Source organism: Callospermophilus lateralis, chromosome 6, assembly GCF_048772815.1.
Source record: "Callospermophilus lateralis isolate mCalLat2 chromosome 6, mCalLat2.hap1, whole genome shotgun sequence".
NCBI lineage: Eukaryota > Metazoa > Chordata > Mammalia > Rodentia > Sciuridae > Callospermophilus > Callospermophilus lateralis.
Window position 1 is genome coordinate 122,006,346 of NC_135310.1, and position 72,089 is coordinate 122,078,434.

Below are 72,089 nucleotides of genomic sequence, written 5' to 3' on the forward strand. Positions count from 1 at the left end.
TAATGAGTTCCTCTGTTCTAATTCTTGATACAATATCTAATGAAGCATTGTGAACTGCAGTCACCCTACTGTGCCATTGAACACAAGGACTTTTTCCTCCTATTTTGAACATTTTTCACAAATTGTCACCTATGGGGAAAATGCTACCTGTTATTTTTATTATTAGAGCTTATGAATGATTTGGTAGAAAAGGGGAAAAAAGTAGGAGTTGGAAGAAATCCAACTGAATTTGCAAAGTTAAATTGAGATGTTACTCCAAAAAAAATTTTATTAAGGGCCATGTACTAGGCAGTGGAAATTCAGCAGGGACACTACAGGAAAAGATACTAACCCTCTAAATTTACATATGAAATTAAAATTCCTGACATGTGTTATATCCAAGATGTTGAGGAAAATGGGGTTCAGGGTGCAGAGTAGAAGTAGTTCATTTGTCCTTCTTCTGGAAATGGAGCTCTCACGTCTGACAAATAATTTAGATATTTCTGTCCTTAGTCACTGAAGAGTGTCAATGAGAACCATGCTCTCTGTACACATTTTAATGATACCTACATATCTAAGAAATTCCCTTCCTGGTAATATATATGAAATATTCTTGCTATGGGTTTTTCCTAAATGTGGCTATTTCCATTTTAATGGAATATTGATATTTATATTTCTCACACCCTTTCCCAATTACCAGAATTCCATTGGAATGTTTATGATTTTATAGAAAAGAGATCACAAAGATAAATGGAAAAATAAAAATGATATTTTTTTTCTCTAGGAAGTTAAAGTGTCTTGTTAAGAGCAAAATAAGACATTTTTACATACTTAGACTTGTAAGGCTATAATAGAGATCATACACTACTAAATAATCATGCCACTACTACTATTATGAGGCTATAATAGGGATCATACACTACTGCCTGAAGAGAATAAAATAAAAATAACTCACTTGTTTTTTTACGCTTTCAAAATGACTATATTACTCTTGAGGGGGGAAAAACTAAAGCAACTCATTATTAAAAGGTTGAAGTTTCCCTTCCTTTTCACCCCAGCAATTCTTTCCTGTCCAGAAACAATATCTGTAAGAATTCTATGATCATTGTCAATTCTGTTATCAGTGTTAACCCAAACTCATTATTTGGATTTGGCTTTTAGCACGTGTACCAGTACCTTTCAGTAAGTTCCTTTTTTTCATAGAGTGAAGTCCACTGTGCTAGACCCACCTGTGTTTCTTTATATTTAATTGACTAAGTTCTTCCCCATTGGCTCCTAAGTGTCTGGAAAATGAAACTAACAAATAATTTAGGGTGGGATAAAAAAAATCTTGTGAATTGGCTCTAATAACTTTTCAACAAAAAGAATAATAATTGTCCAATTAAATGCATGGTAGAAATGGTAGAGAAAAGTGGAATAACTCATGAGCAATGAAAAGCGAGGAAAAAAATGAAGCAAAATTTTAAGGAAAAGAGGTTGCCAACTATGCGTTATTTTATTTTCCATGAGAAATTAGCCAATAAAAGGAAAATATTTCACCCTTTCAAAATAACTAATACAGGTTTTTTTAAAAGCCTCAAGTAATTCATTATTAAAGGCTTAGAGCTTTTGCCCTTCCTTTCATCCCAGAAATTCCTGTCAAAACAATACCTATAAGAATTCTATTATCAATGTCAACTTTGTTATCAGTATCAACTCATTCTAATAATTTCTATCTGGATTTTAGCATATGTAGGAGTACCCATCAGTAAGTTCCATTTCTTTTCATAAATCTTGTACAAACTGGGATCCCAAAATGAGGAGAAAATTTCCCTAACTCTGACCTAAATTTCACTTAGTGCTTTTATTGATGAATATTCCCTCTCACACAGCAATTTCCTGAGATATTAATTATTCAGTGGAAAGAAGAAACATTGGACTAAAAGATTGCACAGAAAAGAAACATTTTGTTTTCGAAAAATTTCAAACAGCTTTTAATAACAAACAAAACATTCCATACTGTATCAAGGAAAAAAAATAGGGTGAGATATAACAAGTATGGAGGTCCCAAATAGGAATAAAGGAAAAGTAGATTAAGTAGTATAGGGAGAGGAAAGAGAATAACTGCAATTAACATTCAAATTTGCATTATTTAAAAGTTCTCTGCAGTAAGCCTTCTTACTAGATGAACCAGAAAAGAATATACCAGAGCCAGTCACATCAGACTGTAACTATTCCTTTAGTAAATGTTAATGCCTCTTATTCCACTATAGATATCTTTCTGGGGGAGGTTTGGTATCTTCCAAAGATGTCTTTGTTTAACTCCTTGGAAAAATCAAGGCAGGAAACTATATTCTTGCTAGAACATTTTTTTGGTTCATGTTATTCTGCCAGTTACTCCTATACCTATTGGTAAGCTATTATTTGTATACATCTTAATTCCAGTATCCTTTAAATTTTTTTCCTTAATTAAAGGACTTTTGCATGCATATTTTCCAACCTCTTTTTGCCTCCTTATCATCTACTATTTCCCTAACTGCTGATGAATTTAGAAACTAAAATAAACACAAGGATTAACAAAAAATAAATAGGATTAAGAGTAAGGATAGAAAAATTAAGACCCTGAGATATTGTTTTTCACATAATGAAGAAGAAAATTTAAATATAATTAATGCTGGCAATGTTTTGGTAAATAATATACTTTATATAATACTGGCACCATTACATTAACGTAACTCTTTTAAGAAGTAAATTTGCAGTTTGCTACCAGATTCATAAAAAGGAAGAATCTTTTAAACCAATAATTACTTTCCCAGAGATATTCTCTAAAGAATAATTCTAAATATGAAATAAAACCATTTACATTATATTAATTGGTGTAAAGATGCAAAGGCTATATATTATGATGGTTAAGGAAGGAATCAGTCAGATCTAGGTTTAAATTTCCCCTAAAACACCAGCTAGGTGGCTTTGGATAAATTATTTAATCTCTCTAAAATTTTAACTTTTATTATTCCTGTATAGTATTATTTGTAATCACTTCGCATAAATCTGATGTTCTCATTCCCCCTCCTCCATGTTAAGGGAATAACTGATTAATTATAAGTTGGTGTGAAGAATAAATCCCAACGGGTAGAGAAAAAACAGAGAGGGGAGAACATGTGTTGCCAAAATTTTAAACATTATATTAACAACCAACCAAGCCACAAAAAAAATCTAAAGATGAGGATAAAGAGAAAGTGGAGAAATGGGTCTCTAAGATAAAAGACAGAAAGCAGGAAAGTCATAAAATCTAAGTGTGGAAATGGCACCATCAAATCCTTCCTCCTCTTATGTTTCAAGAGTCTGTCCTTGCATACGTTTCAGTGAAGAATTTTCATGAGAAATAATTCATCAATGAATATGGAATTTTGTTTTTTCCCACATTTCTGAAGCAAAATATATGTATATACTTTTCCCTTCTTTGCCTGTTCCTCTTAGAATGGACTTAAAGTTTTCATGTTCTAGCTATTGTGATGTGATTGCCTCACCAACTCTATCAGAAAATTAAACTGTGTTAATTACTTTTTCAAAATATCCCAGAGAGGACCCACTTCTATATTTTTTGATACAAGATTCTGAAATGCCTCTAATACTTTAGACCTTTTTCTGGCAATCAATCAAGAAGATATTCTTCTAAACTGCCATTTGTTAATCCAAGCAATTTACATGTTGTGAAAGAGGTAGATATTTTATCAGATGCAAAAATCTCTGTCTGTTGCACTATTTTTAGGAAAATTAGCTCTTAAACAAATTCTAGTTAAGACACTCAGTAGAGATATGATTGATTTGTTTGGGATTCTGATAAATATAATCTTTCAGCAACTTTCCATATTTCCTCCAACTCCCACATAGAGCCAACCATTTTTATCAGATGACTATAATCCAACTATTTCCTCAATGACCTATGAGCAAAGAATGTTTTAACCATTGTAGTAACAACCTGTACTGTCATTATTAGCTCATAACTCAGTTATAACTATATGAAATTAATATTTGATACTGAAAGCTAATACTAAATATTAATAATTCCTAATACTGCAGGTTATTCCCTATCACTCCAGTCACCTACAGTTTACATGGTGCTTTAGTTAGCTTTATCACTGCTCTGACTGAAAAACCTGACATGAACAATTTTAGAAGAGGAAAAGTTCATTTGGGGCTCACAGTTTCAGAGGTTACCAACTATAGACAGCCTGCTCCATTAATGAAAGCAGAGAGAGCATTTAAAAGACAGTAACTTCGACCACAGTGAGTCATAAATGTGGTGAAAAATATAAGGTTCTTCCAACACACTAAGGAATCTGCTATTTTACCATAGTAAATTATACTCTTCTAGATGTGATTGGAACCCTATAAGAAAAAATTAGTGGTGCACTGCTAGAATCCCAGCAACTGGGGAGGCTGAGACAGGAGGATTGCAAGTTTGAAGCTGGCCTCAACAACTTAGCAAGACTCTGTTTCAAAATAAAAAATGAAAAGGGCTGAGAATGTGGCTCAGTGGATAAGCACCTCTGAGTTCAATCCCCAGTTCTAAAAAAAAAAAGAATTGGGGAAAGGGAGTGGGCAAAAAACAATATTTTTTCAATCCCAAAATTCTACAGTTAACCTATCATCTTGTTTGAAGTTTCAGGAATAACTCAAGTACCATTCATAAATTTCTAATCTGTTTACAGCACTTTCTTTTCCTCTAGAGATAGTGTAGGCAAACACTTTTTATATAGGGCCAGATAATAAATATTTAAGTTTTATAAGCCATGAGGTCTCTGTCACAACTGCTCAACTCTGTTTTAGCACAAAATCAATCATAGAAAACACATAAAAGAGATGTAACAAACATTGTAATTTGAATTTTATATAATTTTCACATGCCACAAAATATTATCATTCTCGTTTTACAACCATTTAAAATTGTAAAATTCAATTGTACCTCCCAAAACATATAAAAATAGGCAACAAGTTGAATTTATTCCATGGGCTATACTTTGAAAACCCCTGGTTCTAGGGTTTAAATACTCTAACTCTGATAAACAATCCTGGCATTGTGTTCCTCACAATATCATGCTTATTATTTTGTGTTATTCACATTATATATATTAAATACATAAGCTCATCAGATACACCCATATTTTAGTACCTAGGAACATTATACCTTAAATAATTTGTATAAAGTAATATATTAGACATATCTTCCAAGCAAGATCATTATACTTCTCATGTTTTATAAATTATAACCTTGAAACCCTAGACAAACTTGCTAATTATTAAGGTGCTTAAAAATAGCTTATCACAAGGTCTTTCTATACTACAACGAGCCAAGAGAAGGAGGAAAAGAAAGAAATGTTTCCCACATTAAACTAAAAGGAACTTAGTTATTAATGACACAGATTCCATCCAATGCAGAGGTTTGAAGATTGGAAAGAAGGGAAAGACCAATACCTACTGATGTGTTTGCCTTTCTCTCTTTCAGGCGGCGGTTCTGGAAAATATGGTAAGTGTGGATCATTTCCTTGACTTATCTATTTCTGTGATGAGAACCTTTGAGTTTTTGTTCCCCCATATTCATGAATTACAAGTGTTTCTCCCTTAAAATTGTCATTATTGCTTAATTGATTTCCTCATATTTCAGTTTTCATTCACTTTGATCTATTTCCCTTTTGTCACCAAATATAATGGTTTCCTATCCAATTCTGGTTATTTATTACCAAAGATTATTGAAAGCATGTATTCCCAGGTAGCCTATTTTCTCTGTGTCCTACACTATCAATGATAATTTTTACTACAAAAGAAAATCCTCTAAGATTGACAGAGAATAGATGTCAAGATGAGATAGTGATTATGATAACTAACAAGACATATTTTTCAATCTGATCAGGAAAGTGGGTTTTAAAAAACTGACTTGTGAAAGAACAAAGAAAGGTTAGAAATGTAGTAGTTCAAATTTCAGTAGAATTGATATTATTTACTCAAATCTTTACATTGGGCTGGGGTTGTGGCTCAAAGGTAGCTTGCCTAGCAGGTGTGGGGCCCTGTGTTCCATCCTCAGCACCACATAAAAATAAATAAATAAAATAAAGGTATAAAAAAGGATCTTTACATTAACTGGGTTGTTAATTCAATGGTAGAGCATATGCCTAGCATGCATTCCAGCACATCAAAAAAAATCTTTACCTTAACTAAAGAAAACTGTGTAGTAGGATGTGAACCACAAAAGAACCCTCTCTGAGGAGTAGATGTGGAGCTTTGACCAGCAACACTCCTGAGATAAAACAGACTTCTAAGTCCCTAGAAATTCTGTTTCTGAATATACCTAGACAGGATATCATTAGAAGGTAGCTTCCCTTATACTTAAAAAATTCCCACTGATCTTTCTTTTGTGTGTTATTAGCACTACCTCCTATAGGTATGTTCATTAACTATTCTCAGCTGTGATGTTTTATATTGTGTATCATTATTTTCTGGCCTGGCTGTTTCTACTCCAAAAATGCAGACTTATGCTTCTAAGATCATTTTAAATGTCCCTGTTGTCCCAAATCTTCTAAGATTTTAAACATCTATTTTTATAAATATTGCTGTAGAAGACATGAAGTTCATACAAAAGGGTGCCATAATCTCTGGTTGTCATCTAGTGTCTAGAAAACATATCCTCAGTGACTCCCAGCAAAATATAATGAAAGATTGGTTTCTGAACTGCATTGATTCTTTGATGGTAATTTAGAACTCCTTTAGTTATCCAAGATGTCCTCTGAATTATAATAATAGGTAAAAATACTAGTTAAGAACAAAATCTCATCTACTACCTTCTAGATAACTTTACCTCTGAGGGAAAATAGGTCTTGAGCAACTGTTAGGCAATTATCATAGTCCTGCCTGGTAATAATTATCCCCCACTTTAAAAATAAGAAATCTAAAGCTCACACCGGCCCTGTAAAATGTCCTATTTCCACGAGTCCTTCCACTAAGCAACATGGGGTACGCTGGCAAGGAAATTGTCATACCTACTTGGCTAATGGCTCCCAGCATCTCCCCCCTTCTGATTAATTAAACAACAAGTAATGTGGCTTAAGGACCGTGCCTGGTAGGTTGTCCAATTCAACATATGGTTCTTACCCGTCATCATAAAACTGACCTTTAGGCGTCAGCCTCCTGTCTTAGGTTGATACCACTGCAACTGGATCATACCCGTCACTGACTACCGGTCCAGCATATAGCCATTGGCCCCCAAATTTTAACCATCACTAGCAGAAGGGGGGAGGATACAGAAATGCCACGACACCAAGCCAATTGACAGCTCCTTGGGAAAAATTGCATCACTGGTGACACCATCAACAAAGATATGCCAGCACTACCACAATTAACATGGGGTGCGCTGGCAAGGAAATAAAAATTGCATCACTGATGACACCATCAGCAAAGATATGCCAGCACTACCACAATTCGCTGCACCAAACGATAGTTACATAGTCCAGGCAAGTTCTGCAAGCAGTTCAAAGGGGAGGAATCTATCAATATGTCCGTTTCCTCCCAAAGTACGTTTCCTCCCAAAGTAAGTTAACTCCTTGATTGAGCATTACTTGTTGAGTTATATTCATTGATGCATCAGTTTATACAGTTTACTGTGTTAGCTATCATAGAAGCTGTAGTTTGGTTTTATCTTTGTCTTCACCGGCACTGGGATGAAGATAGGAATTCTGGCAATGACGCTAAAGAGACATTATCCTGAAAAGAATTAAATATAATGAAAAGGAAAGGTGAAAGTAAACAAACAGATCTGTTAACCTCCTTTAAAAACAATCCTTAACAGCTGTTTACCTGATTTAAATTAGTAAACAAACAGATCTGTTAACCACCTTTAAAAACAATCCTTAACAGCTATTTACCTAATTTAAATTAAGCCATTTAAATCACGTGAATAGAAAAAAAATAATTCGGATCCATTTTTTCATGAGCGCTCCTCATATATGATATATGGACATATGCACACGCAGACATACAACACAAAACACAAATGTGCACACAAATGTACAACACATAAGACAATAATAAAGGCCTTGTAGCTTTACCTAGGTGAAATCTCCATTGCAATGTTTAAAAACTCCAGTCAAAAAATAAAACTGATCAGAAAAACATTAACCTAGGTTTGTATGAGCTCAAGAATAAAAATAGAACCTTATGATGTGGAAAAATGCAATAATAAAGTAGATATTGAAAAAAGCACCCTGGTTAATCACTGTCGCACATGTAAGAATAGCCAAGCTGGAGCTCTGGATATCAGCTGTTATGGATTTGAGTCAAATCATCTTCTTTTTGATCTGTAGAAATTGTTTTAGTTAATCTCTGGAATCCAAATCGGCTGCTGTTCTTCCTGTGGAAAAACACAAACAGAACCCCGACTCCAGACAATCACTGGGTCAGGACCTTTCCATTGTCCTGTTAGAATATCTTTCCAAAGTACTTTAGGCTTATGTACATTTTTTGGATACATATGTCTTTCCGCAGCACTAAGTCCTAATGAATCCAAATTTAAAAGATTTAGAGTAAAAAGCGTTATTTTAAGTTTATCTTTGGGGGATATATACCCCCTTCCAATTCCCTCTTTTTGTTTTAATAAGTACATTTTAATCTTCTATTTTATCCAATATTTGACTTTAACCTTTTCTCCTCTACCTTTTTCTATCTAGAATGTCTGTATTTAATAGTTGTCTTAGCTTTTTGCATTTTCTAACTGAAATATCTTTACTTGACATTTTCAACCATTTTCTATCTTATTTCTAACTTCTAGTTTTTTTTTCCCTAAGGTTTGTACATTCACCCTTAGTTGCTTTTTTTTTCCTCCTAGTTTTCTTTTGTTTCCAATTTTGTGGGTTTCAAATTCTTGTCTTCCTACATCTTTTTTAATCTTTCTACATCTTCTCTATCTTTTTTTCTTTTTAACTTTCTATACTTCTGTCTTTAAAGTTTTTCACTTCAAATTTTTTAATCTTCTTTATCTAAATATCTTTTTTCCTATTATCTTCCCATTTTCATTTTTTTTAAGTAATGCTTTTAAGATTGACTAGGCTTTGAATGACACAATCTTTCCTCCATCATGAAGGCATCTTAACCACCTTCAATTTAACCTTTTAAAGCCTTCCAATTATCATCTATACTGTACTTTTAAATGTACTTTTTCACCACCTACAGCTTCACTCTTTTAAACGAGGCTTAGATTCTGTTTAAATTGCTTAATATTAGTTTACATGGCTGCCCTTCAACTAAAGGCTCTTTTTTACTCCATTAAGAAGCTTTGTCTCAATCTGCCATGTACAAATACCTTTTTTCTTCTTTCTTCCTTTCTCAAGCTTTTAAAGTAAGTCTAGTTTCCTCAAAATCTTTTTAAATGGCATTTTTCAACCTTTTACTTTACCACACAGAGATTATCTCATCTAGAAACACTTCTTTTTCCTTTAACCTCTTATATTAAAATATATTTCCACATCTTAAATCTTCTTCTATCTCTTTTTTAACCGTTAACCCTTTTTATAAATTCACATTTTGAAACAACTCTTATAAAATTTCTGATTTAGACAAATTACTCCACTTTAATAGGATGAAATACTTTCATGTTTTTTATGGTACTATCATACTGTAATTGAAACCCAACTGAAACTTCTTATACTCTTTGTATATAAATTACACCTGATAGAATCTTAACACTTAGTAACCTTGTTTCAGCAAAGACACAGACCAAAGCAATATTAAACTTTTTTTCAATTTACCAATTTATGAAAACACACATAATGTTTAAATATATTACCTTATGGAACTTAATAAGTAGAGAGTACTTGATTTTATATTTAGTGGTTGATATTTTAACACTTTAGCTTTGTAAATTAATCAGATGTCTGTAAAAACCAAGATCTTAGACAAATGTAGTAAACAGAACTAGCCATCTCTTTCTTGTTGAAGAAAAGTCCTTCTACAGGATACCATAATGGTCCCATTGATATACTTAATAACTCATCTTTAAAAAGCCATGGGCTACATTTTTGTATTGTATCAACATATGTCCTAACTATTCTTGGTCTTACTGGGGTGCCTCCTTTCTCTAACAATTTCTCTTTCTCGGGGGTAAACAACTTTAAACCTTGAGTCGACCATTTTCCCCAGTTTGCCTTAGAAAGTTCTAGGAACAGGCAACTTGAAATAAAAACAAAATAAATCAAAACAAGAACACATTGTTTTTTGAAATGGTCACCCATTCTCTCGCCTTCCCTCAGGGGCGAGCAATTTCACTTAACTCCAAGTTTCAGATGTTCTGCATACGGACCACCAAATGCTGCAGTCTGGCTGGGCACAAAATCACGAGCCACTCACAGCTTTGTAGATTCAAACAGCAATTCTTTATTCCCAATCTCACACTGGCCCTCTACAAACACGTTCTGGGGAAATTCACGTTCTCTGCCCAAATCCACCTCCTCTGCCTCCCAAAATACTCTCTGAATCCCGTGAGAACTCAAGGGGAACTCAGGCAGCAGGATACGCCCTATTCCCAGCAGGAATAATCTTAAACCTGGAACTTCCCTAAACCTGGATCCGCCCTGGTCCTTGAGCAAGGTCACCTTACATGCAATGTTACTGCAAAATGTCCTATTTCCATGAGTCCTTCCACTAAGCAACATGGGGTACGCTGGCAAGGAAATTGTCATACCTACTTGGCTAATGGCTCCCAGCATTTCATAATTATGTTTAAACCTCATTCTTTCTAAAACGAGAGTTCGTCAGGGGGAAAGAGGACAGGAGAGGAAGCTGAAAGGGGCAATCATTTTCTTTTGACTCATGGTACAAGAAACAATATGCATTCAGAGCCATCTCTGTGTACCTACATTTCTCAAATGCCTTCTCCACATACAGAAGGTCATAGGACCTTGTGATAGGATCTTATGTTTTTCCCTTATAAAAAGAGTTTCATCTGTGTTGGTTGATTTTATGTGTTAGCTTTACTCAGATGACCCCTGAGTGATAAAGGGCTCTGAGAAGGGATCACAGACCAAGCCTCTTTCTGAGGTGAATAGTTTTTAGTGAATAAATTTTTAAAGTTGACAGAAAAAATCAATTTAATCTTTTAAAATGTTTGCTTACAATATATATATATATATATATATATATATATATATATATATATATAATTGATATAATCTTTCAAACACAATTGATAGTTTTGAAAAAGGAGGTTAAGATTTAATTCAATATACAAAGGAATATTTAAGACAAACCAAACGATCAAATAAGTACCAACGTTCTTTCTTACATCTCACCTCCACAATTACCTAATAACTATATTATCTTTTCTGACGCAATCAGTGACTGAGAAGTAAGGATTCCTTCCTCTGAAACTTAACAGATCTTTTAGAGTCTAGATATGATTGTGCTCATCCTGCCAATGGATTAAGAACCTAAAATTAGTTTCCTAATAAAGCCCATATTCTTACTCTTGGTCAAAGTTAACTGGTGTAGCCACAAAGGTCCTACTATACATGCCTTTATCACACCCTCCCTCACCCTGTAAATGATTACCAAAACTGTGTAAGATGTATATTTGCGCAGTCATCCCTAGGTATCCACTGGGTAATGGTTCTAGGACCTTCCTCAGATATCAAAAGCTGCAGAGGCTCAAGTCCCATAAAATGACAATGTATTAGCAAAGAAATCTACACACACCCTCCTGTACACTTTAAATAATACTTAATAAAACATAATTGTTATGTAATAGTTGTTATACTGTATTGCTCAAAGAACGATGACAAAGAAAAATGTCCAAAAACAGCCAATATTCTATTTTACATATTAAGTACAACAAAATTAGATTAATGTGATAACTATTTCATATCTTTCATCTGTAGCAAAAATAAATCCAATATAAAATTTTTACTTTGAATACATTGCAATAATCCCCAAAGTCTTTAAATCTTTTCATTGTATTATAATTTTGTTGTATGTGCAATGAATGAACTTTCAGCTAAAGTTTGAAAATCTTTGTTATGAAGCTTTACATTTTAACTAAAAGAGTATCATGAAGTAAAAGGGAAAGAAAAAACTTGTGTACTATTTTAAAATCTGGGAAAAGGGAGACTTGGAATGTGGTAGAATAATGATCTGTGGCATACTTCTACAATGCAATGTTGAAATTTAAAAGGACATCACTTATGGTATAACTAGATCCCAAAAAATAAATCCTAGGAAACTATTTTTTTGTTAATCAAGCTCAAGATAGAAAAGCAACAGCAAAGATATTAAAATAATCAATGGTTTAAAGATATTTTTAAGAGTGACAAGGTATTTTTCAGTGTGGTGAGAAAAATACTGATATTTTTTGAAATTCTATGAAATTGGGAAGGGCAAAGGTAGAATAAACAATGACTACTTCATTAAATCCTAGAAGACTTAATTTGGTTAACAAAATTGTACAATTTAAAAGGTCGATTTAAGTTTCAAAATAAGTCATACAGTATTATAAACAATAGAAAGCAATTATTCCCAAGAGATAGTAAAACTAAAAGTGTTCAAACATTTAAAAGAACCAGCTTTCTTGAGAGATTTATTCCACAGAATTCTTAAGGTTACAAGAATCAATGAAAAAATTCACTCTTCTCCATATCATTCCGACTCCCACCACAACCCAAACAAAACAAAACAGTCCACTGGCAGCACTGTCAAGGATTAAAATATACTGGAATATTCCTCTAAATTCATCAATTCTTGAGATACACTATCACTGCTTTTCATTAGAAAATTGGAAATAAGTTTATCTATAATAAAATGTCAATACTCCTATCTTAATGAAGAGAAACAAGAGAGAAAATTCATAAATTAGTTCAGACATTACTGCACATTTTTAATGTTATTCTTATTTGAGTGTCAAAAACTTAAATACAGAGAAAACTTTAAACTATAATACTACTTTTGATTTATAATTAGCTTCTTACCTAATATTGGTGAGCTTTATTTTATAACTGATAATATTCTAAAGTTATGGCCTGGGGTTATGACCCAGAGGTAGAGCACTTGCCTAGCATGTGTCAGGCACTGGGTTTGATCCTCAGCACTGCATATAAGTAAAGATATGATTCCAAAACCTCAATTTTAAAACCTCTGAAAAACCAAAAAGAAACACAAAAAAGGGATATACGTATGGATTCTGATGAATCCTAGACACCAATGCAGATAAAGAGTTATGTGGGAGGGGCAGGAGCACACCCAGACCCTGCACATATTTATTGACTACATAATAAGTTCCATGTACTGCACCAAATGTTTTACTTTTAAGTGAAATTATAATGTTATTATAATGTTATTTATAACATTATTTAATCCTCATAACACCTCCACATGATAGAAACTAATATCTCCCCAATTTACAGACAAGAACATGAAGTTTTCCAACTACTTAGGTTTGAAGCCAGGATTTGACATTTGTGTCTCCAAGGCTATGCTCTTTTGTCTACTTAAGTAATTCTGAAAAGTGAGCAGAGCAGACTATAAGGAAAGTGAGATTGGGGTGATTAATTGGTTTACCCAAATTAACCCAGCTAGCAGGGTTAGTAAACCAAGGTTTTCTGATTCAGCTTTTATGTTCAGTACTCTTTCTACTATATTACACAATAGGTTTCTTCAAACAAGAAGTGCTTCTGCTCCATAGTAAGAATCCACACATTGTCCTTGGTAGCCTAGATATTTTTTTAACTTAATTTCAGGGAACCAAATTACTAAAAGAGAGGAATAAAACAAGAAAACAGAAACACCTAGCAGAAGCTAATGAATTCAAGAATATTAGATCACAGAAATTTATATGGAGTTGATTTACCAGCACATGAGAGGGAGGACTGGAAATTTTGGCAAAGTGAACTAGCAGATATTACAAGAAGCAGTTTTAAGATGATGATTAAAGCTTTAGAGTCTGACTAGATGGGTTCAATTCTCAGCCCTACCACCTACCAATTGTATGATTTATCTTACTTTAGGCTTTCTGTGCCTCAATTTCTTCATCTGTAAAGCTGGAATAATAATACTATCTTTATGGTTGTTATGAAGATTAAATGATTCAATATGTAAAGTGTTAAGAAAAGTGAGTGGTATATACTAAGCCCAATACTTACAGCTCCTACTATTATTGTTTTGCATAATGAAACATACTTTTATTCAATATGTAAATCATATTTGAATTTTCTTTTTCTAGTTTAAGAAATAATTATTGCTTCTTGTCATGATTTTCCTTTAAATTCCATTCCTTTCAGGATACATATTCCATTAGCTCTTACACATTATTCATTGGTCATAACCTGTTGAACAAATGTCAGTTCATTTATATCACATTTTACCTTTTCTCTCATTACTCTTCCATTTTATTGAAAAGCCTTGAGTTTTATCAATACTTCTATGCTGTTAGGTGATTCCACCATTTTACAATTTCAGGAAAATCTCAAGCTAACCCCAGTTTTTTTTTTTTTTTTCAGTTTTAAGACAAAAAAATATATATCAGGGGAGTGGGGAAAAGGAATAAAGTGAAAATACTTGATAGCTGAATCATGCATTTTTGTTGTGTGCTCAGTCATGTTTCCAGGTTTTGAGGATGAAGAACCTGAAAAACCACCAGTTTCCAAAACCTCGATTTTAAAATCTCCGAAAAACCAAAAAGAAGCACAAAAAAAGGATATATGTATGGATTCTGATGAATCCTTGATACCAATGCAGAATAAGTGTGATGCGGGAGGGGCAGGAGCAAAGCCAGCCCCTGCAAAGAGCGACACTGGAGTAGCAGAGACAAAACCAGCCCCTGCAAAGTGCGACACCAGAGTGGCAGAAGCAAAGCCAGCCCCTGCAAAGAGCGACACAGGAGTGGCAGAGGCAAAACCATCCCTGGCAAAGTGCGACACCAGAGTTGTAGAGGCAAAACCAGCCCCTGCAAAGTGTGACACCAGAGTGGCAGAAGCAAAGCCAGCCCCTGCAAAGAGCTACACTGGAGTGGAAGAGGCAAAACCAGCCCCTGCAAAGTGTGACACCAGAATGGCAGAAGCAAAGCTAGCCCCTGAAAAGAGTGACTCAGGAGAGGCAGAGGCAAAGCCAGTCCCTGCAAAGAGCTACACTGGAGTGGCAGAGGCAAAACCAGCAAAGTGCGACACCAGAGTGGCAGAAGCAAAGCCAGCCCATGCAAAGAGCTACACGGGAGTGGCAGAGGCAAAACCAGGCCCTGCAAAGTGCTACACCAGAATGGCAGAAGCAAAGCCAGCCCCTGAAAAGAGTGACTCAGGAGAGGCAGAGGCAAAGCCAGTCCCTGCAAAGAGTGACACAGGAGTGACAGAGGCAAATCCAGCCACTGCAAAGTGTGACACCAGAGTGGCAGAAGCAAAGCCAGCCCTTGCAAAGAGGGACTCCAGAGTAGCACAATCAAAGCTAGCCCCTGCAAAGAGTGACTCAGGAGAGGCAGAGACAAAACCAGTCCCTGAAAAGTGTGACATCAGAGTTGCAGAAGCAACGCCAACCCCTGCAAAGAGTGACTCTGGGGAGGCAGAGGCAAAGCCAGCCCCTGGAAAGAGTGACACCAGAGTGGCAGAGGCAAAGCTAGACCAGGCAAAGAGCGACAAGGGAGTGGCAGAGGCAAAACCAGCCCTTGCAAAGAGGGACTCCAGAGTGGCAGAGGCAAAGCCAGCCCCTGGAAAGAGCGACACCAGAGTGGCAGAGGCAAAGCTAGACCAGACAAAGAGCGACAAGGGAGTGGCAGAGGCAAAACCAGCCCCTGCAAAGAGAGACTCTATAGTAGCAGAAGCAAAGCCAGTCCATGCAAAGAGCGACACGGAAGTGGCAGAGGCAAAACCAGCCCCTGCAAAGAGAGACTCCACAGTGGCAGAAGCAAAGCCAGCCCCTGCAAAGAGCCACACAGGAGTGGCAGAGGCAAAACTAGACCAGACAAAGAGCGACACAGGAGTGGCAGAGGCAAAACCAGCCCCTGCAAAGAGAGACTCCAGAGTGGCAGAAGCAAAGCCAGCCCCTACAAAGAGCGACACGGGAGTGGCAGAGGCAAAACCAGCCCCTGCAAAGAGCGACACGGGAGTGGCAGAGGCAAAACCAGCCCCTGCAAAGAGCGACACGGGAGTGGCAGAGGCAACACCAGCCCCTGCAAAGAGCGACACAGGAGTGGCAGAGGCAACACCAGCCCCTGCAAAGAGTGACACCAGAGTGGCAGAGGCAAAGCTAGACAAGGCAAGGAGCGACACAGGAGTGGCAAAACCACAGGAATCCCTGAGGGAAACACAAGCGGGAAAAGAACCTAAAACCTCAAAAAGAAAGAAACCCCAGGGGAAAAAAGATAAGAAGGAAGAACCAAAAGCCGAAGAAAAGAAATAGAGTCCTGATGATAAGAAGGGAGATGCAGAGACAAACCAAGATTTTTAAAAAGACAAGATGCCAATAAGAAAAATGATAAAGAGCAAAATTAAAGAAAATGAATCAGAAGCCAAGGGCAAAGGCAAGTATAAAAGGAAGTACAACAAAAAGGTGGAAGAAAATAAGTAACTAAAAGGAAGACCCATAAGACAATTGATCATACTTCAGATACAACCCATGGCCCAGTCATTGCCTGAATGAATTAAAATATTTATCTGCAGTTTCTGCTCTTCAGAAGTTTCACCATTTTTTTGCCTCAGCCACAAACTTTGGCTCTTAGACTTTCAAATGTTCTCTCTCTTTATATATATAGTCAATAAAGACTGTGTACTTTCTGAAATAAAACATTTTTATTGGAGAAATGTAAAATAATTCCTTTGACAAGTGTCCTCTCTCTAGCTTATCCAACTAATCAATAACTATTCATGGTGGGCCTAATGATCACAAGATACCCTACTAGCAATAAGTGTATACTGAAAAACACAAGTCAGAATCCCTGAAATCAAGTAGCCTGTTAATATAGTGACATATGTATGTACAATAGTTTCTAAAAAGTCTATTTTAAAGGGTGTCCAAAAAGTACTTTAAATGGACAATAAAATAAGAATTCAGAATTATTTTGCAATGAGAAAGTAAAAGGGATACTGGCTTCATGGGCAAAGAACAGTAACATTTGTCATTCGAGAGATATCTACAGTTAGTCAAGTAGAGATAACAATGAAAGTCATATAAGTAAATGAAATAACCTCTCCAAAAGAGAATGTATACAGGGCCAGCAAAAGCAAAAGTCCAAGAACTGAAATTAGTAATATGTAACAGGTTGAAGGAGAAAGATTACAGAAGGATATAAGATATAAGTTAACAGAAGTTAACAGAAGGATATAAGATTCCAATAATTAAGATATAAGGTTTTGCTTATATCTTCTCATAAGCAAAACCTTATATCTTAATTATTGGAATGCTCCAATAATTAAGAAAGATGAGAATTTCAAGAATGAAAGAATGATTACAGAATAGCCAAGATTTCAAGGGAATTAAGGACTGAAAGTGATCACTGTAGTTGGAGGTAACTGATCAATTTGTAAAGAGCACTTTCCAAAGAAAAAAAAATAGGAAAAGAAAGTTAAGCATTCAGTATACAGAAATACAAGCAGGTACTATGGAGTGTGTCTTCAAAAAATTTAATTTTAGTCCTTTTTAAAAATACAGTTTTAGGACTTTTATTTTTTTGTACTTGGGACTGAACCCACAGATGGGCGTACATTACCACTGAGCTACATCCCTAGCCCTTTTTATTTTTTATTTTGATACAGGGTCTCAGTTTCTTAGGACATAATTAAGTTGCTGAGTCAGGACTCTAACTTTCACTGATCCTGCCTCAGCTCCCAAGTCACTGGAATTATAGGCATGCTCCACCATGCCAAGCTACAGATTTTACTTTTAATTCTGTGCTTATTAACCTAATATATCCTGAATGTTATATTTAGTTCTGTCATGAGATGTGCATAAACTAAAATGCCTTTTGGAGAAGAAAAACTCTAGTAAAACAGGAAGTTGCACAATTCACCTAGGGAAAAAGTGTGAGAATTGTTTTCAAATACATGAGCATCCATCATAGATTAGAATGTTTGGTACAGCTGCAAGAAAATAAAACCAGTGAGTAGAAAGTACAAGGTAACAAATTCTATTGCTATTGTAAGTATTATAAGTGGGGCTCTTAAAAGAGTTTAGGCTTTCATGATCATTTAGTGAGAATGCTATAGAATGTATCTTAGGAAGCAACTGAGTACTTGGAATAAATAAATTTTATGGTTCCTTCCAAATGTGAGAGTCTATAATTCAAAGTATAAATTTATTTGAACTAACTAAATGTTTCTCAAGAAAACTTTCATATTGTTATGCCATGATTTCTTGAAGTTTGTTTGTGGGAAGCCAATCTGAATGACCACCCCTTCCAGTCCTGAAGCATGGGGCTCTGACCAGTCACTATATTTCCTGGTGACTTGGGCTTTGTCCCCAGCTCAGATAGCAAGGTGTGGCTCCAGGTGTGGGCATCACCCAAGTGGGGGGTGGTGTTGATCTACACTCACCCATTCCTTTGTAATCCTAACCTTGCTTCATTTGAATGGCTTCTTCCCAATAAAAGGGTTCAGCACATGCTTCTCTCTCTCTTTCTCCATGAACCCCTAAGGTTAGAGGAGTCATCACAGGACCCAAAGAAAAAGGTATTTCTCTGTCTCTGTGTGATTATTTCCTGCAATTCAGTTCACCTGGAATGACCTTGAGTGTTTGGTAGTGAAATACAACAGTCAGTGGCCAGTATAGAGACTCCAGGGTGAATTTTAGAAATTTAGTGGGTCCGGAATTTCTCTACAGAAGTTAAGGTTGCTTAGGATTTCAGTGTATTGTGGGCTGAATTGTAGAAAACAAGTGAATTAGAAGAAAAATCTGTGACTTTAAGTTTTTTTAATATCTGGGAATATTTCATCTTCAGAAAGATAAAAAAAAATTATTTTTGCAATTCTAAAAACCCTAAATAAATATGAAGAATTATTAAGATGATTAATGAGATATGTTGTTAAGTTCAGCAGTCCTCTCCCATGGAAAAAGTGCTTTTATTGACTTTTTTGGATTGTTTTTATGAATCTTTATATTTTAAAATATCAGGTAAAGATGGGGTGGGGTATATGCTAGAAATCTGTGCTTGGAGAATTGAAAAAGAAAAAGGAAAAAATTTTTGTGATGAGAGTTAATACAGGAGATTTCCTACTGCTAGAGAGGCAAATTTTTCTGCTGTTTTTTAAAGGTGCTCAAACAATTTATATTCAACCTTTTCACTGAATTCTTGTCCTGCTGGATCAGAATGACTGTAACTTGGCTGCTGTGGACAAAAGACTTTAGCCTCTGTTCCCTATGGGATCTGTAGCTAGACCCACTACCAGCAAACAACCCGGCCTGGTTGCCAAAGGCCAACTGCTTTAAGATTTGATATTAACACTGGCATCTGCCATTAAAACTCACTTTTAAATCACCCATGTGCTGCAAGGGAAAGTACAAAAGACAGGAGAACAAGCGCTGCAAGTACAGTTCTTAGAGACAAGGTAAACTACTGCATGCTGTAATGGAAAGCCTCAGGCTCCAGGGAGCCCCTTGTTCCCTACAATATGCAGTGGGCTCCTTGTTGTTTCCATCACCATGGTAACCACCAAGGACTGACCAGCTTCCTGGTCCTGCCTCCTGCAATTTTGCAGGCTTCCCATTGATCCTCCCACTGTCATTCAGACAGGACTTCTGATCTAGCCTTCTAGCCACTAACCTGTACTTCCTTTTTCACACAGACCTGCAACTAAAACCACACAGAGCCTGCGTTTTTAAGAATGCCCACCTGTAAAGACTAATGAAAGATATCTTTTTCAGGCAATTGATTCCACAGATTTCTATATTGCAGACCTAATCCTCACTTGTTCTCAAAGTTAAATAACTTGATTTTTTTTTATCCCTCAACAGCTTCCTTTAAAATCTTTCCTTTTCCTCTTTATGGTAATATCAGTAAATAAAAGTTCTATTGATGAAAGGTATCAAACACATTCTTCTTTGTAATTTGCTTTTAACTTTGGAGGTTATAAGGATACATTTTGCTTGCCACAGGAACAAAGGTGGTTGAACAAAAAATCCTTATCCTCATTCCTGATTATATAATTACAATACATAAATAAATGTATACCCAAGGATCTTATTATGTGATGTCACAAATATAAAAAAGTTCACTACTAATGCAAGGAAAATTAAAGTGGATTCAAATATCTTAAGAACCACTTTATTAACATAAAGTTAATACAATTATGAGTTATGCCTAATTCATAATACATAATTTTCTAGGTATTTGAATAACCTGTTATTGTCAATTCATAAAATAATTAACATATATGTCTAATTGTTTAATTAACATATATTTATATAATCATTTTTCTTAAACAGAAAACCTATAATTTATGTATACATTTATCTGATGCTCTGCTTTTTGTAATTAGGAATATTTAAGATAAATGTATTTTACTATAAATTTACTTTCAAGAGATAATAAAGTAATCTTTCATTCTCAAATTATTGTACAAATTTTATAAGATGATAAACAAGTAAAATTCTGTCTACAGGAATATCCAAGGTCTTTAACTATATTTTCATTAAGATATTTCTTCTTAGCAAGGTACAATAATTTGTTTAGATTCTAAGATTTACAGAAATTATTCCCTAGTATAACCAAAAGAAAAAATTCTAAAGGAAAAGAAGGCACTTCCACCGAGAGGAAGCCCACATTGGTGGTCCTAAGCAGAAGAAAATCGTCTTTGGGTAAAACAAGATCTTTATGTTCTAGATTTTAATAATAAAAGTATTTTCCTAAATAGGAAAATCTTTATATAATTATCTAGACAGATGCTTTAGAAAGTCAAAACAATTGAAAAAGAGATTTATATGTAACTGGACGGATTATAAAAATTTGAACTGATTAATTCAAGGATATTTCAGGCTATTTCCTTGATTTTACTTTGCTGATGTGAACTAAGATTTTGACACGATGAAGACCTATTAAATGTTACATTTATTTCATTTAAGAAGGTCTTTATTTGCCTACTCTATTCTTAATGTTTAAGCAAGGATTAATTTTAGTGAATAAATTAACAACCTTAATTAAACAATAAATATTTTAAACAACTGACTAAATTCCAATTTTGACATTTCTCCTTGGAGTCTAAATTTGATTATTGCATATTACTTCTGTTTGTTGGATGGTTATGAGATTTGGGAGAACATTTTATTAGGATTGATGTTCTCCAAATTAAAGTCATATGTTTGTTTTGATCAATAAAAATTAGAAACTTTATTGGAAATTCATTGGTATTATATAAGTTCTCTGACTGGACCTATTATTCATAAAAAACTATGGTAAATTTATGTACTACTCCCTACACTGGGAAGTAACCTGAATTATATTTTCTGAAAGAGAGTTAAGAGACACCTAATTAAATGATAATATTCTGAGATAGAGAGATACTTTGAGACCTTTTCTCAAAAAGAAATTGAGGGTTCTTTTTAAATTACTAGGATGGATCAACTAGTCTATATACTGGAAAATTACAATAATCAATAAAAATTATCTCATCTTCATAACTGCCTCAATTACCATTAACAAAAAAGGCCTTAGAAAATTGACTAGTAGAAACTAAAATCAAAGGGGACCTCTCAAACTTAATATAGACCAAAACAAAAACAGGGAGATTTTCAAGGGATCTAAATTCATATATATTTCAAAATTTCTGCTAGATGTCTAATCTTATCTAGAGAGGTATTATGATATTACTTACCTAAACTTTAAAATAGAGGGCTATCTTAAAATCAGTTTAAAGGAAATTTATCTTGGCCCAATGACACAAATGGGAACAGGCCTGATGGTTTTTCTGGGACATAGACAATTCCCTAGAGACACATAGAATCCTAAGGGCAAACAGAATGCCTAAAAAAATAATTTTAGTAAGACTTTTAAAAATCCTTCTATTTTCATAGAGAATTAAAGAGACAATACAGCACCCTACATTTATAGGGGACCACCCATTTTCAAAAGATGAGTTTATCATCCAGTTAACCCTAAACATTCCAATAGATCTGCACAGGTTAACAATTCTAGCCAAGTTTAGATGTTACACCATAATTAAATGGACGCCCACCCACCTCCCCAAAAAATAAACACAAACATACAGAGAAATATTAAAATGCTAATCTTACCCCAAGAAAAGTAAGTTTCCTAGGTAAAAATTTTACTCCAATGCATGTTTTTGGCACATTTTCTAATATAAGATAATTGTAATTTTGAGAGTTACTCTCTGTGCCCTCTACTTTGTACCCTTGGACTACCAGTATGTTTTGTTGTCAATACCATGCTGTTTTTGTTACTAATGCTCTGTAGTATAGTGCAAGATCTGGTATAGAGATGCCACTTGCTTCACTCTTCCTGGTAAAGATTGCTTTAGCTATTCTAGGTCTCTTATTTTTCCAGATGAATTTCATGATTGCTTTTTCTATTTCTATGAGGAATGTCATTGGAATTTTGATTGGAATTGCATTAAGTCTGTATAGGGCTTTTGGAAGTATGGTGATTTCGATAATATTAATTCTGCCTATCCAAGAGCAAGGTAGATCTTTCCATCTTCTAAGGTCTTCTTTGGTTTCTTTCTTTAGGGTTCTGGAGTTTTCATTGTATAGATATTTCACCTCTTTCTTTAAGTTGATTCTCAATATTTTTGAGGCTATTGAAAATGGGGTAGTTTTCCTCATTTCCTTCTCAGAGGATTTGTCACAGGTATAGAGAAATACCTTTGATTTATGGGTGTTGATTTTATATCCTGCTACTTTGCTGAAGTCATTTACTAGTCCTGGAAATTTGCTGGTGGAATATTTTGGGTCCATAAGGTATAGAATCATATTGTCAGCAAATAATGCTAATTTAAGTTCTTATTTTCCTATATGTATTCCTTTAATTTCTTTCATCTGTCTATTTTCTCTAGACACTGTTTCAAGAACTATGTTGAATAGAAGTGGTGAAAGGGGGCATCCCTGCCTTGTTCCAGTTTTTAGAAAGAATGCCTTTAATTTTTCTCCATTTAGAATGATGTTGGCCTGAGGGTTAGTGTAGATAGCCTTTATGAGGTTGAGATATGCTTCTGTTATCTCTAGTTTTTTCTAGAGATAAAGTGCTGTCCTTTGTCAAATGCTTTTTCTGAATCTATTGAGTTGATCATATGATTCTTATCTTTGAGGCTCTTGATGTGATGAATTACATTTATTGATTTCCATATGTTGAATCAACCTTGCATCCCTGGGATGAATCCCACTTGATCATAGTGCATGATCTTTTTGATATGTTTTTGTATTAGATTTGCCAGATTTTATTGAGAATTTTTGCAGCTATATTCATTAGAGATATTGGTCTTATGTTTTCTTTCTTTGATGCGTCTTTGCCTGGTTTTGTAATCAGGGTCATATTGGCTTCATAGAATCTGAGTTTGGAAGTGCTGCTTCTTTTTCTATTTCCTGAAATAAATTGAAGAGTATTGGTATTATTTCTTCTTTAAAGGTCTTATAGAACTCAGCTGTGTGTCCATCCGGTCCTGGGCTTTTCTTGGTTGGTAGGCCTTCTGATGATGTCTTCTATTTCATCACTTGATATTAGTCTGTCTAAATTGTGTATATCTTCCTGATTCAATATGGGTAAATTGTATGATTTAAGAAATTCGTCAATGCCTTCAATGTCTTCTGTTTTATTGGCATATAAGTTTTCAAAATAATGTCTAATTATCCTCTGTATTTCTATAGTGTCTCTTATGATATTACCTTTTTCATCATGTATGCTGGTAATTTGAGTTTTCTCTCTCCTTCTCTTCATTAGTGTAGCTAAATAGCTGTCAATTTTATTTATTTTTTTCAAAGAACCAACTTTTTGTTTTGTCGACCTTTCGATTGTTTCTTTTGTTTCAATTTCATTGATTTCAGCTCTAATTTTAATTATTTCTTGCATTCTGCTGCTTTTGCTGCTGATGTGTTTTTCTTTTTCTAGAGCTTTGAGATGTAATGTGAGGTCATTATTTGTTGAGGTTTTCTTCTTCTAAGGAATGAAGTCCATGCAATGAATGTTCCTCTTATTACTGTTTTCATAGTCTCCCAGAGATTTCTTTTATTTTCATGACATTAGAATGCATTTTTGCACTTTGATATATCATACAGAGATGAGATATAATTTCGCATTTTTCTGAGTGTACATGTTATAAAATCATATTGGTCATGCAGTCACATGCCTTCTTTTTTTCTTTTTTTTTTATTGGTTGTTCAAAACATTACAAAGCTCTTGACATATCATATTTCATACATTAGATTCAAGTGGGTTATGAACTCCCATTTTTTACGCCAAATACAAATTATAGAATCACATCGGTTACACGTCCACATTTTTACATAATGCCATATTAGTAACTGATGTATTCTGCTACCTTTCCTATCCTCTACTATCCCCCCTCCCCTCCCCTCCCCTCCCATCTTCTCTCTCTACCCCACCTACTGTAATTCATTTCTCTCCTTGTTTTTTTTTTCCCATTCCCCTCACAACCTCTTATATGTAATTTTGTATAACAATGAGGGTCTCCTTCCATTTCCATGCAATTTCCCTTTTCTCTCCCTTTCCCTCCAACCTCATGACTCTGTTTAATGTTAATCCTTTCCTCCTGCTCTTCCTCCCTGCTCTGTTCTTAGTTGCTCTCATTATATCAAAGAAGACATTTGGCATTTGTTTTTTAGGGATTGGCTAGCTTCACTTAGCATAATCTGCTCTAATGCCATCCATTTCCCTGCAAATTCCATGATTTTGTCATTTTTTAGTGCTCAGTAATACTCCATTGTGTATAAATACCACATTTTTTAATCCATTTATCTATTGAAGGGCATCTGGGTTGGTTCCACAGTCTAGTTATTGTGAATTGTGCTGCTATGAACATCGATATGGCAGTATCCATGCAGTACGCAATTTTAAGGTCTTCAGGGAATAGTCTGAGAAGCGTAATAGCTGGGTCAAATGGTGGTTCCATTCCCAGCTTTCCCAGGAATCTCCATACTGCTTTCCAAATTGGTCGCACCAATTTGCAGTCCCACCAGCAATGTACAAGTGTACCCTTTTCCCCACATCCTCATCAGCACTTGTTGTTGTTTGACTTCATAATGGCTGCCAATCTTATTGGAGTGAGATGGTATCTTAGGGTGGTTTTGATTTGCATTTCTCTGACTGCTAGAGATGGTGAGCATTTTTTCATGTACTTGTTGATTGATTGTATGTTCTCCTCTGAGAACTGTCTGTTCAGGCCCTTGGCCCATTTGTTGATTGGGTTATTTGTTATCTTATTGTTTAATTTTTTGAGTTCTTTGTATACTCTGGATATTAGGGCTCCATCTGAATTGTGAGGAGTAAAAATTTGTTCCTATGATGAAGGCTTCCTATTTACCTCTCTTATTGTTTCTCTTGCTGAGAAAAAAATTTTAGTTTAAGTAAGTCCCATTTGTTGATTTTTGTTATTAACTCTTGTGCTATAGGTGTCCTATTAAGGAATTTGGAGCCCGACCCCACAATATGTAGATCGGAGCCAACTTTTTCTTCTATCAGACGCAGAGTCTCTGATTTGATATCAAGCTCCTTGATCCATTTTGAGTTAACCTTTGTGCATGGTAAGAGAAGGGGATTCAGTTTCATTTTGTTGCATATGGATTTCCAGTTTTCACAGCACCATTTGTTGAAGATGCTATCCTTCCTCCATTGCATGCTTTTAGCCCCTTTATCAAATATAAAATAGTTGTAACTTTGTGGATTAGTCTCTGTGTCCTCTATTCTGTACCATTGATCCACCCGCCTGTTTTGGTACCAGTACCATGCTGTTTTTGTTACTATTGCTCTGTAGTATAGTTTGAAATCTGGTATTGCAATGCCGCCTGATTCACACTTCCTGCTTAGAGTTCCTTTTGCTATTCTGGGTCTTTTATTTTTCCATATAAATTTCATGATTGCTTTATCTATTTCTACAAGAAATGCCATTGGGATTTTGATTGGCATTGCATTAAACCTATAGAGAACTTTTGGTTATATCAACATTTTGATGATGTTAGTTCTGCCTATCCATGAACAGGGTATATTTTTCCATCTTCTAAGATCTTCTATTTCTCTCTTTAGGGTTCTGTAGTTTTCATTGTATAAATCTTTCACCTCTTTTGTTAGGTTGATTCCAAAGTATTTTTTTTTTTGAGGATATTGTGAATGGGGTGTTTTTCCTCATTTCTGTTTCAGAAGTTTTGTCACTGATATACAGAAATGCCTTTGATTTATGTGTGTTGATTTTATATCCTGCCACTTTGCTGAATTCATTTATTAGTTCTAGTAGTTTCCTTGTAGAACCTTTTGGGTCTTCTAGGTATAGAATCATGTCATCCGCAAATAGTGATAATTTAAGTTCTTCTTTTCCTATTTTTATGCCTTTAATTTCTTTCATCTTTCTAATTGCTCTGGCCAGTGTTTCGAGAACTATATTGAATAGAAGTGGTGATAGAGGGCATCCCTGTCTTGTTCCATATTTTAGAGAGAATGCCTTCAATTTTTCTCCATTCAGAATGATGCTAGCCTGAGGCTTAGCATAGATAGCTTTTACAATGTTGAGGTAAGTTCCTGTTATCTCTAGTTTTTCTAGTGTTTCGAACATAAAGGGATGCTGTACTTTGTGGAATTCTTTTTCTGCGTCTATTGAGATGATCTTATGGTTCTTATCTTTAAGTCTATTGATGTGGTGAATAACATTTATTGATTTCCGTATATTGAACCACCCTTGCATCACAGGGATGAATCCTACTTGATCATGATGCACAATTTTTTTGATGTGTTTTTTTATCCAATTCGCCAGAATTTTTTTGAGGATTTTTGCATCTAGGTTCATTAGAGATATTGGTCTGTAGTTTTCTTTCTTTGAGGTGTCTTTGTCTGGTTTCGGAATCAGAGTGATGTTGGCCTCATAGAATGAATTTGGAAGAGCTCCCTCTTTTTCTATTTCCTGAAATAACTTGAAAAGTATTGGTATTAATTCTTCTTTAAAGGTTTTGTAAACCTCCGCTGTATACCCATCCGGTCCCGGGCTTTTCTTGGTTGGTAGTCTTTTGATTGCTTCTTCTATTTCGTCCATTGATATTGGTCTGTTCAAATTGTGTGTATCCTCCTGACTCAGACTGGGCAAATCATATGACTTAAGAAATTTATCCATGTCTTCACTATTTTCTATTTTATTGGAATATAGGTTTTCAAAATAATTTCTCATTGTCTTCTGTATTTCTGTAGCATCTGTTGTGACATTGCCTTTTTCATCCCGTATGTTAGTAATTTGAGTTCTCTCTCTTCTTCTCTTCGTTAGCATGGCTAAGGATTTGTCGATCTTATTTATTTTTTTGAAGAACCAACTTTTAGTTTTGTCAATTTTTTTCAATAGTTTCTTTTGTTTCTATTTAGTTGATTTCCGCTCTGATTTTAATTATTTCTTGCCTTCTGCTACATTTGCTGTTGTTTTGCTTTTCCTTTTCTAGGGCTTTGAGATGAAGTTTGAGCTCATTTATTTGTTGTTTTTTTTTTTCTTTTAATGAGGAATGACCTACAGGCGATGAATTTCCCTCTTAAAACTGCTTTCATTGTGTCCCATAGATTTGAATATGTTGTGTCTGTATTTTCATTTATCTCTAAGAATTTCTTGATTTCCTCCTTTATGTCTTCTGTAACCTGTTGTTCATTCAGTAACATATTGTTCATTTTCCAGGTGATGTAGGATTTTTCCTTCCTTTCTTTTATCATTGATTTCCAGTTTCATTCCATTATGATCAGATAAAATGCATGGTATTATTTCCACCCCTTTATATTTGCTGAGGGTTGCCCTATGGCATACTATAAGGTCTATTTTTGAGAGGGATCCATGTGCTACTGAGAAAAAAGTATATCCACTTGATAATGGTTGATATATTCTATATATGTCACTTAAGTCTAGGTTGTTGATTGTGATATTGAGTTCTATAGTTTCTTTATTCAACTTTTGTTTGGAGGATCTGTTCAATGGTGAGAGAGGTGTGTTGAAGTCACCCATAATTATTGTGTTGTGGTCTATTTGATTCTTGAACTTGAGGAGAGTTTGTTTTATGAACGTCGAAGCACCCTTATTTGGTGCATAAATATTGATAATTGTTATGTCTTGTTGGTGAATGGTTCCTTTAAAAATTATATAATGTCCTTCCTTATCCCTTTGGATTAACTTAGTCTTGAAGTCGATTTTATTCGATATGAGGATGGCCACCCCTGCTTGCTTACGAGGACCGTGTGTGTGGTATATTTTTTCCCAACCTTTCACCTTCAGCCTGTGAATGTCTTTTCCAATCAGATGTGTCTCCTGGAGGCAGCATATTGTTGGATTTTTTTTAATCCATGTTACCAGCCTATGTCGCTTTATTGGTGAGTTTAAGCCATTAACATTTAGAGTTACTATTGATATATGGTTTGTACTTCCAGCCATGTTTAATGATTTATCTTTTTTAAAAATTTGGTTTGTTTCTCCATGATTAACTTTCCCCCCACCCTTTGGCTTTACCGAGGTACTTCCCACTGTTGGTTTTGGTTATTGTTTTCATTTCTTCCTCGTGTAGTGTTTTGCTCAAGATGCTTTGCAATGCTGGTTTTCTTGTTGCAAATTCTTTTAACTTTTGTTTATCATGAAAGATTTTTATTTCATTGTCATACCTGAAGCTTAATTTTGCTGGATACAAAATTCTTGGTTGGCATCCATTGTCTTTCAGTGTTTGAAATACGTTGTTCCAGGATCTTCTCGCTTTCAGCGTCTGTGATGAAAAATCCATTGTTAAACTTATTGGTTTACCCCTGAATGTAATCTGCCTCCATTCTCTTGTAGCTTTTAATATTTTCTCTTTGTTCTTTATATTGGACATCTTCATAACAATGTGTCTTGGCGTTGGTCTACTGTGATTTTGTATGCTCGGTGTCCTGTATGCATCTACAATTTGTATATCTGTTTCCTTTTTTATTTCTGGAAAGTTTTCTATAATTATTTCATTCAGCAGGTTGCTCATTCCCTTGGTTTGAACCTCTATACCTTCCTCTATCCCAATGACTCTTAAGTTTGTTTTTTTTTATGATATCCCATATCTCTTGGATGTTTTTCTCATGATTTTTTACCAGCCTTTCTGTGTTGGCTAGACTCTTTTCAAGATGATATATTTTGTCTTCATTATCTGACTTTCTGGCTTCTACTTGCTCCATTCTGTTAGTGATACTCTCATTTGAGTTTTTAATTTGGTTTATAGTTTCCTTCATTTCTAGAATTATTGTTTGATTTTTTTAATAATCTCTATCTCCTGATAAAGATGCTTATTTGCTTCTTTTATCTGTTTATGTAATTCATTTTCAATGTGTTCTTTCACTGTTTGAATTTGCTGTCTCATATCCTCTTTAAGATTCCATTCCATCTGTCTAAGGTATTCCTTGAGTTCTTTATTTGACCATTTTTCTGATGCCTCTAGGTCCTTCTGAATATTTAGGCTGTCCTGCATTGTTTGTACTCCTTTTCTTCCTTGCATTTTCATGCTGCTCATGTTACTTCTTGTCCTGTTTGACTGCTGAGTTACTGTTTACTCCTATAAATTTATTTGATGCTTGGGAGGAAAGGTATTAGAAGGGAAGGGAAGAAAAAAAAAGTCACTGTCGCCGCCGGTTTCAATGAAGTTATCTCCTCCGCCGCATTCTTGTGATGTCAGTTCTCTGCCATGGTGTTATCCCATGCAAATGGCAACAGTTCGTTCCCTTTGCTGGGTGACCAATGCAATGGGTGGGTCCTGACTGGCTCTCCCAAGTCCCAGTTGGTATTAACCTCCGCAGGTTCATAAGGGCCTACCAGTTGTTTCAGCGGGATCGTATAGTGCTGAGTCACTGTGGTTTGTCTGCGAGACGCAGGCGAACAGGAGCTTGAATTCAGCCGATCCGGACTCGGTGTGCGTTTTGAGAGGCCCAGACTGTTCGCCCCAGATCCTCATCAGCTCAGCATTGCCTAGTGATCCTGAGCAAACAGCATTTAGACGGTTTATGATTCCCTATGCCCGCACAGCTGAAGAGGTCAGAGACTTGATCTCTCTGCACCCACCTCCATGTTCTCCCAGAGATTTTGATACATTGTGTCTATCTAATTATTTACTTCTAAGATTTTTAAAATTTCCTCCTTGTTGTCTTCTGCAACCCACTGTTCATTCAGTGGCATATTGTTTAGTCTTTAGGTGATGGAGTATTTTTTTTCTTTATTTTGTCATTGATTTCCCAATTTCATTCCATTATGATCTGATAAAATGCATGGTACTATTTCTACTTTTTTTATATTTGTGAAGAGTTTCTTTGTGGCTTATTACATGGTCTATTTTAGAGAAGGATTCATGTGCTGCTGAGAAGAAAGAGTATCTGCTTGATGCAGGTTGAAATATTTTATATATGTCAGTTAAGACTAAGTCATTAATTGTAATATTGAATTCTATAGTTTCTTTTTTCAACTTTTGTTTGGAAGATCTATCCAGTGGTGAGAGAGGTGTTTTAGAGTCACCCATGATTATTGTGTTGTGGTCAATTTGACTCTTGAACTTGAGAAGAGTTTGTTTGATGAACATAGCTGCACCATTGTTTGGAGCATATATTTTATGCTTGCTATGTCTTGTTGGTGTATGGTTCCCTTGAGCAGTATGTAATGTCCATCTTTATCATTTTTTATTTACTTTGGCTTGAAGTCTACTGTATTTGATATGAGGATAGAAACCCCTGCTTACTTCCACTGTCCATGTGAGTGGTATGATTGTTCCCAACCTTTTACCTTCTGTGTATTTTTTTTCTATCAGATGACTCTCCTGGAGGAAGTATATTGTTGGGTCTTTTTTTAATCCAATCTGCTAGCCTATGTGTTTTGATTGGTGGATTTAAGCCATTAACATTCTGGGTTATTATTGAGACATGGTTTGTATTCCAAGACATATTTGTTTATTTTTATTATTTAACTTGACTTGATTTTCCTCTTTGATTAATTTTTCCTTTAGAGTTCTACCTCCCTCTGCTGACTTTCATTGTTGTCTTTGTTTCCTCTTCATGGAATATTTTGCCAAGGATGTTTTGCAGTGCTGGTTTTCTAGCTATAAATTCTTTTATCTTTTGTTTATCATGGAAAGTTTTTATTTCATCTTCAAGTATAATGCTTAATTTTGCTGCATACAAGATTATTGGTTGGCACCCATTTTCTCCCATTCTGTAAGTTGTCTCTGTACTCTGTTGATTATTTCCTTTGCTGTGCAGAATGTTATTTTTTGATGTAATTTCATTTGTCAATTTATGCTTTGGCTTCCTGTGCTCTGGGGGTTCTATCCAGAAAATCATTGCCCAAATTAATGCCTTGAAAATTTTCTCCCATGCTTTCTTTTAGTAATTTCATAGATAGTTAAATATAGATCTTCAATCCATATTGAGTTTATTTTTGTACAGGGTAAGAGACAGATCAAGTTTCAGTTTTCTGTGTGTGGACATCGAGTCTTCCTGGCACCACTGACTGAAAAAGCTGCCCTCTCTGGATGTATGTTTTGCTGCCTTTGTCAAGAACACTGTTGATAGATGTGTTTATTCCTGAAATATCTATTATGTTCCTTTGTCTATATGCCTGTTTGTATACCAGTACTATGCTGTTTTGGTCACTATGGCTCTGAAGTATGTCTTAAAAGCATGTATTATGATGTCTCCAGCTTTGTTGTTTTTCCTTGACTGTTTTGTCTATTCGGGATCTTTTGTGTTCCATATGAATTTTAGGACTGATGTTTCTAGTTTTGTGAGAAATGTCATTGGTATTTTGATGGGGACTAAAATGAATCTGCAGATTGTTTTGAATAGTATGAATATTTTCACAGTATTAATTCTTTCAATTCATGAACATGGGAGGTCTTTCTACCTTTTTGTGTCATTTTCATTTTCTCTCATCAGTATTTTGTACTTCTAATTTGAGGGAAATTTCATTTCCTTGGTTAATTTTATTCCTATTCCTATTTATTTGGTTGGTTTGGGGTTTTTGCTATTGTGAATGGGATTGCTTTTGTTATTTATTTTCAGCAAATTCATTATATGTATAAAAATGCTATTAATTTTTGTTACTTGATTTTGTTGATGTCTGTTGCTACTCACCAAATTTATTAACCAATTCTACTTTACTTTTGGTGAAGTCTTTGAATTTTTTTAAATAATTTTTATTGATTTTATTTTATTAAATAAATGATAGCAGATTGCATTGCAATTCTTATTACACATATAGAGTACAATTTTTTATATCTTTGAATATAGAGTATGTTCACATCAATTTATGCATTTACATGTACTTTTTTTGCATTACAATTCTTATTACACATATATATCATAAGTTTTCATATCTCTGTTTATATATAAAGTATGTTGACACCCAATTTGAGTCTTCATACATGTACTCTGGATAATGATGTTCATTACATTCCACTGTCCTTGCTAATCCCCTGTCCCATTCCTTTCCCTCCCACCCCTCTTCCCTATTTAGAAGTTATCTAATCATCCCATGCTCCCCCTACTTACCCCACTATGAGTTATCTTCCTTATATCAGAGAAAACAGTTGGCATTTGTTTTTTGGGGGATCGGCTAACTTCACTTGGCATTATCTTCTCCAGAGCCATCCATTTACCGGCAAATGCCATGGTTTTGTTCTTTTTTGTTGAGAGAGAGAGAGAGAGAGAGAGAGAGAGAGAGAGAGAGAATTTTTTAATATTTCTTTTTTAGTTTTCAGTGGACACAATATCTTAATTTTATTTTTATGTGGTGCTGAGGAATGAACCCAGCAATCCATGCATGCCAAGTGAGCACGCTACTGCTTCAGCCACAACTCATGCCCTTGTTCTTTTTTAATGCTGAGTAAAATTCAATTGTGTATGTATGCCATATTTTTTTATCCATTCATCCACTGAAGGGCATCTAGATTTTTACCACAGTTTAGCTATTGTGAATTGTGTTGCTATAAATATTTATGTGGCTGTGACCCTGTAGTATGCTCTTTTTAAGTCCTTTGTTTATAGTCCGAGGAGAGGTAGCTGGATCAAATGGTGGTTCCATTCCCAGATTTCCAAGGAATCTCCATACTGTTTTCCTTATTGGCTGTATCAATTTGCAGCCCCACCAGCAATGTATGAGTGTATGTTTTACCCCACATCCTCGCCAACACTTACTGTTGTCTTCATGATAGCTGCCATTGTGGCTAAAGTGAAATGATATCTTAGAGTAGTTTTGATTTGCATTTATCTGATTGCTAGAGATGATGAACATTTTTTCATATATTTGATGATTGATTGAATATCCTCTTCAGAGAACTGTCTGTAGAGGTACTTGGCCCATTTGTTGATTGGGTTATTTGTTTTTCTGGTGCTTAGTTTTTTGAGTTCTTTATATACCCTAGAGATTAATTCTCTATCTGATGTGTGAGGGGTAAAGGTTTTCTCCCAGCATGTAGCTCTCTGTTCACCTCATAGATTGTTTTTGTTGCTGAGAAGAAACTTTTTTCTTTGAAAAAATAAATAAAATTGACAGACCTTTAGCCATGCTAATGAAGAGAAGGAGAAAGAGAACTCAAATTACCAGCATACATGATGAAAAAGGTAATATCACAACAGACACTACAGAAATACAGAGGATAATTAGAAATTATTTTGAAACCTTATACTCCCATAAAATAGAAGACATTAAATGCAACAACAAATTTCTTAATTCCTATGATTTGCCCAGATTGAGTCAGGATGATATACACAATTTAAACAGACCAATATCAAGTGATGAAATAGAAGACACCATAAGAAGCCTACCAACCAAGAAAATGCCAGGACTGAATGGATAACACAGTTGAGTTCTACAAGACCTTTAAAGAAGAACTAATACCAATACTGTTCAATTTATTTCAGGAAATAGAAAAAGAGGCACTCATTCGAAACTCATTCTATGAGGCCAATATCACCTTGATCCCAAAACCAGGCAGACACATCAAAAAGTATTTCTATGTTCAGAATTCTCACCTGCAGACAGGGATAAGTTGAATTCCTCCCTTTGTACTCATATATCTTTTCTTTCTTTCTTTCTTTCTTTCTTTCTTTCTTTCTTTCTTTCTTTCTTTCTTTCCTTCTTTCTTTCTTTCCCTAATTGCTCTGGCAACAAATAAAATTAGTCATAATTGAATAAGACTAGTAATCTTCTACACACTTGGCTTGTTCCTGATCTTCAAGGAAATGCTTTCAGCTTTTCTCCATGCATCAATGTTAGCTGTGAGTTTGTCATATATACTCATTAAGTTTATCATATATACTTATTAAGATTGTACCTTAATTGTTAAGGTACAATCCTTTTATATCAAATTTGTTCTTGTATTTTTCATAAAGATATATTAAATCTTATTAAAATGCATCTGCTGTATGTATTGAGATGATCGTGTGGTTTTTTTATCCTTAATTTTGTTAATCTGCTATGTTACTTATTGATTTGTATATGTTGAATCATCCTTGTATCCCCAGGATAAAACCAACTAGTTCATGGTGAATAATCTTTTTGATGACCTGTTGAACTGCTAAACTCAATTTGCTAGCATTTTATTGAGAATTTTTGCATCTATGTTCATTAAGAATATTGGTCTATAGTTTCGTTTGTTGTTGTTTTGTCTTTCTCTTGCTTTAGTAATAGAGTAGCACTAGCCTCATAGAATGAGTTTGGAAGAGTTGCTTCTATTTAATTTCTTTGAAATAATTTCAGAAAAGCTGACATGAGTTCTTTAAAATTTGGGTAAATTTTGGCAATGAAGCCATCCAGTCTTAGGCTTTTCTTGGTTGGGAGATTATTTTATTGCTGATTCTATCTCATTACTTGTTATTCATCTATTCAAGTTTGTTATGTCCTTGTGGTTCAGTTTTAGTAAGTCCTAAGTGTATAGAAACCTGTACACTTCCTCTAGGTTTCCCAATTTGTTTTATATAGTTTCTCATAATAATCTGTAATGACCCTTTGTATTTCTGTGAAGTAAGTTATAATGTCTCTTTTTTCATCTTTGATTAACTTGGATCTTTACTTTGTTAGTCTACCTAAAGGTTTGTCAACTTAGTTTATGTTTTCAAACACCAAGTCTTTGTTTCAGTGATCATCTCTATTGGACTTTTTTCTATATTTCATTTATTTCTGCTCTAGTCTTTGAGGCTCTTCTTTTCTTCTACTAATTTGGAGTTTGGTTTTTCTTGTTTTTCTAAATCACTAAGATGCATCATTACGTTGTTTATTTGAAATCTTTCTATTTTTATATAGTCACTTATTGCTATAAACTTCCTTTTTAGTACCGCATTTGCTATATTCCATAAGTTTTGGTGTATTCTGTTCTTTCAAAAAAATTCAATCTTTTTTTCCTCAATTATCTTTTGTTCATTCAAAAGTGTGTTATGCAGTCTCCATGCAGTTGTATAATTTCATATATATATATATATATATACATACATATGTGTGTGTGTGTGTGTGTGTGTGTACCCAAGGACACTTAACCACTGAACTACATCCCAGTTCATTCTTTATTTTTATTTTGAGACAGGATCTTGATAAGTTGCCTATGGCCTCATTAAGTTGCTGAGACTGGATTTGAACTTGTTATCCTCCTGGTTTAGCCTCCTAAGCTGCAGGGATTACAGGCATGCACAACCCAGTTCAAAATTTTCTTTTTTGTTGACTTCTAGTTTTATTCCATTATAATCAGAAAACATACATAATGTGATTCCATTTTTTTTAATTTGTCAAGGCTTATATTGTGGCCTAATATATAACCTGTTCTAGATCAAGTTCCATGTGCCAATGAAAAGAATGTGTATTCTGTAGCTGTTGAATGGGATGATTTATAAATGTCTGTTATGTACATTTGGTGTACAATGTAGTTCAACCTGATATTTGTTGTTGTTATTGTTGTTTTGTTTTTAATATTTTTATTTATACATGGACACAATATCTTTATTTTTGTTTTATTTTTATGTGGTGCTGAGGATCAAACCCAGTGCCTCACATGTGAGAGGCTTGTGCTCTGCCAGAGCCACAACCCCAATTCTGTTGTTTTGTTTTGTTTTGCTTTTTTTGTTTGTTCTTAGTCTGGATGTTTTATTGATAAAAGTGAGGTGTTGAAGTCCTCTGTGATTACTAGGTTGGAGTCCATATCCCTCTATTAGGTCTAATAGCATATATTGGGTAATACTAGGTGCTCCAATACTAGGTGAATATAGATTCATAATTATTATATCATCTGTTGAATTATTATATTATCTGATAAAATAGACATTAGGATAAAAACTGTAAGAGACAAAGAAGGTCATTATATAATGATGAAGGGTCATCTTTCTTTTATAGGGCTCTGAGATGTAAAATTTACAGTGAGCTAAACAGACTTTTCTATAAAAAAGACATGCAAATGACAAACAAATATATGAAAAAAATAAAAAGATTAAGGATACTTAGGCTAGTTTCATAACTTAGCTACTGTAAATTGTGCTACCATAAACAGTACTTATACTTTTTGTCCTAAAATCTATTTTATCAGATATAGTTATTGCTACTACTCCTTGTTTTAGGTTTCCATATGCTTAGAATGTCTTTCTTTTTCAATTTGTATGTCTTTACTGATGAAGTGAGTTTCTTATGGGGGGCATATTGTTGAGTTCCATCTTTTTATTCATTCTGCTAACCTATATCTTTTCACTGGAGAGATTAGTCCATTTATTATTGATAGGTTATTATTGATAGGTAAGGATTTCCTCCTGCATTCTGTTAATTTTCTTCCAGTTGTTTTGAATGCTTTTCCCATTTTTGTTCATCTTTATAATTTGGCAGTTTTACTGTATTGATAACGTTTGATTCTGTTTTATTAGAAAATTAAAATGAGGTTCAATGAAACCTTTTTTTGTTTTATTGGTACATTATATATATATATATATATATATATATATATATATATATCCAATAGTGGATTTTATTGTGACATATTCATATATGCACATAACATAATTTGTTCCATATTATTCTCCAGTATTTCCCCTTCCCTTTTCCTTCCTCCTTCCCCTGGTCCTCTCCCTCTATTCTATTGATATCCTTTCTATTTATTTATATATGCTTTTAATTAGTACATGTTATAATCTGATGTGAGGTGTCCAATAGCTCACATGTGAGATAAGAAGAGAGGGTTCAGAGAATGATTGGGTTGTAAGAGACTTAACCCAATCAGTGAATTAATCCCCAATAGGATTAACTGAGTGGTAACTGGAGCAGGAGGAGTGTGGCTAAAGGAGGGGGGGTCATCGAATTCATGGCTTTGGGTATATATTTGTATTTGGCAAATAGAACTCTCCCTGTCTCTTTGCACTCTGATCATAATGTGAGCTTCTCTCCTCCACCACACATTTCTGCTGCCATATCCTGCCATATCCTGCCTCACCTTGAGCATCAATGTGAGGACCAGCTATCTATGAACTGAGACCTCTGAAACCATGAGCCCCCAAATAAACTTTTTTCTCTTCTAAAATTGTTCTGGTCAAGTCTTTTAGTCACAGCAGCAAAAAAGCTGTCTAAAACACTGCATTATAATTATACATAAAAGTACAATTCATTGTGATAAGTTCATACATACAGATACCATAATTTGGTCAATTTCATTCCCCAGTTTTTTTTATTCCCTTTACTCCTCCCTCCCTCTACATTACTGACATCCCTTCTATTTTTTTATGAGAATCTCACTTTTTTCTTTCCTTTTTCTCTCTAGCCTCTGCATATGAGAGAAAACATTTCATTCTTGAATTTCTGAATCTGGTTTATTTAATTTCATGTTCTCAAGTTCTATACATTTACCAGAAAATGACAGAATTTCATTCTTCTTTATGGCTAAGTAGAACTCCATTGTGTATTATATGTCAAATTTTCTTTATCCATTTTCTGTGAGGGATACCTAGGCTAGTTTCATAACTTAGCTACTGTGAATTGTGCTACCATAAACAATGAAATGAATGTATGACTATAGTATACTGATTGGATAAATGCCAAGGAATTGATTAGCTAAGTCATGTGGTGGTTCCATTTCCAGTCTCTTGAGAAATCTCCATACTGATATCCATAGTGGTTGTATTAATTTGTAGTCCCATAACAATGTAAAATTGTCTCTTTCCTCTCATATTCTTACCAGAATTTATTATTATTTACATTTTTAATGTTTGTCATTCTAACTGGGATGAGATGAAATTTCAGAGTAGCTTTGATTTGCATCTTCAAATGGTAATAATGCTCAACATTTTTTTCATATATTTTTTAGTCATTTGCATGTCTTCTTTATAGAAAAGCCTGTTTATCTCATTGCCCATTTTACAGCTCAGAGCCCTAGAAAAGAAAGAAAAAACTAATCTCAAAACCAGTAGGAATAGTAAAAATCAGAGTCAAAATTAATGAACTGAGCTGGGAACAGTGGAGTACTTCTGTAATCCCAGTGACTCAGGAAGCTGAGGCAGGAGGATCATGAGTTCAAAGCCAGCCTCAGCAAAAGCAAGGTGCTAAGCAATTCAGTGAGACCCTGTCTCTAAATAAAAAAAATTTGAAATAGGGCTGAGGATGTGACTCAATGGTCAAGTGCCCCTGAGTTCAATCCCCAGTACTCAAAAAATAATAATCATAATAATGAAATAGAAAAATAAAAAATGCAGTGTAACAAAAAGTTGGTTATTTGAAAAGGTAAACAAAATTAATTAGCCCTTAGTTAAATTAACCAAGAGACAGAAGACCCAAATCAACAAATCAAAGATAAGAAGGGATATATCACCACAGACATTTCTGAAATTCAGAAGATCATTAGGATTTATTACAAAAATTTTTATTCCAATAAATTGGAAAACCTATAAGACACTGATGAATTTATAGACACATAAGACCTACCTAAATTGAACCACTGGGAAATAGAAAATCTAAACAGACCAAAAACCATAAAAAGTCATCCAACAAAGAAAACCTTAGGACCAGATGGATTGTCACCTGAATTCTACCAGACCTGTAAAGAAGAACTAGTGTCAAGCCTTCTCAAATTTTTATGTTAATTAAAAATGGGAGGAACATTCCCAAATTCATCCAATTAAGCCAGTATCCACCTACTGGAAGAAAAAATAATAGAACTCTAAGAGTGCATTTTTCTTTTTTTTTTCTTTTTTAATTTTTATTTTTTAATTTTCTATTTTCTACTTCTTTTTCTCTCTCTCTTTCTCTTTATGGATTTCTTCGTTCCCCTTCCCCTACCTTTCCTCCCAAGCATTATGACTTCTATTACATGTAATTTACTAAATGCAAATAGGTGAATGTTCCGAGGATGTCTATAGTGCTCCCAAGTCCCTAGCTACCCTGAATACGCCTGTCTATTCTCCTGTTAATATCCTCCTTCAGTAGAGCAATCTTCCAAGGTATCTAAGATATACTAACCCCCATACCATCACATCACCTGACCTAAACACAAAGTCCTAAGACTAAACCACAGTTCTCTATATGCCACCAGAATCCGTATGCCTTTTATGAAACAAATGAATTTACTTTAAATTAAAATAAAACCCAACATCTCTAAACATTGTCTCCCATCACAAAGTAGAGATCCCGGAGCTATACAAAACCAAAACAAATTTATAGGAGAAAATAGTAACACAGCAGTCAAACACAGCTGGAAAGTAACGTGAGCATCATGAAAAAACACGGGAAAAAGGAACACAAAAAATGCAGGACAGCTTAAAGTTACAGCAGAACCTAGAGTCATCAAAGAAATGGTCAGATAAAGAACTCAATGCATACCTGATTCAGATGGAATGGAATCTTAAAAAGGTCATTTAGACAGCAAGTGCAAACAATGAAAGATCACTTCAACAATGAATTACACAAACAAATTCAAGAAGGAAAAGAAAAACTCTACTGGGATATAGAGGTTATAAAAAATCAAACAGAAATCTTAGAAATGAAGGAAATTATAAACCAAATTAAAAACTCAAATTAGAGTATTACCAGTAGAGTAGATCAAGTAAAAGTCAGAACATCAGACAATGAAGACAAAATATATCATCTTGAAAATAGTCTAGTCAACTCAGAGGGGCTGGTAGGAAACCATGAGCACAACATCCAAGAGATATGGGATATCATAAAAAAAAAAAACTTAAGAGTCATTGGGCTAGAGGAAGGTATATAGTTCAAAACAAAGGAATGAGCATTCTGTTAAATGAAATAATTTTTGAAAATTTTCCAGACATCAAAAATAAATGGATATCCAAATCCTAGAAGCCTACAGGATGCTGAATTTACAAAACCACAAGAGACCAACTCCAAGACACATTTTCATGAAGATATCCAACATAGAAAACAAGGTGAGAATATTAAAAGCTACAAGAGAAAGGAGGCAGATTAGATTCAGGGGTAAGTCAATTAGATTAACAGCTGATTTTTCATCACAGATGCTGAAAGTGAGAAGATCCTGGAACAACGTATTTCAAACACTCTAAGATAATGAGTGCCAACCAAGAATATTGTATCTAGCAAAGTTAAGCTTCAGGTTTGACAATGAAATAAAAATCTTTCACGATAAACAAAAGTTACAAGAATTCACAGACAGAAAACCAGCACTGCAAAGCACTATGGGCAAAACTCTACACAAAGAGGAAATGAAAAACAACAGCCAAAACCAACAGTGGGAAGTACCTCAGTAAAGGGGGGTGGAAACTAATGAAAGAGGAAAAAACAAACCAAATTAAAAACAAACAAACAAACAAACAAACATGACTGGAAGTACAAATCATATATCAATAGTAACCCTAAATGTTAATGGCTTAAACTCACCAATTAAGCAACATAGGATCGTAACCTGGATTAAAAAAAAAAAAAAAAAACAGTTCATTCAATATGCTGCTTTCAGGAGACTCATCTGATAGGAAAAGACATACATAGGCTGAAGGTGAAAGGTTGGAAAAAATCATACCACTCACAGGGACCTTGGAAGCATGCAGGGGTGGCCATACTCATATTGAATAAAATCAACTTCAAGCCTAAGTTAATCAAAAGGGATAAATAAGGACACTATATATTGTTAAAGGGAACCATTCACCAACAAGACATAACAATTTTCAATATATATGTCCCAAACAATGGTGCTGCTACATTCATAAAACAAACTCTCCTCAAGTTCAAGAGACAAATAGACCACAACACAATAATTATGGGTGACTTCAATACATCTCTCTCACCATTTCACAGATCTTCGAAACAACAGTTGAATAAAGAAACTATAGAACTCAATAACACAATTAATAGCCTAGACTTAACTGACATATATAGAATATACCAACCATCATCAAGTGGATATACTTTCTTCTCAGCAGCACATGGATCCTTCTCAACAATAGACCATATATTATGCCATAGGACAACTCTTAGAAATTATAAAAGAGTAGAGATAATACCATGCATCTGATCTGGTCATAATGGAATGAAACTGGAAAACAATGATAAAAGAAGGAAGGAAGAATCCTACATCACTTGGAGAATGAACAATGTTACTGAATGATCAATGGGTTACAGGAGATATAAAGGAGGAAATTAAAAAATTCTTAGAGATAAATGAAAACACAGACACAACATATTCAAATCTATGGGACACAATGAAAACAGTTCTAAGAGGAAAATTCATTGCTTGGAGTTCTGTCCTCAAAATAAATAAATAAATAAATAAATAAATAATCTCACACTTCATCTCAAAACCCTAGAAAAAGAAGATCTAAACAACAGCAAATATAGTAGAAGGCAAGAAATAATTAAAATCAGAGCTGAAATCAATGAAATTGAAACAAAAGAAACAATTGAAAAAATTGACAAAACTAAAAGTTGGTTCTTTGAAAAAATAAATAAGACCGACAGACTCTTAGCCATGCTAATGAAGAGAAGAAGAGAGAGAACTCAAATTACTAGCATATGGTATGTAAAAGGCAATATCACAACAAACACTACAGAAATAAAGAAAACAATTAGAAATTATTTTGAAACCTTATACTCCAATAAAATAAAAGATAGTGAAGGCATTAATAAATTTCTTAAGTCATATGATCTGCCCAGATTGAGCAGGAGGATATATACAACTTAAACAGACCAATATCAATTGAGGAAATAGAAGAAGCCATCAAAAGACTACCAACCAAGAAAAGCCCAGGACTGGATGGATACATAGCCGAGTTCTATCAGACCTTCAAAGAAGAACTAATACCAGATGGGTATACAGATGGGTATATAGCAGAGTTTTACAAAACCTTTAAAGAAGAACTAATACCAATACTTTTCAAGCTATTTCAGGAAATAGAAAAAGAGGGAGCACTTCCAAATTTATTCTATGAGGCCAACATCACCCTGATTCCTAAACTAGACAAAGACACTTCAAAGAAAGAAAACTACAGACCAATATCACTAATGAACATAGATGCAAAAATCCTCAATAAAATTCTGGCAAATCAAATACAAAAACATATCAAAAAGATCATGCACCATGATCAAGTAGGATTCATCCCTGGGATGCAAGGCTGGTTAAATATACAGAAATCAATAAGGTTATTCACCACATCAAAAGACTTAAAGATAAGAACCACATGACCATCTCAATAGATGCAGAAAAGGCTTTCAACAAAGTACAACATACCTCTATGTTCAAAACACTAGAAAAACTAGGGATAACATGAATTTACCTCGACATTGTAAAAGCTATGTATGCTAAGCCTCAGGCTAGCATCATTCTAAATGGAAAAAAAAATTGAAAGCATTCCCTATAAAATCTGGAACAAGACAGGGATGCCCTCTCTCACCACATCTATTCAACATAGTTCTCATAACACTGGCCAGACAGACAATAGAAATTAAAGGCATAAAGATAGGAAAAGAAGAACTTAAATTAGCACTATTTGCGGATGACATGATTTTATACCTAGAAGACCCAAAATGTTCTACCAAGAAATTTCTAGAGCTGATAAATGAATTCAGCAAAGTGGCAGGATATAAAATCAACACACATAAATCAAAGGCATTCCTGCATGTAAGTGACAAATCCTCTGAAATGGAAATGAGGACAACCACCCCATTCACAATATTCTCAAAAAAATAAAATAAAATAAAATACTTGGGAATCAACCTAACAAAAGAGGTGAAAGAGCTATACAACGAAAACTACAGAACCCTAAAGAGAAAAATAGAAGACCTTAGAATATGGAAAGATATACCTTGTTCATGGATGGACAGAACCAATATCATTAATATGGCCATATTATCAAAAGTACTCTACAGGTTTAATGCAATGCAACCCAAAATCCCAATGGCATTCCTCACAGAAATAGAAAAAGCAATCATGAAATTCATCTGGAAAAATAAAATACCCAGAATAGCAAAAGTAATTCTAAGCAGGAAGAGTGAAACAGTTGGTATAGCGATACCAGATTTTAAATTATACTACAGAGCAATAGTAACAAAAACAGCATGGTACTGGTACCAAAACAGGTGGGTAGACCAATGGTACAGAGGAGAGGACACAGAGACCAATCCACAAAATTACAACTACCTTATATTAGACAAAGGTGCTAAAAGCATGCAATGGAGAAAGGATAGCATCTTCAACAAATGGTGCTGGGAGAACTGGAAATCCATATGCAACAAAATGAAATTGAATCCCTTTCTCTCACCATGCACACAAGTTAACTCAAAATGGATCAAGGAGCTAGGAATCAAACCAGAAACTCTGCATCTAATAGAAGAAAAAATTGGCCCTAATCTCCATCTAGTGGGGTCAGGCTCCAAATTCCTTAATAGGACATCTATAGCACAAGAGTTAAAATCAAGAATCAACAAATGGGACGTATTCAAACTAAAAAGTTTTTTCTCCACAAGAGAAATAAGAAGTGAGGTAAATAGGGAACCTACAGCTTAGGAACAAATTTTTACCCCTCACACTTCAGATAGAGCACTAATTTCCAGAGAATACAAAGAAATATAAAAGTTAAACAACAAGAAAACAAATAACCCAATCAACAAATGAGCCAAGGATCTGAACAGACATTTCTCAGAGGAGGATATAAAATCAATCATCAATTACATCAAAAAATGCTCACCATCTCTAGCAATCAGAGAAATGCAAATTAAAACCACTCTAAGATACTATCTCACTCCAGTAAGAATGGCAGCCATTATGAAGTCAAACAATAACAAGTGTTGGTGAGGATGTGGGGAAAAGGGTACACTTGTACATTGCTGGTGGGATTTCAAATTGGTACAGCCAATTTGGAAAGCAGTATGGAGATTCCTTGGAAAGCTTGGAATGGAACCACCATTTGACCCAGCTATTCCCCTTCTCGGACTATACCCAAAAGACCTAAAAAGAGCATACTACAGGGATACAGCTACATCACTGTTCATAGCAGCACAATTCACAATATCTAGACTGTGGAACCAACCTAGATGCCCTTCAATAGATGAATGGATTTGAAAAATGTGGCATTTATACACAATGGAATATTACTCAGCAGTAAAAAATAACATAATCATGGAATTTGCAGGGAAATGGATGACATTAGAGCAGATTATGCTAAGTGAGGTTAGTCAATCCCTAAAAAAAATGCTGAATGTCTTCTTTGATATAAGGTGGTGACTCAAAACAGAGCAGGGAGGAAGAGCATGAGAAAAAGATTACCATTAAACAGGGACAAGAGATGGGAGGGAATGGGAGAGAGAAGGGCAATTGCACAGAAGATGGAAGGAGACCGTCATTGTTATACAAAATTACATATAAGATGGTGTGAGGGGGAAGAAAAAAAAAGAGAGATAGAAATGTGTTACAATAGATGGGGTAGAGAGAGGTGATGGGAGGGGAGGGGAGGGAAGGTGGGATAGGAAGCACAGCAGAACACAACAGACACTAGTATGGCAGTATGTATAAACATGGCTGTATAACCAATGTGATCCTGTAATATGTACACTGGAAAAATAAGAATTTATACCCCATTTGAATCTAAATAAATACATAAATAAATAAATATATGTATTTGTCCACCTACAACTAAAAAATAAACATTTTTTTTTAAAAAAATCATGGTTTTGAATCATTTTTCATTACAGGGGAAAATGTCCACAGGTCAATATGAACTTTACCAACTTGCTAAATCATTCTGAGCTTTAAATGTTCTGCAAAGTCTATAAAATAAAAATTATTCATTTTTTTCATAACGATGTGCATTGAGATAAAATAATGTTTTTAAAACTAAATAGAAGCTACATATAGTAATGGCTTCCATGATTTTTTTAAGAGAGAGAGAGAGAGAGAATTTTAATATCTATATTTTTAGTTTTTGGTGGACACAACATCGTTATTTGTATGTGGTGCTGAGGATTGAACCCAGGCCACACGCATGCGAGGCAAGAGCGCTACCGCTTGAGCCACATCCCCAGCCCAAATACCATGATTTTCATACACCAAGAATAACTGCATTTTTTGAATATTTAATATATTCTAGTCACTGTATTGGGTTTGGGGGAGAAAAATAAGAGATGAAGAGACCTCCTCTTGTGTAGACACCTATATAGCAAAAGAAATACCCCCTGGGACACATGATTTCACATAAGATGTGTATTTCAATTACTACAGTACCAAGGCTAAATCAGTTTATTTCAGGAGTGGAAAAGATAGACCTAGATAAGAATTGTTAAAAAAGAACACCCAGAAGTGAATGAGAATGACAAGAGGACTTCATATGGATAAAAATAAGGCAAAAACAGTTCTAAGCAGAGAATTCTTTCCACATAAAGGCAGCATGTTGTATGCTATTTTTCTAGGAATAGCAAGCAATCCCAAGTGTCTAGCCTAAATAGAGTATAAGGTTGTTGGGACAGTTAATTATGTACTTTCTGTGTCTTGCAAGACCTCTCTCTCTCTCTCTCCTCTCTCCTCACTCCTCTCTCCCCTCTCCTCCCTCCCTCTCTCTCTCTCTCTCACCTTCTGTCTGCCATGAGGTAAACCACTCACTCCACCACCTGCTCCCTGTCATGATATGACTGACATTCTGCCTCAGAAACAATGAAGCCAGGTGACTATGGACTGAAACCTCTAAGACTGTGAAGAAAATAAATCTCTCCTCCTTATAGGTTGATTTTCTCACAGAGAACAAAAGGTGACTAACAGACTATTCATTTCCTTGGAAATTTCTGGATAATAAACTTCTATCATCTGAGAGTACAAATCTGCAAAAATAGAACAGGGGACCATTCTCAACCTCAAGGTTCCTGTACAAACATTCAAGTCCAGTATTGGGGTATCCCCTTTGTTTGTTTGTTTTTTTGTTGTTGTTGTTTGTTTGTTTCTGTTTTGTTTTGTGTGTGTGTGTGTGTGTGTTTTTTGAGGTAGGTTAGCACTATGTTCCCAAACTTCTCTCAAACATATATTCTAAAGTGATCCTCTTGCCTTAGCCTCCCCAGTAGATGGGACTACATGAATATGTTGCCACACCTGTCTGAAATATATATATAACTCCTCATAGTTAAATTCCACATTCCCTAAACCAGTTACAAAACAGTCAACATTTATCTTCTGGTAGCTGAATATGAGACATGAACAGAACTCTCACACATCTGAAGTCGGAACAAAGAACAGGAGGAAAAGCCCACTGAGCCTCCTAGGCATCATCTCAGGGGATTTTGCCACAAGGAGTCTGTGGCCAAAGGAACAGCCACAGTAAAGGATCATAGACAGCAAGGGACACTATGAAGATAAAACCTTAGAATGTCAGGGAAGTAATGGAGATTCAGCCTCTGGGGGAGCACCATCAACCCCACAGCCTGAGCTGAACCTCTCTGTCGGGGTGCTCAGGACCTCCTCCAAAAGACGTGAATTGTGAAGGGGTATAGGGAGCCCCTCAGACTCACTTGGCATAGAGCAGAGTTTCATGGACACATCTCCATACATAAACATGAAGTATGGAAAGAGAGTTCCAGAGAAGGAAGTTGGAGGGAAAGAGAAAATGTGAGAACGAACAATCATGTTATAGAAGGAGACACCCCCTTCACTGTAGTCCAGGAAGACCCCCACTCTGCAAAGATCCTGCCTAGGAGATTACAAAGTCATGGAACAGTCCAGGCAAAATATCTATTGTTAAACTGCCCTGTGACCCAAAACCCCCTATCTGGTACTTCCTTGTGCCAGCCTGTTCTGCTCACATCTTTCCTACAGACTCCCAGAGTCCACTTGCTTATGAGGTCATTCTCTATCTCCACTTCCCAGTACCATCTTCCTGGTGTGATGCCCTCAAGACCCAACACACTGCATTTTTCATCACGGTACACACCGGGGTCCTTCCAGGTCAGGCACGTCTTTTTATGACAAACAGAAAGCCTGTGGTGAGCAGAGTCTGGATCCAGTGTGACAGAACCTGTTGAGAGAGTTCTCAAACATGCAAGGTCCTCACCTGCCCCAAGACAAAGCACACAGCCACCCACCACCTCAGAGCCACATCACTGCCTGAGCTGAGGAGGGGATAAGCCTCCTGAGATACGAGTCTTATAACTCAAGCCCATGTCCTCAACCAGGAGAAAGGAGCCAGAGGCTTATTTGGGGGTTAGACTTGTCAAAGGTCCCTTGAGAATGAGTACCATTATTGTGACCATCACTTCTGCCACAGCAACACCACTGATGATGCCAACACCTGAATCACCACAGAGAATTTAAGGAGATGCCAGAAGCCATGAGGGCAACAGGAGGAACATCTAGAAGCACACAGTCACTCACAGGCTTGGAACCATTCCTTCCGCCAATCTACAAGAGAACACAGATCTCATATCAGGGATTTGCAGAGTCTCTACACATCAGGGTCAGCATGCAGTCTTCTGAAAAAGCAATGTGGGAGGAAGAAGGCAAAATCTGTGTGAAAACATTCAGTTGCTGTATTTATTTCTTACACACAAACATATACATACACACACACACACACACACACACACACACACACACAACTCACACATCCTGCTGCAGCCTTCCATGAAGACTAAGCCAAAAAGCTTAACACCCCAGGAATAAAATGCTGTATGTCAATCTGAAAGGTCACTGTTCACATTTATAATATGTTCTCAAGACACAGACACACAACCATCCTAACAACTAGGTTATCTTGTGATACAATTGAGGTTATCAAAATTTCTAAGACCTCCATTTACTTATAAAGAACTGACTATGCTGAACTTGTAAGGTTAGTTCTAAGCCATGAGTAGAGAATTACATCTAGCTTAGCTGAATTTGGAGGATGACAATAAATCATGAGTGAAGGGAACTCAGAGAAATCTTACCCATTTAGTTGGCAGTGGAAAGGGTTTTAAGATGGAAGAAAAAGAAGTTCAAAACAAAAACAAACATATCCAGTGAGAGGTCAACACTAGTGACTTTTCTTCCACTTCTCACAGACCAATAGGAGAAAAACATCCATACAGATATGGGGAATCCCAAAAATATTGGACCTAATCATTTGCCTAGCATAAGAATTGCCTGAAGAGTTTTAAAGCTTCCAGCTATGATAGAACCCATAGTCCTAAACTCCAGAGTGTGTGAATATGTTAAATACATGACTAGGCAACTTTACCAATGTGATTAAGATAAAGGTTCTTGAGTAAGGAGAGATTATTCTGAATTCTCTGGATCAATCCAAAGGAATCACATGAACCCTTGTAAAACAGACCTTTCTTGGCTGTGTTGGAGAAGGATAGAATCACAGAAACAAGGTCAAAAACATGCTGTGCTACTGGCTTTGAAGATGGAAGAACAGGCCCCCAAATGAGGGAATACAGATGGCCTCTAGAAACCGCACAAGATAACAGCCTCCAGAAAGAAACACAGCTTTGTCCACACCTTCTTGGACTTCTGATCTACACACATGTAAGATAATATATTTGTGTTGGTTTAAGTCACTAATTTTGTAGTAATTTGGCAGCAAATAGAAAACTAATATGCCTACATAGGTGACACACCCAACATGGAACAAAGTACCGGCAGAGAAATGTGCTTTCAGAAAACATGAAACTCCCTGTTTCCTGCACACAGGAAGCTGAGGACCCAGAAAATATAACATGCTCTGCTAGATAATGAAGAGATATATGGGTGTCCAGTGAGTCAGTGAACCAGAAAATGTCTGAAGGTCATAGGAAAAAGCCTAATGGCAACCAGGAATAAGTTTCACAGACCTTGGACTTTACTTCAGGGTCAGGAGAAAGGAGACCAATCAATGAGATGAGACCTGCCTCTTCTCAGGAGACACCAACCCAATGGTCTAATGAACCAGTTCACACTAGCATCCTGATGGTGAGGAACTGAAATAACTAAGAAAAAACACATGGTCCCTCTTCCCCCACTGTCCCAAGGCCACATAAGTCTCCTCCAATTTCCATGCTCCCTTTGGAGAAGAAGATAGGAAGGTCATTGACCAAAGCATATTGTACATATGTCATAAACTTCAAAAGTCTTCATTTGAAAAGCTTTTGCCTCCAACAGGTCAGAGATCCCAAAGCCTCAGGAACAAGATTAGAATGATGAAAATAATAAATGAACAAGATCTTTTCTTTCTTAAAGATTTGTGATTAAATTTGTGCCCTCCATGTCCACTAATACAGGTTCAATCACATACATTGGTATTTCCATCTTTGTTGAGTTGCTTGATAGAAACTAGATAATACTAAATGGCTGAGCAGACCCAGATGATTTTTGGATAAAAGTAAATTTTTCTCATTTTTCCCCAACACATTAGTTGGAATCCAATTATAATTTTATATATAATAACTGACTGAGATTATCAAAGGAGAAGCAAAGGAAGGTCAAGGAAGCAGACAGGGGAGAAAAAGAGAAGGAGTGAAAGAAAAAAACTTTGAGACTTCCCAGTGTATCAAGTACTATACTGTGTGCCTTATAATGCACTCTTCACATAATTCCCACAGAAAATTTTAATTTATAACTCATTGTTACAATTTAATGAACAAGATGAGATCAGACATTTGTCCACCTCACACTATGAACCTGTCAATATGAAAGTGTGGATTCTAGAATAGCAATGGTGTTTATCCTTACAAAATATAGTAATGGTGTTTATATTACAAAATAAAAAGAGTATCCAAATTATACATGAAAATATATAGACATTAATTCAGCAGGTAATGGGGAGATGGTTAAAAAAAAGACTATTTGATCCTTTTTTTAAATAAACATGTCCCCAGAAAAAATCATTAAGATTCTCAGAGTGTTCCTCATACATCTGATCCCAAAGCCTCCTTGATGCCATGGCTCACCCTTCTCTGTCTCTCACAGTCTATATCCCTGATGTAAAAAAGATACAACAATTGAAGAAAGGGCATATTAGACAAATTCAGATGGCACAGGTCCTAAACTCACCTCTAGAGTTGAAGAGTCTTCTGGATAATCTTTCATTGCATTGGAAACTGCCTTAGGATATGCCTGTCCTAACTGCTCTGGAAGGTTGAAGTGGTCTCATTATTGCAGGAAAACTCAATGAGATAATCACTTGGAAACAGCTTAATGGAATTCACATCCACACTCTCTCTCTCTCTCTCTCTCTCTCTCTCTCTCTCTCTCTCTCTCTCACACACACACACACACACACATACACACACAATGTATTCACTGAAATCTCTCAAAGATATGTCAAGGAGTTGGTTATATTTCATGCACACAATTAACCTGCAAATCCTCTTCACACTCAATTCAAACCACTTAGAATGTGATTTTCCATCTCTCACTGCATCAGCACACCTAAAATTTCTATGTGAAATTTCTATGTGAAATCAGAACTCTACTTTCCTTCTCACCTCCTCACTCTTCCCACATCATCTTTTCTTCTCTCATTTGTTCCACATCCTTTCTCAGGTAAAAAATTTTAACATCTCCAGATTCTTCCTTTTATGATTTTCATAAATATATATATATATATATATATATATATATATATATATATACATTATATATTTATATATCATATATTATATTGTATATAATATATAACAAATATATAATAAAATAAAGGTGTGTGTATGTGTGTATATGTATATATATATATATATATATCCAAGAACAAGCCCAACAAGCAAAGCAAAATTCTCTTAAAAGCAGAGAAATTTTTGTGAACATTATTAATTTCATTTTGTTCCTATAACAGAAACACAAACACAGAACATTCCATATATTTTCAAGTGGTTCCAGACCCCCTAAGCATCCTGGACCCCAAACTCAGAACACCAAAAACTAATTTCTCAACAATGAAGGTGCTCAGAAGAAACCCAGCTAGGACAGCAAGTCAGAGCATGAGGTGGCTGAGAGGAGACCAATATCCAAAGGATCAGGAAGAAAGAAGAAAACCAAACCTGGACCTAAACAGTATGAATCTGGGGTAAAGAGAATAAGTACCAAGGCCCCACATTAGAAAGACGCAAGTCCTAAGCTGTCAAATATGATTTCTGAAATTTTATGGAGACCAGCAATTCCTATCCACAGTCCCAACCCTGCTCCATCCAGGCTCTGCTCACAACTGAACTCTCCAGAGTCACTGCACCAACAACAAATACCAGTTGACCATGATGTTTTCAAGATCTGCAACTAATACTAGCCTGCAGTAGATGGTGGGCCTAGAATATGTTCATTCCTCAGCTCCAGAACATGAAAAACTAAAATCAAAATTTAAAAAGACATTTTGGAAATTACCAAAAATGAAGAATTATTTATGACTGAGGTTGTGTCTCAGAAGTAGAGTGCTCACCTAGCATGTGAGAGGCACTGGGTTTGAACCTCAGCACTACATAAAAATAAAATTAAGATATTGTGTCTACCTAAAAGTTAAAAAATAAAATAAAATAAATGAAGCATGATTAAAATACAGAAATGTGAGGTGAGTTCTGTGGTCCAAACCCAAGGAGAAGTTCCTGTGATCTTCCAGTACAAGTTATAATCATTTTTCTCTCCTTTTAGGAGAATTTAGTTTGGAGACGGGGCAGATTGATGTGTGATGATTATGAAAGAAAAAACCAAGAGAAGTTAAAAGTGTTTACTGGGAGGGGTGGGAAACAAATTAGAGAAGAGAGAGCAGGAAACTCATCCCATCCTGAGGTGGAGGCCACTGATACAGAAGGGCAGAGGAGGAGTCTGGAGGAGGGAAGGCCAAGGAAACATCAGAGTCACTTACCTGCATACAGGGGGGCCTTCCTCCAGGCTGAAAGGGAACACACGGTGGTGAGACCACAGCTAAAACAAGCCTGCTCAGCATGAATGTATCTGCCCTGGCCTCCCCTCCATTCTAAAGATGAGACTACCCACAGAAGGAGATAGCCAGAAAGGAGATTACCTCTTGCAGTATTCAGGGACCTCAGGGTATTGAGGGAAATTCCCTGGACCACAGATCAAGACGGCTGCTTTACAGGCCAACTTCTACCAATGTCCCACTGCTTCCTCTCTGTCAGAAAACCATCTGCCTCAAAACTCATAAAAGTCCATATTCTATCTGTCTTTATTCAGTTTTGCTACTAAGGATAAAAGTTATACTATGTGTGTAAATATTTGAGAGGATAAAATATAATTTACTCAACAATTGTCCGAGATATTATTATATCCAGACTTTCTCTGGCAAAGATATATTTGGGAAAGGGGTGAGAATGTAGCCCGTGGTAGAGGGAATGCCTAGCATGCAGGAGGCACCAGATTCACAGCTCATTACCAGAAAATTAAAAAAAAGAGAGAAAACATTTGGGAAATTACCAAAAATGAAGAATGATTTAAAGACAGGAATGTAAGGTGAGTTCTTTGGTTAAAAAATACCCAGCTTTGGGGGCTGGGATTGTGGCTCAGTGGTTCAGCATTCACCTCACACATGTGGGGTCCTGGGTTTGATCGTCAGTACCACATAAAAATAAATAAATAAAATAAAAGTATTATGTCCAATTACAACTAAAAAATAAAAATAAATTTTAAAAACCCAACTTTTCACAGGTGAAATTTTTCTAGAGAATAAGAACCAATATTTCAAGAAGTACTTGGTTCACTCCACCACACGCTCACTTGTAGTGAGCAGCCTACTTGGATTAGCACCTTTGGGAGCTGGAGAAAACATAATCTCTCAATGGTGACTTGTTGGGAGAAGAACACAAGGTCACATTCCTAAACTTAATGACTCCGTTTACTTATAGAGATCATTTAACAAACTTTTAGTATTTGCCTTTAAGCTTCTAGGTGCAAACCAACAGCAAGATGCACTGAAAGCTAAAAATTCATATTCTCATATGAGACCCACACAGGTGATGGTAATGTGGTTTCCATCAGTGGAATAGTCTGGCTGCAAAATGAAACCTAAGAAAAATAAAATGACGAAAAAAACCACAGGACACAGAATATATTTTAGAAAGCAGGGGTGGGACAGGGTAGTGGATCATACAGATCGATCTTCTATACTAAAACTGCAAAATGGAGCCCACACTTGCGTTTTTTATATCAGGGAACATCAAAGGCCTTCCATAGAATGTCCTTCACCAAAAAAAGTTATAGGTGGGCTGTCCAGTTCCCAACGGGTTACACCCACCTCCACAGCTACTATGAGGTTATCTAGTAGGTTGTGGATAAAGGTTATGTGTCTTGGGAAATCTATTGCATGGGAGAGCCACAGATAGTTTCCAAGGTTATTCCTAAAACCTTCCTGGCTGTCAGAACTAAAGACGACCCTCAAATAATTCATGATGGCTTCCCACACAATATAACGTGGGCAAGCCAAGGTTGAAATGAGATGCAGAATACATGACAGACCAGGGGCCACCATCACACCCAAGTTTCCAAGCTCTAGGTAGGAAGTAGCAGCCACGATCTAGGGAAGCTCAGGGAGCAGGGTTCTGGCTTCCTCTAGCTTCCAATCAGCTTCCCAGGGACAGGGATCCACATGTCTGCCTAGCTAGAAAGAAGGAGAAGGGACACCAGGTAGGATAAGGGAACAATAGATACCTGGAGAGTCACGTACCAGATAAGTAGGCAGCTTTTATCTGATCTGAAAAACAACCCAAGAAATAGGGGAGCTAGGATCTAGAATGTCTACTAACAAAGAAACATACAAAATTCAGGCGGGAAAGCAGAACTTGCTGAGATCTGCCTGGAGTTCATCTGAAAGAAAATGAAAAACAGCATGAACGCCCAGCCCCAAGAAAAGGAAAGACTGTGGGCCTGAAAAACCCCAGAAAAACGTTTCTGTTTATTGAATTTCTAACTACAAACCTACCCAACCCCACTGACTCTAGCTGTCCTCTCTGATCTCCTCAGTCACCTCCTCTGGCCCAGGACCCCAGATCTCCCTAGAGAGATGGACCCCAGATTCTGGCCCCTGTCAGCTGTCCCTCACCACCAGGTCTGCACTTGCCCTGTGGGGTCTTACCAATGGCCTTCAGCGCCTCTTCCTTTGCCTGCTGTTCCTCCTCCTTAAGCCACCACAGATGCTCCTTTTCCTGCCTCACCTGCATCCTTCTGGAATGTTCTTTGGTGCTTAAATAGCTAGCCCCCAAGAGTAGGAGCCCCAGCATGGTCAGGACCACAGCAAATGCTGGCTTCCAGGGAGAAGCCTGAGGGAAGAAGGGCTCTGTGGCCAGGCAGACAGCAGGTCAGGGCACACCCAGGAGAGCCAGCACACTCAGAGAGGCCAGCCCCTCCCCACAGCTCTGCTGGGAGTGGGAAGCAGCACTGACCTGGGATGTAAATAGCCATGGCCTTCTCCTGGCCCAGGACAGGGTTGAGGACAGAGCAGGTCACATTCCCCACAGAACTGTCTCTCACCACCAGAGTGGCCTCCACACTGAACAGCTCCTCAGTGTCTTGGGTGTGGGCCTCAGAAAGTGCTGGGAACTTCTTTCCACTGAGGTCTCTCCACTGCACCTGGGGCTTTGGGAACCATCCTGAGGCTTTGCACACCACACACACTGCCAAAGTCTGTCTGGGCACAAAATCACGAGCAACTCACAGCCTTGTAGATTTAAACAGCAATTCTTTATTCCCGAACTCACACCGGCACTCTACAATCAAGTTCTGGGGAAATCCACATTCTGGGCAAAATCCACGTACTCCACCAGGCTCTGAATCCCAAATACTCTCTGAATCCCTCAAGAACTCAACGGGAACTCAAGGGGAACTCAAGGAGTGGGTGCGCCTGAGGCAGCAGGTTACGCCCTATTCCCAGCAGGGTACACCTTAAACCTGGAACCACCCTAAACCCAAGGAGAGACCTAAACCCTGATCCGACCTAAACCCGGATCTGCCCTGGTCCTTGAGCAAGGTCACCTTACATGCAATGTCACTGCAAATGACCTGGGTCCAATATGTTCCTCTAAGCAACAGGGGTAGGCTGACAAAGAAATTGCCATGCTTCATTCCTACTTGGCAATGGCTCTCATCAATGCACTCCAACCTTTTCTGGCCCTTCTATGTGCCCTTGAGGGTCAGCACCCATCCCTGGAAGGAAGGAAGCCGTGGAGCCCCAAGAGGCCTCCTTGGGCCCTGAGACCCCAGAGTTGCCTATGAGTTATACAACTTCAGGGGGAATGTTTTCCATGTTGAATTCTGGGGGTTCTATCAGAAGGGTCACCTACCAGAGGGAATTAAAACAAGGAGCATGACCCACACAGGGCAGTGGGCTCTTCTCCCAAACTGTGAGGCCAGAGGCTACACAAAGAATTTGGTCCCAAGGCTCCCTCCATGAATCTCAGTCTTCTCACCTCACACACTCTCCCGGGACATCTGCCTCTCTGTGTATATCATTTCCAAAATTGTATTGCATGACTACTTAGTTTCCTGAATTCTCTTCCCCTACACCCATGTTCCCATGAGTTATCTTTACCAGGTTTCCTCACAAACATTTCAAACTCAAAACTCCAAAACTGACTTCATAATTTGGACCACTTGTGATAAAATGATTATTGAAATATCCCAATTCTTCACCCTTATTTATAGCCAGTTCTTCCACTTCCACTTTTTACTGCCTTTACCTGTTGCCTCTGGGACCAGTCATGGGATTCAAATTGGCAATGAAAATTTAGCTAATGTGACTGCAGAGGTTTGAAAAGCACTTGAACCTTGCCATTTCCACAGGAGGACAATGCTGGGCTACCCAGTGGAGGATGGATTATGTGACATTGCCTGGTCCACCTGCTTCAGCTGCCCTAGTTCAGTCAAATGACCACCTGAAACGTGAGCACACTTAACCAAGGTGCACCTGGTGAATGTTTCTGCTGACTTCAGAACAAATGAAAATAAAAGTGAAAATCTCAATTCTCCCTGCTAAATAAAAGAAGATTCTTCTCTTTTTCTTCTAGCATTTGCTTTGAGAAACTGCAATTACACAATGGAACTTTTTCCTCTTTTGATATGTTGATACATGATTTTGGAATCTGGCTAGGATTTTGCCAGCTTTGTAGCTCAGGAATTTCTTTCTCTAGGATCTGGGAATCATTTATTTGAAATGTAAACATCAGGGAAGATACCAGCTCTTTGCCCCTTTTCTGTGTAAAGGTAGGAGTCAAACTTATATGGGCATCTTGTTCCAAGTTGTAAAACCACCTCATATCATAAAGCTGAAGGAGTTTATTCTTCTTCCAGATAAAGCCTGTTATATGATACAGATGGTCTCCCAAAGTATCAGGTAAATTTAGAATGACATATGTAGAACAAATTGCTTTGAGCCCTCTTAGTAGAGAATTACTTATTGTTCATCTTGAAAACAAGTATACAGGCTATAGAAAGAAAGATGAAAATCCTTTCTGGTCATGTATTCCTTAGGAGGTCATGCATGATATATATCATTCTGGTTTGATGCTTATTAAGTATTAAAAGTATTTTCTCCTAGTATGGGAGATTTTGTTTTTAATTATATTTCTGATACATAACCAAGTATGCAAAACTAAACCCAGATGATTATTATCCAAGATCAGCCCCAATTAGTTGAATTTGGTTAGTGCCTAAATTAAATACATTTTTATTGCCAAACATACCTGAAATAGTGGCTGCTAGTTGCACAGCATTATTACAGCAGTAGAAGTGGCAAATAATTATCAATAGTCCTGCCATGAAACAACAAATGTTTTAAATAAAATTCTGGAAGTCTCTCAAGTATTTTCTTACCCCTCCAAATTTTGTGCCCATAAGTCTATTCAGTTGAATCTGGTTTCTAAACCTGTCTGACCCCTCCTCTCCCACCCCACTGCCATGCCTCAGGTCAGGCAGTCATTCTCTCCACATCATAACTACACTCCAGGCCTCCTTCCTGCTCACCTCCCATCCATCCATTCACAACTGCCAACATGAGCATTCCCAGCATGGCTCTGTTTAGGATTCACCCTACTCTGCATCCAAACTCCATAACACAGCACACAAAGCCTTTACTGATCTGGTAACTGCCTTTCTCGCCAACAATTCTCCACAAACTCCACCATCTAAGACCCTCAAGGCCCATACACTCAACCCCAAGAACTATATGGTTAAGTGCAAATAGCCAAAATCACCATATTGTATGCCTTCTGCCTTTTTAACTGACAACCCATCAACATCCAGGGCTTCTGTGTCAGCCCAGGTGTCCACTCCTAATGACCTCATCCTGACACCTGTCAGTGGTGTTAATACAGGACCATCTCCTTATTCCAGCATTGCTACTTCTTACCATCCTCCTCCTCACTCCTCCTACCAACCATGATGGTTTCATTATACCCTGAATAATCAACAATATTTCTAACTTAAAGGTTTCATACCAGGTGCTCCCTCAGTGTTAAATTCTGCGCCACCCGCCCCAGATAGCCCCCTGGCTAAATACCTACTTCCTTTGAACCTTGCTCAGATTGTCAGTAAGGCTCTGCCTTGGTCTCTATGTAACACTGCAGCTTGTCCTAACTTACCAGCCCACATCCTGTGCCTCTTTTTTAATTCTACTTGGTCTTTTGTCTTAAGTACTTATCACCTTATCACATGTTGTACTGAATTATTTATTATAATTATTCTTCCTTTGTCTCTAGAAGGTAAACTCACTGCTGGTGTCTATGCTATACTGATATATCTCTGGTGCACAGAACAAGTCCCCCCATATTTGAGATGCCCAATATACAGTGTTTGTATTGATCAATGAAAAACTGAATGAACCATTTTTTCCTCTATTTCATCTATTAAATGTGAGGCTAAATTAGATGATCCCTGATATTCCCACCAAACCCAGTACTCCCAAGGTCTCCAGAATAGATATCAATTAACTAACCTGCCACCTTTAGTTCCAAATCAGCCTCTTCATAGAAGCCTCCATGTCTGAAGAAGCAGGTGTACATTCCATTGTCAGAAACCTGGACCTTGTGGATGTGCACAGCAGCCTGCCCCTGGGTGAGGAACTTGCTCACCAGTGAGGTCCACCCTCTATAATCAGCCACCTGCTCCTCAGTCTGTTCCTGTTGGTTCCAGTAGATGAACACTGCCTGTGAGAATGTGGTGCGGAACCACCTCAGTTCCATGTTCTCTGCATTGATGCCAGGGACTAGGAAGCAGGGCAGTATGGCATCTTTGCCCAGCACTGCCACAATGGGGCGATAAGGGCTAATAACCTAGAACTGCTCTGTGGACACAACATGGGGAAAAAAACCTAGAGAGAGACACAGACCAAAAAACAGAGAACATATACCATCAGGTGGGAAGGCCAGGAAAGCTGGGGCAGGGGCCAGATGAGATGACCCCTGAGGTTTGATAGATTTGGAAGAGATCTTCTGACTATATGATATGGCCCAAAAATGATGCCAAAGACACTCCCTCACTGGCATCTGCTCCTGGTCCCAGGCCCATCCATGAAGTAATCTCTAATTCAGTGGTTCTTAAGCTTTCATGCCCCTGAACCACTAGGATGCCTTATAGAGCACACATCACTGGGCCCAATCCAGACTGTCTCATTCACTAGATCTGGGCTGGGCTAACGAATGTGCATTTACAAGGAGTTCCAAGGGTGGTCTGGGGAGCACACCTTGGGAACACCAGGCCTAAATTGCCCTGTCTCAGGTCAAACCTGAAAACAGACAAAGAGCACACCTGTGGTGAGATCAGACTCTGGTCATTCAGCCACACCCAGGAAATTCCCCTCTTCCAATTCTAAATTTCTTACTTCAGTCTATATTTTTCTCCTCCACTGAGGGAGGAGAGAAATACATATGCACTTTAAAACACTGAGTCAAATGCTACTTAATGCTGTGAAAATCCTGTTCTCGGTCATTCATGGAAACCCCCATCACTGCATGTTCAAGAAGCAAGTTCACATCACTCTCCACCCTCTTGGTTCTCTTGGACTTCTGAGGCTAACACATGACTCCTCTGCAGGATATGCTGCAACACCTCCAAAGAGCTACTCTCAAACCCTGTGCCTCTCCACTCTGGTCTCAGCTACCATTACATCTCAACTGGAGGATAACTAGGATTCCTGACCTCAGTGATCCTTTTAACAGGTGAGCTAATCCATGTTGCTGCTCTGCTCAAAGCCTCCACATTGCTCCCCACTTCTCCCCAGGCCTGACAAGGTGGACTCCTTTCCCAAGACCTCTCTGAACCCACCTGCTGCTTCTCTCCCCATGGGCTCTAGTCCAGCAAACCCTGGCCTCTGTGCTTCCTCACCCCTCAGCACACTGCCAGCTCTGCACAGGCTCCTCCCCCTGCAGGCACCCTCCTTCCAAATGGTCCTACAGCTCACTCCTCCTTCTCCAGGGTTATGCTCCCAACTACACACCACCTCAATGAACACTGTTGCCTGCCCACACCTGCCTCCCATGCCCCTGACTGCCCACAACCTACCCTGCTGCATTTCCCATTGTGGCCACCTCTTCCAACACATTTAGGCCTCTCTGCATACTTGCAATTATTATCACTTTCTCCTGCCAGAAGGTAAACTTTATGACAAGATTTCTGTCTGATTCTTTCATAGAATAGCACCTAGCAAACAACATTTCATTAATATTTCAGGAATAAAATGAATGAATGAATGGAATGCATGCATCACACACACAAGAAAAGGCAATGAAACAACAAATGAGGGAAAATATATTTTCAATCTTACTTTTTAAAACCACAAAGGGAGACTAGTGAGGACACTCACCCATGGACAGCTGGACAAAGAGAAGCAGGGAAGTGAGACAGCAGAGCAAGGAGTGACTGCAGTGCCCTTCCATCTCTTTAGAGCTGGGGAGAGAGATGGGGATGAGGGCCAAGACCTGCAGGCAGGAGGCAGGTACAGCCCAGAGCTCCAGCACCTCAGCATAGAGAGCAGGGCTCAGGGCTGGATAGCAGTCCCTGCTGTAGCAAAGCATTTCCTATTGGTTCATCATACTAACAGGGTGCTGGGCCCCCCACAACCCTGACACTGACAAACAGCTGAGCCCCGGGCTCCTCCCAGCTCTTCTGGGAAGACTGTGGTATCAGGAAACAATAGAATTACCTGGTAATAAACTGTTCCTTTCTTTCCCACCTCAACCACAGGGCAGCTCTACTTGGCCTTTCCTTTCTCCATACCTGGAGCTCTGTGGTGAAAGCCATTCCTCTCTCTCTCTCTGTTATTCACCACTCAAGACTCCCCCAGAAAGGAGGGCCCAGATTCAGGCCCCTATCAGGAAAGACATTCAGCTCCTGCTTCTCTCTTGTTCTTCCTCTAATTATGCCCAGGTTTGGCCTGGGCAGTGTCAGAGACACACACATCCTCAAGGAGGCTGTAGTGCCCCTCACAGGAGCCCAGAACCCTGTCCTGCTTTTATTTTAGATGTGGAGTTCACCTAAACCCAAATCTCAGCCCATTCCCTTCCACATTTTTTTATCTTTTAGAGATAAGAGAGCCCTAGTCAGAGAAAAGACCCCAAATTACCTACTGTTTGGAAGGAGCAGGGAGAAGGCAGTCTGTGGTATAAGGAAAAATAAATTCTGGGAGACATCTTCTAGGCTGCCCTCCAGGCTCAGCCACTCTCAAAATGAACCTCTTGGCCTCCATTTCCTTATCTGTTTGATGGGCATAGTTACAACATCTACCCCCCAAGTTTGTAATGAAAATGATGAGAATTTATAATCACTATACATGTAATTAGAACAGGGCCTGGGCCCAGAAAATATTACAGAAATATCATTAAAACAAATGAATAAAGGAAGAACCCTCATTAAGCTTTTCCTGGGTCTTCCTAGAACAAGACTGTCCCACCTGCCCACCCCCACTGCCTCTACCACTACCTCATCCTTAGCTTCTTCCTGCCACCAGCTTCTCCCTGGTTTCCTCCTCTTAGGTCACAGGTGTATTCAAAGCCAACTTACCTGCTTCTCTGTTCTCCCCCCTATGAAAGGCTGTGACTTCCTGAAGTGTTTGAAACACAGCAGCTGGAGATAGATCAGAGTCACAAGGACCCCAGAAGGCCCCAAAGCTGCCCTCAGAATTTTCACCTGCCCCAAGCTGCTCTCAGAGCCCAATCCTCTGCTTCTAAGTCCAATGCTGGGGGCCCAAATTCCTTACTTCCAAGAGGCAGTTGGTTCCCAGGAAATGGGGAAAAAGCAGAGCTGGACATAAGTTGCAGTGATCTATACAGAGTCTCTGACACTGGGGGCCCCACTAAGCCCTCCCAGTCATAAGAACAACCCCTCTCTGGCTCCTTCCAATATCTAAAGTGAAAGCTTGCAAAATGATCCTGGGCAGAGTGTGCCCTGCCCTCTGGACATCGCTCCCTTTACAAGGAAGAAGGCAGCAGAGCACAGCAGCAAGAAAGGTTACCCAAAATTTTCCTGGAACATTGCAGAACAACCTCACTTAGAGGTGAAATGCCACCACAGCCCCACAATGCCACCATGAATCACTGCCCTAAGGGCAGATTCCCCAAGGCCTAGAATTGTAAGGGAAATCTTACAAAAAGAAGAAAACAAAATTATATGGAATTCCTACTAAGTATCAAGAGCTGTGCTACATAAATTTTACTTATGTCATCTCATTATTACAACTGCAGAGATAAAGCCATGAGCCCTGCCATCTGTGAACATCAATCTACTAACTTCCTAGAGGAGGGACAGGCCAGATGTGCCAGGAGACTGTCTCCCACCACCACATCTCCAGCCCAGCCCAGCCCCCTGCCCCAGGTAACTCAAGTGAGCAAGATCCTGAAAGGGACTTTGGACTCTCAGTTGCCTCATTTACATGGCCAGAAAGTTTATCTCACCCTGACCTGAGCATTCTCCCTCCCAAGCTTGCCCTCTGCCCTCCATTTGGGGAGGAGGGCATGGAAGTAGTGACAAAGTACAGGTCAGGTCTCCTTAAAGAATACTGGCAGAATCCTTGACCAGCACTGGCAGGGAACGCCATACTTCAGCACTGTCCTCTCCCAGCTCATAAGGATCACTGTTCAGCTGCTTTGACAAGAAACATTATTTACTAAACCACAAATTATTTTTCTTGTATAAACTTAAATGATCCTAATACTAATGAAGTTAATATTAACTTTCTTTTATGACCAACCTGCAATAAATACCTCTTCTTTTTCCTATATTAAGTGTTTTCTAAATAGCTTCAGATTAATGCCTAAACCACAGAACAATGGTTAATGTAAAATGTATTAAATGCATTAATATTTTTAAAAAGTGATGGTTGATATAAAGTATTCAACTCTCCCAAACCACCAGTTCTGTTCATACTGTGGATTGAACACATCCTGAAATATCCAACCAGAAGTGTCTGAGAGACCTCCTTATACCTCTCACTCTTAGTGGAGCCAGGGCCTGGCCCAGCCCCACCCTGAATTCAGCTGCAGAGCCCTCCTAGCTGGATCACCTGCCCTACCACCCTCTGCATGAGCATCCACCCCCTTCCTCATATGAGATTCCAGGGGAGGTAAAGTATCCCTCCCACTCAAGCCCTGAGATAGAACAGAGTAAGGGAGTGAGGCCAGAGGGAAAAATAAACATGCCTAGAGAAAGTTAAGTGAAGTGTATTAGACTAATGAAAAGCAAACAATAACTAAAAATTTAAAAGGAAAGACAGCAGACTGAGAGAAAGCTGCCATAAAAAGGAAGGAGCAGGGCTGGGGGTGTGGCTCAGTAGTGGAGCCCTTGGCCAGCACATGTGAGGCCCTGGGTTTGATCCTCTGCACCACATAACAGTAAATAAAATAAAGATATTGTGTCCATCTAAAACTAAAAATATTTTTTTAAGAAAAGAGAGGCTAGAAGGGCCTGACATTTGGTCTGACCTATCAGGAGATGTGATACCAGAATGGACACATTGGCCCAGAGTATCTGAAACATGTTCCCCAGTTACTGCAATGTCAGATCAGTTGCAGAGAGCCAGCACAGGCACTGAACGACCATATGTGTGACCCATCAGTGACCCAGGAAAGATTTACTGACCCTCCCAATCCCAGGTAAGTCAGGCCCATGTATGGTCAAGTGTGAAACAGGTGAGTCCCAGTGGAGGGATTTCAAAACTAGGTCATGGAAAAAGGCGTAGAGGTCTCAAAATTGGACCTCTTCTCCTCAGAGAAGTAGAGGGGGGCCTAGGGAAGGAGAGGCCCTGTCCAGCCTCAAGAAGCACATTCTAATAGTCCTTGGGATGCTACACACTCTGTTCCTCTCTTGTCGCAGAGACTCCTCTCCCCAGGCACAGCAAGGGCCTCTACTCTCTAATAACCACCAAGAAATACTTAGGCACACCATTCACTGAGGGTCATTTTACATGGAACATTTTATACCTCATTCCCATGATGATTTGGTACAATACCATGAGGTGGTTCTCACTGTCCTCATTCTAGAGCTGAGGGATGGTGCCTCTACAATAGTGGAAGCTATCCAAGGTCACAGGGTCATGAGGACAAACACTGACAGGGAGAGGTCTGCCCCAAGGCAAAATCTAAATCTAAAAGAGTTGGGGGCCCAGCGCTATGGGTGCTCCAGGGACATGGAGGGCAAAAGGGAAGGAAAAGAGTACATCAGAACTTCTATCATAAAAATTTTATCCTTACATCTATTTGTTTTTATAAGCTGAATAATATGTGTACATATTTGTTAGCTGCATTTTCAAAATACATAACTTTAAAGGAGGGCATGCAGGTCTGGGGTTGTGGCTCAGTGGTAGAGCGCTTACCTAGCATGTGTGAAGCACCTGGTTCAATTCTCAGCACCACATATAAATAAATAAAATAAAAGTTCATTGACAACTAAAAAATACTTTTTTTAAAAAAAGGAGGGTATGTCCAGAACCATTTGGAAACTCCCTCCCAGAGAGGAAGGAAACACAAACACCCAACAAGAGGGTGCTCCATGGATGCCAGAGCACTCTCGGGCCAATGGAAAGGCCGCCCAGGCAGTCTTACCAGGTTTCCTCGGCCTCTGCTGCCCCCCTGTGACTAGAATGTGGCAGAGAGAAAGGGCAGTTCCCATAAGGAAGACAGAGAAAGGGTATGGAGGTGCAGACAAGAAATCTTAAAACTGAGGGGAGCTGGGGTTGTTGCTCAGCAGTAGAGAGCTTATCTAGCATGTGCAAGGCACTGGGTTTGATCCTTAGCACCACATAAAAAAGGTGAATAAAATCAAGTTTAAATCAAGTTTCTTTTTTTTAAAAAAAGGAATCTTAAAAATGTGGAAGACATCAAAGGAAACCAGACATAAAATGCCAGATGCTGTAGGATTGCAAATATATGAAGTTAAAGAATAGACAGACGAATGCTGTGGTGACAGAAGTCATATGAGGACCTCCAGGGCAGGCTGAGGAGGTAGTTAAGACAAGAAGACACAGCAGGGTGCCTCCTGGGGTGAGAGAAGGCTTCATATCTTAATTTGGGGTGCTTCTTCAGGTATACAAACATGTAAACTGTGTAATTGGAAACTAAAGATCAGTGCATTCATTCACATTCAACATTAAAAAAAATAAGAAAAGGCTGAGCACAGTGGAACACACATATAAACCCAGCAGCTCAGGAGGCTGAGACAAGAGAATTAGAAATTGGAGGCAAGACTCAGCAATTTAGTGAGGATATAAGCAACTGAGCAAGACTCTTTCTCAAAATAAAAGTGGCTGGGAATGTGCCTCAGGGAGTAAGCACCTCTAGGTTCCATCCCTACTAGAAATATATACACACACACACACACACACACACACACACACACATACATACATACATATGGAAAGAGATTATGGGAGAGGGGAAGAGAAAAAAACTATTCACCTTACACAATGTTTTTAGGCAGGTAAAACTTAAGTATGGTCAAAATAACCCTTATAACACACATCAAGCTTACATAAGCTTTTTCAGTTTACAGTTAGTCTTCATTATTTGATTGAAGCCCAAGTTTTCTCTAGAATATAAATTTCATGATGGTGTGCATGTGTTCCCAAAGCCTGGGATTACATAATATGAGCCTGTCATATCATGGCTACTTAATCAATATTTGTTCAGTGACTATAACTGATCACATGGATTGCCCTGATGCTTTGGAGTGACTCAGCTCATCATGGTGGGAGCATATGCAGGAGCAAAACCTCTCATCTCATGGCTAAGAAGAGAGAAAGACTAAGAGAAAAGTGTCCTAAAATCTCCTTCAAGGGCACATCCCCAGTGACTTAAAGACCTCTTGCTAGTCCCCACCTCCTAAAGGCTCCACCACCTCCCATTGGCACCAAGCTGGGAGCCAAACATTTAAATGTGCAGACATTTAAGACCCAAACCATAGTAGCATGGTACTACTCCATTGTTTCCTGGTAGTAAGAACAGAGAGATCCCACCCCTGTCATCCCTCACTAAAAAAGACACAGCACTTAATAGAGCAAGCAAAATCCCCACAATACACTCAACAATGAGTCCAGTGAGATCATCCTTGTAACACTTCCTGGTGTGGACCAGGGCAAAATGCCAAAGTCTAGGTCAAAGGAGCAATCTCCAGGGGGAATGAGAAGAAGTGCAGCAGGGGCCTAACTTTCTGCTGCCCTTGCTCCTTCATAGGTAAGTTGATAAACAGGTGGGCTGTGTGCCATTCCTCATAGTGCTCAGCTCAGAGAAACTTTGTTAAAATATCCTGTGGTACTGAAGAGAATGTCTGGATCATATTAGGATTATTAGAGCATCCCTCTGACCCCACTGGAAAAGCCATGTGGCTAGTCAATGTAGAACAGTAAAGGAAATAATAATAAGTGTTGGGGAGGATGTGGGGGAAAGGTACACTCAGACATTGCTGGTGGGACTGCAAATCGGTGCAGCCAATATGGAAAGCAGTATGGAGACTCCTTGGAAATCTGGGATGGAACCACATTTGACCGAGCTATGCCTCTCTTTGGTCTATACCCAAATGACTTAAAAACAGCATACTACAGGGCGCAGCCACATCAATGTTTATAGCAGCAAAATTCACAGTAGCTAAACTGTGGAGCCAACCTAGATACCCTTCAGCGGAGAAATGGATAAAAAAAAAATGTGGCATATATATACAAATGAATTTTACTCAGCAATAAAAGATAATAAAATCATGGCATTTTCAGGTAAATGGATGGCAATGGTGAAGATAATAAGTGAAGTTAGCCAATCCCAAAAAAGCAAATGCTGAATGCTCTCTGATAAAAGGAGGTTGATTCATAGTGGGGTAGGGAGGGAGAGCTTGGAGGAATAGATGAATTCTAGATAGGGAATAGGAGTGGGAGGGAAAAAGGAGGGGGCAGGGGATTTAAAAAGATGGTGGAATGTGATGGAATCATTATACAAAGTACATGTATGAAGACTGAAATTGGGTGTCAACATACTTTATATACAAACAAAGATATGAAAAATTTGGTATATATGTGTAATAGGAATTATAATTAAAAACAAAGTACATATATAAACACATGAATTGGCATGAACACACTTTATATACAAAGATATAAAAAATTTTGCCCCATATGTGTAATAAGAATTGTAATGCATTCCACCATCATGTATTCAAAAAATCAAATCAACTTAAAAAAGAAGAGTAGAGGAAAGAAAGAAGGAAAAAATAAAGCACACAGTGGAAGTTAAGGATTAATGAACTCCCTCAGAACCAGTGTTGAAATTTCCTGGTCTGGGCTTCACCCAAGAGACTCTGATGTTTCTCCAGAGCTTTGTGTGGTGGGAGGACACACAGGAGGCATCAAAGAAGGAAAAAAAAAAAGCCATTTGGGGAGGATGACTCTTGAGAAGAGAAACTAACTCTCCCAAACATCCCTTGGCCTTTCTGAGATTCCCCCTCCCTCTGGCTAAAGCACTCTGCTTCCCATCAGATGTCCTCCTCACTGAGGCAGAGAGAGTCAGAAAGGCGAGTGGCAAAGGTGATGGACAACAAGCAAAGGCTCATAGAGAGAATGAGGCAAAGAAAACACTAGCAAGGACTTTGTGATGAAGTGGAAACTGGAAGGTACTCAGCTGTGGGGAAGACCAAGGTAAGGGAATGAGAAGGGGGTCCACGGTTATGAGATGAGCAGCTTTCAAGTTAGAATAGAGGATCTGAGTTCCTGTCCTGTGGGGATGATCCAGAGAAGTCTCTTCCTCTCTTTACTCTTCTTGTCAATTCTGCAGCGAAAAAAAATATTTGGGTATATTGCAACTCATATTTCAATGTTTGATATTTACAAATTAATAAAAAGATATTTTGTAAAGTGTTTATCATAAAACCCTTAATATAAAAATATTCAACTTACAACTAGTATAAAAGTTTATAAAATCAATCTATTGAAAGCAATAAAATACTGTATAGTTCTCATAGTCATAAATATCTTTCTTACTGAGGAACAATACTGACCAAGTTATATCAAATGTATTTGTGAATATGTAACAATGAATCCCACTATTATAAATGGGAAAAAAGAAAATTATTTATATATGTATTTTATTCCTCAATCAAACCACATTTACTCATTTAGATATTTTTCTTTCTTTTTCCCTCCAATTTTAATGAATGGTCATTCAGTATCACATACTATACTAGTTAGGGGCAAGAAATTTTTAATAAATATTTTCTGATACTAAAATATTAAATAAATAAGACTCTGGGACAAGTATAGAAATCAAAGAAATTATTTATTTAATTAATCAGTATTAGAATCAGTATTACTCTAGGCTGATTCACAGAGTATTTTAAGGAACAAATTGTTATTGTGCAACAAGAAATACAATTTAAATTAAAGATGCTATGATCCAGAAATCCTATGACTAGTAATATATCCAAAGGAAAGGAAATCAGTGTGGCAAAGAGATATCTGAACTTCTATTCATTGTGATACTATTCACAATTGCTAAGATATGGAATCAATGTTGAGAGCCACAGCCCAGTAAGAATGATGCCTGGCATTTACCAGAGGGAATGGTTGAAAGGTGATGCCAGCGAACCATTGAGATGATGATTTAAATAAGATATATATCATTTCTGTGATGCTGGATTGATTGTATTGTATATTTGACCTTTACTGCCTCCAGCACCCGCTATTTTGGAGTTCCCATGGAGTTCTCACCGGGTTTCAGAGAGATTGGATAGAGCCTGGTGGAGGGAGTGTGGTCCCTTGTGGTGTGAGGAGTGCGGTGAGAGTTGGGGAATAGAGAGTTGCTGTTTGAATCTACAAGGCTTTGTGGCGGCTCGGTTATTTGTGCCCAGCCAGACTGCGGCAAATCAACCTAGGTGTCCATGGATGGATGTATAGATAAAGAAAATATATGAACAAACACACAACATAAACACATATGTACACATACATACAGGTAATACATAGAGCCTATTAATGCTCCAGTATTACACTGAAAGGACATAAAACCCAACTGATTAAACTTATTATGTTTTAAATAATTTTCCTTGACAACATAAAGAATGGATACCTTGGATAATACTGAGATAGTACTAAGATAGGAATAAACCATGACAAAAACAACCAGAGACTGAGTAGAACTGCTCAAACAAGGACGTACAGCAGCCAATCTATGTGAACAGTGAAGTGGAGCTGGCCTGTGGGGTTATGTTCTCACTCCCTTCTGAAGTCTGGGGGACTTTGAAGAACCTGCGCCTGTACAGAAGCACCAAGAATCTTCTGGAGAAGTGATCTCTGCTTTAAAACAAAGAGAACAAGGTTTCAAGGATCTACACCATGGATTTAGATGTAATAAATGTAGCAAAATAAAAATTTTAAAAAAAGTCTTCCTCTATAACATCAAACATGTCCCTACAAAAAACTAAAAATCTCAGAAAAACACTTTGCAACCTTGATCAGTATAATTTTCCAAGAGAAATTCATTGCAAGATGTCTACCTAGGTAACTTATAAATCAGAGCAATGTTAACAAAGCTTTACCAATAGTGAGGATGTTAAGCACTCTCTCTGGGATTGGGCAGCTGGTCCACTTGTTAGAAAGATTACTTCTATTTTGTATGGATAAAATCATGTTATCTGCATAGCATCCTTTCTGTTTCAAAGGAAGTGTGTATGTAGCTCATTCAAAAATAATATATTATTTTTATAAAGATAGAGGCTAAATGGAAGGGGGATATGACAAGTAATATTTTTCTGTTGTTTTTTAAATACTTTATATGGTAAAAATACTATCTTGTTCAAATACTAAATTATATACTGCTATGGTCATGGTTCTCAGGATGATGTAGGTAGTCATTGACTCCTCAATTGTTCACTGTAGTGTATCAATTTTTTAATTTTGATTAGGTGTATGACAGCAAAATGCATTTTGATTCATTGTACACATTGCAGCACAACTTTTCATTTCTCTGGTTGTACACAATGTAGCATCACACCCTAAGTGCAGTCTTACATGTACCTAAGTTAATGATGTCCATCTCATTCCACCATCTTTCCTGCCTCCATAACCCCTCCCCACCCTCCCTTCCCTTTGCCCAATCAAATTTTTCCATTCTCCCCATGCCTCCCCCCTCCTCATTTTGGATTAGCATCCACTTATCAGAGAGAACATTTGGCCTTTGGTTTTTAGGGACTGGCTTACTTCACTTAGCATGATATTCTCCAACTCCATCCATTTACTTCAAATGTATGATTTTATTCCCTTTTAATCCTGAGTGATATTCCATTGTGTGTATATACCACAGTTTATTCATCCATTCATATATTGAAGGGCATCTAGGTTTCTTCCATAGTTTAGTTATAAATTGAGCTGCTAATGAACATTGATATGGCTGTGTCACTGTAGTGTGCTGATTTTAAGTCTTTGGGGTATAGACTGAGAAGTGGCATAGCTGGGTCAAATGATGGTTCCATTCCAGGTTTTCTAAGGAATCTCCACACTGCTTTCCGTAGTGGTTGCACCAATTTGCAGTCCCACCAGCAATGTATGAGTGTGCCTTTCCCCCCACATCCTCATCAACATTTATTGTTGTCTGTATACTTGACAACTGCCACTCTGACTGGTGTGAAATGAAATCTTAATTTTGATTTTCATTTCTCTAATTACTACAGATGTTGAACATTTTTTACATATTTGCTCATTGAAGGTATATCTTCTTCTGAGAAGTGTCTGTTAAGCTCCAGCCCATTTGTTGATTTGGTTTTTTGGTTGTTTGTTTTTTTGTTTTGTTTTTTTTTGTATTAAGTTTTTTGAGTTCTTTATGTATCCTGAAGATTAGTGTTCTATCTGACATGTGTGTGGGAATAATTTGGTTCCAAATTGAAAGCTCTTTGTTCACCTCAGTGATTATTTCTTTTTCTGAGAAGAAGGTTTTTCATTTGAGTTCATCTCATTTATTAATTCTTGATTTTATTTTTTGCACTTTAGGACTCTTTTTAAGGAAGTCAGAGCCTAATCCAACCTGATTAAGATTTGGGCCTACTTTTTTCTCCATTAGGTGCAGGGTTACTGTACTAATTCCTAGGTCCTTGATCCACTTTGAGTTGAGTTTTGTGCATGGTGAGAGACAGGAGTTTATTTTCATTTTGCTGCATATGAAATTCCAGTTCTCCAGTACCATTTGTTGAAGAGGGTATTTTTTATCCAATGTTTTTATGATACTTTTGTCTAGTATAAAATAACTGTATTTTATGGGTTTTTCTCTGTGTCTTCTATTCTTTGCCATTGGTCTACATGTCTATTTTGGTGCCAATGCCATCCCATTTTTGTTACTATAGCTTTGTAGTATAGTTTAAGGTCTGTTATTGTGATGCCTCCTGCTTCACTCTTCTTGATAAGGATTGCTTTGTCAATTCTGGGTCTCTTATTTTTCCAAATGAATTTTATGATTGCTTTTTCTATGTCTATAAGAAATGATGTTGGGATTTTAATTGGAATTGCATTGTATCTGTATAACTCTTTGGGAAGTATGGCCATTTTGACAATATTAATTTTCCCTATCCAAGAACACAGAAGATCTTTCCATCCTCTAAGGTCTTCTTCAATTTCTTTCTTTAGTGTTCTGTAGTTTTCATTGTAGAGGTCTTTCACCTTTTATTAAGTTAAATCCCAAGTATATATTTTTTGAGGCTATTGTGAATGGGGTAGTTTTCCTAATTTCTCTGTCAGGATTCATCACTGATATATAGAAATGCATTTGATTTATGGTATTGATTTTATATCCTGCTACTTTGCTCAATTAATTAATTAATTCTACAAGTTTTCTGGTGGAATTTTTGGATTCTCTAAGTATAAAATCATGTCACCAATAAATAATAATTGAGTTCTTCATTTTCTATTTGTATCCTTTTAATTCCTTTCATCTGTCTAATTGCTCTGGGCAGAGTTTTTCAAGGACTATATTGAATAGAAGTGGTGAAAGAGGGCATTCCTGTCTTGTTCCAGTTTTTTGTTCCAACTTTTTGCCATTTAGAATGATGTTGGTCTTCAGTTTAGCATAGATAGCTTTTACAATGTTGAAGTATGTTCCTACTATTCCTCATTTTTCTAGTGTTTTGAA

General features: G+C 37.2%; 1 pseudogene; it reads right to left on the minus strand.

Annotated features, from left to right (window-relative positions):
- Window positions 1-46,929: 46,929 nt before the first annotated feature.
- Window positions 46,930-60,065, minus strand: LOC143402004 (butyrophilin subfamily 1 member A1-like; annotated as a pseudogene).
- Between the last annotated feature and the right edge of the window lie 12,024 nt (window positions 60,066-72,089).